Here is a 70338-nt window from a genome sequence, read left to right on the forward strand (position 1 = left end):
TGTCTCTCTCTCTCTCACTGTCTAACTCTGCCTGTCAAAACAAAAACAAAAACAAAAAACGGAGGTGGGGCAGAGACGGATATGCAAGCAGATGTGTGCAAACACAAGTAGGAGCTTCTGTTAAATCTTAAGGGAGGCAGAAGAGCCACTGGGGGTGCTCCAGCAGCGAGTTCAAGGTTGCAGAAATGTTGTTGACTGTTCAGCCTCTCTGCGTGTGGTGGCTGATCTCAGGGATGTGGGACAGATGGCATTGCTTGTCAGCCTAGAGGTGCATGGGTTCCCCAGCTGGGGATCTGCTCCCAGGGTACTCAGCACAGACAACTACACCAGGAGGGGGCGAGGCTTCTCAGTAAGTCCCATGCTCTGGGTGATGATGGGTGGGATTACAGTGCTGGCGACAAGCCAGAAGCCCTGGGGCTGCAAGGTGGTGGGAGAGGCCCCCAGCCTTCCTCCTCGCCAGAGCATACAGCTGGCTGGCTCCTTGATTTTCCATGCCTGGGAGAGGAGGGTGCTCCTCCCTGCCTCCACAACTCACCCATCCATGCCCACTCCCTCATGCCTGGCCTCAGGGCAGATCCTTAAGGTCTGCTCTACATATCCAGTGTTTGGCAGATGAGGAAGCACTGTGACTGCGAGATGTCATTAATGAGGTTTCAGTTGAGGCGCTCAAGGCCTCGGATGTCACTCTCGATGGGTCCACATTCCATGGCTCGGAAGTGGAAGGTCCCTGAGGTACACTGGGCCTGTGCCCTGTGTCCTGTGTGTGCTCAGCTCCCCACAAGGGTGGAAAACTGTTTCACAGCTGATTTTCCCCCTTCTTGCTCTGACCCAGGCCTAAAGGATCCTAAATGACTTGAGATGGTTTTATCAAATAACTCTCTCTATATATAATATATAGAGAGAGTGCACACACTCTATCTTTCTGATTATATTGAGAAGAAAACTCTAGGTAATAGTCTGTGGTACATGTGTTTTGCTCCAATTACCTATTTTTTTTTTTTTAAAGGAGAGGAGAGTAGGTGTTTAGCCTAACATCTCACATCAGAGTGCCTAGATTTAATTCTCAGCCTGGTCTCCACCCAGACAGGCTCCCAGAACACATTTCTTTTTTTAAAAAAAAGATTTATTTATTTATTTATTTATTTGAAAGTCAGAGCTACACAGAGAGGAGAAGCAGAGAGAGAGAGTCTTCCATCCGATGGTTCACTCCCCAGTTGGCCGCAATGGCCAGAGCTGCGCCAAACCAAAGCCCAGGAGCCAGGAGCCTCTTCTAGGTCTCCCATACAGGTGCAGGGGCCCAGGGACTTGGGCCATTCCTCACTGCTCTCCCAGGCCACAGCAGGGAGCTGGATCGGAAGAGGAGCAGCTGGGACTAGAACCAGCACCCACATGGGATGCCGGTGCCTCAGGTTGAGGCTTTAACCCGTTGCACCTCAGCGCTGGTCCCAGAACACATTTCAAATCTAGCACCTTCCTGGCATCTCCTTTGCCATTCCCCTAGGCCAAGCCACTTCATCGCTCATCTGGACCAGGAGCTGATGAACTTGCTCTGTAAAAGTCCAGATAATAAATATTTTATTTGCAGGTCACACAGTCTGCGTTGCAACCACTTAACTCGGCCGCTATAGGACAAATGCAGCTGTGGACAAACAAGAATGAATGAGTGATCCTGTGTTCCAATCAGACCTTATTTATGGGACGGGCATTGCAGCACTGGAGGTTAAGTCTCCACTTGTGGCCCTGGCATCCCATAGTGGAGTGCCAGTTTGAGTCCTGGCTGCTCTGCTTCTCATCCAGCGCCCTGCTAATGCACCCGAGAAAGCAGGGGAAGAATGTCCAAGTGCTTGGGTCCCTGCCACCCATGTGGGAGACCAGGATGGAGTTCCTGGCCCAGCCCTGGCTGTTGCAGCTTTTTGGGGAGTGAAACCAGTGGATAGAAGATCTCTTTCTCTCTCTCTTTCTGCAACTCAGCCTTTCAAGTAAATTTGTAAATCCTTTTTAAAAGGGTAAAAACAATTCTTAGCTTACAGACTGTACAAACACAGGCAACAACTGGGTTTGGCCTATAGGCCATTTGTTGCTGAGCCCCGATTATGCCCCTGCAAACTGCTTTTCTTGAAAGGGGATAGAGAGGCCGGCACTGTGGTATAGTGGGTAAAGCTGCCGCCTGCAGTGCCAGTATTCCATATGGGCTCTGGTTCGAGTCCTGGCTGCTCCTCTTCTGATCCAGCTCTCTGCTATGGCCTGGGAAAGCAGTAGAAGATGGCCCAAGTCCTTGGGCCCCTGTATCAACGTGGGAGACCTGGAAGAAGCTCTTGGCTCCTGACTTCAGATCAGCACAGCCTTGGCTGTTGCACCCATTTATGGAGTGGACCAGTGGATGGAAGACCTCTCTCTCTGTAACTATTTCAAATAAAATAATTATTTAAAAAAAAAAAAAGAAAAATAAGGGGATAGAATGACTTTACTTCCCTGATTACCTCTGTCTTCCCATCTTACTTAGAGTAGAATCTAGCCTCTGCCATGGCCCACGGAGTGTGGCATCCCCTGGCTCCCCCAGTCTGCAGTTCCTTTCCTCACTGCTTTCTGGCCGCTCCCATCCCTGTCTGCTGGGATGTGGTTCCTGTGGTCCATCGTGATGCTGGCCACGTTTCATCCATCAGCTTTAATCTCATATGATTTTACTTCACAAAGCTCATGCAAAATGGAATTAGAAGTATGAGTTTAAGAGCGGGCACTGGGGTGCAGTGGATTAAGCTGCAGCTCAGAATGTGTGCATTTCATAGGGGAGTTCTGGTTCAAGTCCTGGCTACTTCACTCCCCTCCCCCAGCCCAGCTTCCTGCTAATGCAATCCTGGGAGGCAGCAGATGATGGCTTACGTACTTGGGTCCTTGCCATTCATTTGGAAGATCTGGATGGAGTTCCAGGTTTTGGTCTGGCCCAGCCTTGGCTGTTGCAGGCATTTAGGAGTGAACTAGTAGACAGAAAATTCTGCCACTCTTTCAAATAAATAAAAGGAAATTTTTTAAAAAAGAAGTGTTATTTAGGGGTGGTGTTTGGCATAGTGCTCTTAATGTTAGTTAAGATGCCTACACCCCACACTGGTGTGCCTGGCTCATACCCAGCTCTGCTCCTGATTCCCGCTTCTTGGACAATGTAGATCCTAGGAGGGACTGGTGATGGCTTGAGTACTTGAGTCCCTGCCACTCACATGGGAGACCTGGATGGAGTTCCCAGCTCCTGGCTTTGGCCTGGTACAGTCCTGGCTGTTGTGGGTATTTGAAGACTGAAACAGCAGATGGCAGCTTGCGCTCTCTCTCTCTCTCTCTCTGTGTCTTTTGAATTAAAAAAAAAAAAAAAGCACAAATTTACTTTGGTACAACAAAATTGGGGGTGCAAATTATTTTTTTCATAATACATGGGAAATGCCTATTTATGAAAAAGCTATGAATAGATTGCTAGGGGGCCAGCGCTGTGGCACAGTGGGTTAAAGCCCCAGCCTGTAGTGCCAGCATCCCATGTGGACGCTGGTTCGAGTCCCAGCTGCTCCTCTTCTAATCCAGCTCTCTTCTGTGGCCTGGGGAAGCAGTGGAAGATGGCCCCAAGTCCTTGGGCCCCTGCGCTCATGTGGGAGACCTGGAGGAAGCTCCTGGCTCCTGGCTCCTGGCTTCAGATCGGCTCAGCTCTGGCCGTTACTGTCATTAGGGGAGTGAACCAATGGAATGGAGGACCTCTCTCTCTCTGGTTCTACCTCTCTCTGTAACTCTGTCTTTCAAAGAAATAAAATAATTCTAATAAATAAATAAATAAATAAAAGAAATCTTTAAAAAATAGATTTCTAGAAAATTTTGTACCAAAATAAACTCATATTTTAGAATGTGTATATTATTTATTTGAAAGGCAGAGAGAGAGAGAGAGAGGAGAGACATACAGAGAAAGATAATCTTTCATTTGCTGGTTCACTCTTCCATATGCGCATAACACCCAGGGCTGGGCTGGGCCAGGCTGCAATGAGGAGGCTGGAACTCCATCTGGGTCTCCCACTTCAGTGGCAGGGACCCAAGTATTTAGGCCATCATCAGCTGCCTCCCAGGTGTGCTAGCAGGAAACCAGATCTGAAGCTTGGAGTAGCTGGACTCAGACTAGGCACTCCAACATGGGGTGCAGACATCTCCAGTGGTGGCTTAACCTGAAGTGCTGCAACACCCGTCCCAAGCTCTTATTTCGAACTCCATTTCTGTTTGCACATGCTGAAGTACCGTCGTATGTCATCCTCGGAGGAGCCCACTCTGACCAACAATCCAGTCTTAAAATTCCCCTCGCTGGCTCGGTGAGTCTCCATTTCTTCAGGGCAACAACCATTCTGTGACTTTCTTATTCATTTCTCCCTTGTTAGTTGTCTGCTCTCCTCTGGACGATGTCCTCCCCATCTGTCTTGTATCCCCTGTGTTTTGCACAAAGCTAGCTCAGGACATATGCAGACACTTAAGTTTAATGCTGGTTCGAGTCCCAGCTGCTCCACTTCTAATCCAGCTCTCGGCTGTGGCCTGGGAAAGCAGCAGAAGATGGACCAAGTCCTTGGGCCCCTGCACCCATGTGGGAGACCCGGAAGAAGCTCCTGGCTCCTGGCTTCGGATTGGCGCAGCTCCGGCCGTTGTGGCCAATTAGGGAGTGAACCAGTGGATGGAAGACCTCTCTCTCTCTGCCTCTCCTTCTCTCTCTGTGTAACTCTGACTTTCAAATAAATAAATTAATATTTTTTAAAAAGGCCAGCGCCGTGGCTTAACAAGCTAATCCTCCGCCTTGCGGTGCCGGCACACTGGGTTCTAGTCCCGGTTGGGGCGCCGGATTCTATCCCGGTTGCCCCTCTTCCAGGCCAGCTCTCTGCTATGGCCCGGGAAGGCAGTGGAGGATGGCCCAAGTCCTTGGGCCCTGCACCTGCATGGGAGACCAGGAGAAGCACCTGGCTCCTGGCTTCGGATCAGCGGCCATTGGAGGGTGAACCAACGGTAAAAAGGAAGACTTTTCTCTCTGTCTCTCTCTCTCTCACTATCTACTCTGCCTGTCAAAAAAAAAAAAAAAAAAAAAGAAAAGAAAAGAAAGAAAGAAAGAAAGAAAGAAATGGGTAGGAGCTTGGTGCTGCGGGCAGATGGGCCCAAGTGGATGCTTCTAATCAGAATGCTTGCATTCTTTAGATTTTTTTTTTTTTTTTTGGTAACTTTTACTATCTCATTAGCTTTAGCAACAGTATTTAAAGCCATGTTAGATAACAGTTCAGCAGCATTTTTTTATTATTTTTATTTAAGGCAGTGAGAGAGAGAGAGAGATAACTTCCATCTGTTGGTTCACTCCCCAAACACCCATAACACCAAGGTTAGGCTGAAGTCGATAGCCAAGAACTCCATATGGATCCCCTGCCTGGTGGCAGGGACCCAACCACTTGAGCTATTATCACCTGCTGCCTCTCGGGGTCTGCATTAGCAGGAAGTTGGACTTGAACTCAGGCCCTACAATATGGGATTCAGGCAACGTAAGCCGTATCTGAACTGTAATGCCAAATGATCACCCCGGCAGCATTGTTTTTTGATACCCTTTCATACACATTTTTGTACAGATCTTTTAAAATATAGCTGTCTTTGAAGATTAATACCTAACATTTATGTACTCTTAAATCCTTTTAGACCATGCTTTTAGAAACATTCACAGCTGACTGTCCAAAGCAGATTTGTTGTTTTTTAAAAAATGTATATACATATGTATGCATATATATGTATATTTATGTATACATATACATGTATATTATATATATATGTATATTTTAGAAAAGCAGAGTGATTATGCGGTGTGTTGGAGTGGGGAGAGGAATCTTCTGTCCACTGGTTCATTCCCCAAATGGCTGTAACAGCCAGGACTGGGCCAGGCAGAAGCCAGGAGTCAGGAACTGCACCTGGGTCTCCCACAGGGGTGGCAGGGGCCCAAGCACTTGGGCCATCATTGCTACTTCCCAGGGAGCTAGATCAAAAGCAGAGTGGCAAGGACTCCAGCTGGCACTCTGATACGGGATACTGGCAACCCAATGGGAGGCTGAACCTGCTGCACCACCTCCACCCCCTTTTTTTCCAAAGCAGATTTGGAGGGACTTTAACTGCAGCTCTTGTAAGCACTTGATTCAATCCTGTGTGGGGTGTGTGTGATGGGACCTGGGGGGTATCCATGTTGCATCTCTCCCGCTGATGTGGCACTGCTCAAGAAAAGCCACCCAGGCTGTAGCTGCAGTCTCCTGCCAGTTTGAGAAGTAGGCTTGTTCCTGATTGATGTCCTCTCTTCTGAGCCAGTGACCCAGATGCATTTTTTTCTTGGGCTGTGCATAGTTTTCCTTCGTCTTGGACTTAGAGGAAAGGCAGTATTGTTGTAGAAAAAATGGGAAGTACAAACTGCCTAAAATAGGGAGTAGATAATGGGAGAGTTCTCATGTAGTTGAGCTTATTATTATTACTTTTTAAGAAATATTTATTTATTTGAAAGGCAAAGTCAGAGAGAGAGAGAGAGAGGTCTTCCATCCACAGGTTCACTTCCCAGATGGCTGCAACAGTCAGAGCTGAGCTGATCCGAAGCCAGGAGCCAGGAGCTTCTTCCAGGTCTCCCACACAGGAGGCCATCCTCCACTGCTTTCCCAGGCCATAGCAGAAAGCTGGATCCAAAGTGGAGCAGCCAGGATTTGAATCGGTGCCCATATGGGATGCTGGTACTGCAGGCGGTGGCTTTTTACCAGCTATGCCACAGCGTTCTCCTCCTAATAGTTGAACTTATTCAAGCCAGATCTGTGTTAATGACCAAAACGCCCAAATCATTCCAAAAGACAAGGTCTGCCCACTTTTGGCTTCTGCCCCATAAATGCAGTGCTTGCTTCTACCACTAGATGGCAATCCTGTTCTAAAGCAGATTTTATTCAAGCACTAACACTGATCCAAATAAAAAAATGAACTTTTTTTTTTAACCCATCAGGCCAGAGAGGCCAAAGAGTCTCAAAAATTCTGTGTAAAAGACCATGTAGAAAATCAGGGCATTTAAGACACCACCTGGGAATGTATAAGTTGAAATCAACATTTCGGGGAGGAATTTGGTGGTGGTGTTCACGCATGTCACCCAGCAGCAGGTCTAGGTTTGATCATTGGATAACTGCAATGAAGGCAAACATTTTGTCCCTACTGTGCACCAGACATTGCTCTAAGTGTTTGCCTCATTGAATCCCCACAACTCCAAGAAGCAGGTGCTATTATTTTCTACCAGATTACAAATGAGGAAATCAGGCACAGGAAGGGCAGGTGACTTGGCCAAAGTCACAGAGCTGGTGGGTCGCAGAGCCATGCACGTGCCTCGTGTGTACTGGGAGACACATAGCGGTGTTCAGTGCAGCACTGTGTGTAGCAGTGAAACGCCGTTACCCTAACGGTCCTGGAGCATGACAAGAAAGAACGAAGGAACATCGCAGAATGTGGGGCTTGGGGGTGGTCACCCTGGGTATTTCTCAGAATAAGACGCCGAGACAAAGCAAAACAAAAACTAAAAGCAGAAAGCAAAGCTGCATTATTCACGGGGCCCAGTATGTGGAGAAAACTATAAAAAGGAGACACACCCAATTTATGATGGTGGCTGTCTCAGAAGGAAGTGGGATTGGGGAAACAGAGACAAAGGCTTGATCTTTAATGTTCTATTTATTTTATATTCATATTTCATATTTCGTATCTGTCTATTTTTCTTCCTAGAGATTCCTCTTGAGCAAAAAGAAAAAAAGAAACAAAACCTCAAACTCTAACCTAGAATGGCATTTTGTGATCGGATCTTCACAAACGCGTTACTCAAACCTGACAACTGTTATTGTCCAGGTGACACACAAGCCTTTTGCTCAATCGGGGGGCTCTCCCCAGAGATTTCCTAAGGTCCCTTCTGTAGCTCAGTGACTGCAGAGGATCAGAAGGTGGAACTTCCAGCAGCAGCATGTGTTAGCTTAACTTTTAGGCTTCTGCTGCTCCAAGAGTCAGTTCTGCCTTCTATTTGTCAATTGATCGGTTTATTTTAAGGCTGTGTTTTTCTTTATGCACCAGATAGAAACCATGTATGTGTTTCTTTAAAAATAGAAGCTCCAACTACTCCCTCGCTTCACTTACTGGTTGAGGGGGTGGGTAGGTTATAATCAAATGTTTAATTGCTCAGGTGGAAAGCCCCAGTTGTTAAAACAAATTACCCTTCCGGTTGAGTCCTTGTAAAGCCAGTAGGCAAACTGGTTACCTAGAAACACAATGACTTATGACTAACCCTTGTTCTGTATTTACTAGGTCAACACATATAAAACCTTAGGCCCTATGCTGAAAAGTTTTCCTAGAAAGATAGTATGTTTACAGAGGTTGATGTTCTCAGACTATCAGAGCCTAACGGCTCCAGAGAATAAGCCAGGTCTAAGCAGGGAAAGAGCCCATCATTTTGGGGGAAAAACTTTTGAAAACTGGGGAGGCAGGTGTTCGGCATGGTGGTTAAGAGGGGTGAGAACTGTAAGCTGCTCCTTGGGATGCTTGCATCCTTTATCAGAATGCCAGTTTGAGTCCTGGCCACTCTGTCTCTGATCCAGCTCGCTGCTAATGTGCCTGGGTGCACAAGTGCTTGAGTCCCCGTCACCCATGTGGGAGGAATAAATGGAGCTGCTGGCTTCTGGATTCACCCTGGCCCAGACCCAGGTGTTGCAGGAATTTGGGGAATGAGCCATCAGATGGAAGATGTGTTACTCTCTTTCAAATAGATACTCTTTTTTTTTTTTTTTTAAGATTTATTTTTATTTTTTTGAAAGAGTTCCAGAGAGAGGTGGAGACAGAAAGAGAGGGGTCCCCCATCTGCTGGTTCAGTCCCCAGATGGCCACAATGGCCGGAGCTGGGCTGATCTCAAGCTAGGAGCCAGGAGCTTCTTCTGGATCTCCCACATGGGTACAGGGGCCCAAGCACTTGGGCCATCCTCCACAGCCTTCCCAGGAGCATTAGCGGGGAGCTGGATAGGAAATGGAGCAGCTGAGACTTGAATTTGCACCCATATGGGATGCTGGTGCTGCAGGCCAGGGTTTTAACCTGCTACAACACAGTGCTGCCCTCAAATAGATAAAATCTTAAAAAAAAAAAAAAGAAAGAAAGAAAGAAAGAAAGAAAAACTTACATCCCATTTCAGAATCCCTGGGTTGGAGTCCCAGCTCTGCTTCCAATCCAGCTTCCTGCTGATGCATACTTGCAAGGTACAGGTGATGGGTCAAATACTTGGGCCCTTGCTACTCACCTGGGAGACCTGTATTGAGTTCCAGGCTCCTGTTTTCAGCCTGGCCCAGCCCTGGTTGTTGTGCATATTTGGGGAGTGATCCAGTAAATAAAAGATATCTCTGACTTTTTTTTTTTTAAAGATCTATTTATTTATTTGAAAGTCAGAGTTACACAGAGAGAGGAGAAGCAAAGAGTTAGAGAGAGAAGTCTTCCATCCACTGGTTCACTCCCCAAATGACCGCAACAGCCAAAGCAGTGCCGATCCGAAGCCAGGAGCCAGGAGCTTCTTCCGAGTCTCCTAAGTGGGCGCAGGGGCCCAAGGACTTGGGCCATCTTCTTACTGCTTTCTCAGGCCATAGCAGAGAGCTGGATTGGAAGTGGAGCAGCCAGGACTCGAACCGGCGCCCATATGGGATGCCGGCACTTTAGGCCAGGGTGTTAACCCGCTGTGGCACAGCGCCGGCCCTGATATCTCAGACTTTTAAATAAGTTTTTTAAGAAACTGAAACTTGGGGGTTTTATGTCATAGCATAGCCGGCTGAGATACTATCTACAACGTTGACATCTCACATGGGCACTGATTTGAGACCCTGCTGCTTCATTTCCCATCCAGCTCCCAGATAATGTGCTTGGGGAAGCAGCAGAGGATGGCCCAAGCGCATGGGCCCTTGCACCCATGTTGGAGACCTGGAAGAAGCTCCTGGCTTTGGCCTGGCCCAGCCCTGGCCATTGCAGCCATTTGAGGAGCGAACCAGCAGGTGGAAGATCTCTGTGCCTCTCCTTCTCTTTCTCTGTTGCTCTTTCAAATAAATAAATCTTCAACAAATTAAAAAAAAAACCTGAAACTTGGTTCAGTGCCAGCATGGTTTTGTGAGCTGTGGAATGTATCAGGAATGCAGAGGAAAAGGAGTGCGGCTTGCTCTGATCATCTCTGGATCATCTCTCCAGACTGTAGGGCTGTGCTCTGCTCCAGAAAGGAAGCAAAAATCTTAACTACCCTTAATCGGACAGACTTGCCTTACTGTACATCTGCAGTTGCTTTTCACTGAAGTTTAGTGTGCTGTGTATCACTTAGGGGGAGGGGTGATACCCCAAAATCCAGTAACACATTGTCAGTTCTTGGAAAACTGTCTTTTTCTTCTCTTCTGTCTTAGGAGTGCTGGTGACTTTTCATTGTCAATCCCTCTCGGGACTGACACTGCTGTTAATGGGTGAGATCCGAGGAGTGTGGGAACTGGTGAGCCCTTGAGTGGTCCAAGGAGTGTACCTGCTTTGTTCTACCGACCGCAGCGCCTCCCTGGTCAGGCTCCCCTGAAGGCCCAGCTCATGGAACTCTTCAGGTCCCTGTTAGTTTGAGAGACTCCTGGGATGAAGTGATGGCTCTGAGGTGAATCTGGATCAACCCGATGGCAGAACTACATTAAAGTGCTATTTTGCTGGGTCTAGTCTCTTAAATTCTGAGAGGAGACTTTCACAGAACAGAATGGCAAAAAATCTGTTAGTACAGGCTTTGTCTTTGGCAATCCCAGGGCCTGAGGGTGTATGCTGAAGAGTACTGAATGAACGCAAAGGCCTCCCTCAGTCTCCTCTTGCCTGAATCTTCCTTTTGGTCAGGGGACCATGGTGGAGAGCTCTTCTTCTTCTTTTTTTAATTAAAGATTTTATTATTTATTTATTTGAAAGAGTTTTAGAGAAGGGGAGAGACAGAGAGAGAGATCTTCCAGCTGCTGGTTCACTCCCTAAATGGCCGCAACGGCAGGGCTGTGCCAGGCCAAAGCCAGGAGGCAGAAGCTTCTTCCAGGTCTCCCATGTAGGTCGTAGGGGCCCAAGTACTTGGGCCATCTTCCATTGCTCTTCCCAGGCCATTCACAGGGAGCTGGAAGGACACTTTCCTTTAGGCATTTACATGGAACACATCACCAAAGCTACTGGGCCAGTGGTCAAATTCTGAATTTAATGACAAAGTCCGGATAATTTCCCAGTTGTCAGAATTAGCCTATAAACACAGATTTAAATAAACAAAAGCAAAAGCCTCATTGCTCATATCTTGCATTTTATTTCTTATAAACAATGACTAACAAAAGAAAAAAAAAGTGATCACAGCAATCAATCTACAACTTTAAGGCACCAACTTAAATGCTAACAGACCCACTTCATAAAGTAGGAAACCCTACCCCAGGGCTACAATGGGCACTTATTAGGTTTCAAAAACCTAATAATGAGTACCAATGACTAGTAATACTTCTTATTATATATCAAACACAGGCGTAAAAGCTAATGGATTTCTTTGTTCCTCTGGTAGCTGAAAAATGTCAGATGGCAAATTTCCTGCGTACAGAGCAGAAACTGTCACTAAAACACCCACAGTGGCCTTCTGCAGACTGAGCCCTGGCCACAGCTGTGGGCATTTGAGGGTGCACCAAGGGATACTACAAAGGAACACAGCAAATATGCTCCGTCTTTCTACACAGCAGCACTTACTCAAGGCGAAGCAATCACACACAGAGTTCTTTTCAAAATGTTGTTTTTCCCCCAGTGGAAACTGGAGCAAGCCCCACGTTTTGGGAGAGGACTGGTAGGGCTGGTTGGCTGATGTGTGTTCACCCTCCACACACACCCGAAGGGGTACGCGGTGCTTCCCTCCCTGTGAGCCCTGGGGAAATGCTTGGCACGCCAAGCCTCACTGCCTTCCGCTCTCAACTCAAAGGCTGGGCATCCTGCCCGGGAGACACAAAGACACCAAGGTGACCGCCAATCAGACTGGTCCTCTCCTCAGGTCAACAATAGAGGTAGCACAGTTGGTACTTAACGTACTAAACTACAGCTCTCCAGATCTAGGCTTTTCTGTCTTTTTGGTAGCAATAACATTCAACAAATTAGTACTTCTGCTTACGCTGGTGTAGCTCTCGGCTCCAGCGGCACCTCCATCTTTAGATCACAATAAACAGCAGTGTATCTTCTCGAGCTACAGGAATGTGCTGCAACGTTTCCAAATGGCGCCCTGCCTCCTGCCCCTAACCTGGTTTCTGAACATTCTGGCTCTTCTTTTCTGTGTATTCTTCTAGTCGAAGCAGCCACTTGGCCCAGTACTGGGCACAGAGTTCTGCATCCATGAAATGTGGGTGGGCAGGGGATCCGTCCTTGTAGGCCACCACAATCAAGCCACACTGAACCTAGGAAGAAACACAGGCAATTCCACAGTTCTCCATCAGGTCCAGGGTTCAGGTTCATTTCCTTCTTACCCCAGGGCAAACTCAGTAGAGAACAATCGGCAGGAATAGCTCCTACCTGATTTTTAAGGTGGGTTGATGAAACTGCACCAGGATGCATGAGAACAGAGAGGACAGATAAAACAATGAAGAATGGGCTGTGATCATTAAAGAACTATTTTTAAGAAGTCCATGGGGCCCGGCAGCTGTGGCACAGTGGGTTAACGCCCAGGCCTGAAGCGCCGGCATCCCATATGGGCGCCGGTTCAAGTTCTGGCTGCTCCACTTCCCATCCAGCTCTCTGCTATGGCCTGGGGAAGCAGTAGAAGATGGCCCAAGTGCTTGGGCCCCTGTACCCATGTGGGAGACCTGGAAGAAGCTCCTGGCTCCTGGCTTCGGATCGGCACAGCTTTGGCTGTTGTGGCCATCTGGGGAGTGAACTATCAGATGGAAGACCTCTCTCTGCCTCTCCTCTCTATCACTCTTTCAAATATATATAAATAAATAAATATTTAAAAAAAAAAAAAAAAACAGAAGTCCAGGAAGAGGCAGGAAAAGTGTTTTAAAGTGGGAGAAGAAAAACAAAAGGGGTGGGGTGGGGAGAGAACAAGAAATAACAGAGTCAGCAGTGGGATAAAAGCAGAGTAAAAACCCCAGGGTCTTAGGTAGCCATAAACAAGCACTGATCAAAGCCTCAGAGTCCTGACCTGGAAGCTATAGTTGGCGTCATAGTTTATGGCTCCCACGTATGCCACAACTTGCAGTGGGTTGTCAAATGTATTTCGGAGAAAAGGCTTTGGTTTTTCTGATGTCTTCCAATCAATCACACACAGCTTGCCCCTAAGGAGAAACCAGAAGAAGTCTCAGCAGATGATAGTTCAAACTGAAAATTTCACAAGGTGAACTCTCCTCTTATGTATCATTTTTTTACTTGACACCCGACTACCACTGCTTCTATTCCCCATTTTCCAAACAGGCCATTAAAGAACCTATTGGAGGGCCGGCGCTGTGGCTTAACTGGCTAATCCTCCACCTTGCGGCGCCGGCACACCGGGTTCTAGTCCCGGTCGGGGCACCTCATGGGAGACCAGGATAAACACCTGGCTCCTGCCATCGGATCAAGCGCGGTGCGCCGGCCGCAGCACGCCTACCGCGGCGGCCATTGGAGGGTGAACCAATGGCAAAGGAAGACCTTTCTCTCTGTCTCCCTCTACTGTCCACTCTGCCTGTCAAAAATAAAAAATAAAAAAAAAATTAAAAAAAAAAAAAAAAAAAAGAACCTATTGGAGGCTGGCGCTGGGGTATAATGGGTAAAGCCGCCACCTGCAGTGTCAGTATCCCATATGGGCGCCAGTTTGAGATCCAGCTATTCCACTTCCGATCCAGCTTTCTGCTATGGCCTGGGAAGGCAGCAAAGATGGTTCAAGTGCTTGGGCCCCTGCACCCACGTGGGAGACCTGGAAGAAGCTCCTGGTTCCTGGCTTCAGATTGGCTCAGCTCCGTCCATTGCGGCCAACTGGGGAGTGAACCAGTGGATGGAAGACCTCTCTCTCTCTCTCTCTCTCTCTCTCTCTCTCTCTCGGCCTCTGCCTCTCTGTAACTCTTCCTTTCAAATAAATAAATAAAACTTAAAAAAAAAAAAAAAAGACTCCATTGGGGGTAAGATGGAAAATGCATCCTGAAGGGCATCCATGAGAATTGCAGATGTGGGCCAGTGAGAGAGCTGAGAAACCACCTTGGTAGAGTTCAAGGTTCTAAACTTTCATGTAATTCTTTTGGACTTCCACGGCCTCCTCCCCTTTACCACTTGACAGGGAAACCGGAAACAGATCTACTGTTGTTTTGGTTGACTTCGTTTCAAGTATCTATGAGAATGAAAGACAACACATCAGTAGCAAAGTCCTCATAATGAAAGACTATGAATTTAGGCAGTTCAAATCAAAGTGGAGTTCAAACCCTCAACATTTAGCAGACACCAATTTTATGCAGAAACATAAATAAGTTATTCTTCTGGATCCTGCAGCAGTGAAGATGGTTCATGTCTTTAAGAATTTAAAACCTGGGGCCAGTGCTATGGCATGGTGGGTGAAGCTGCTGCCTGCAGTGCTGGCATCCCATATGGGCGCCAGTTTGAGTCCCGGCTGCTCCACTTCCAATCCAGCTCTCTGCTGTGGCCTGGGAAAGCAGTAGAAGATGGCCCAAGTCCTTGGGCCCCTGCAACCACATGGGAGACCCAGAAGAAGCTCCTGGCTCCTGGCTTTGGATTGGCGCAGCTCTGGCTGTTGCGGCCATCTAGGTAGTGAACCAGCAGATGGAAGACCTCTCTTTCTCTCTGCCTCTACCTCGCTGTAACTCTGCCTTTCAAATAAATAAATAAATAAATAAATAAATCTTAAAAGTTAAAAAAAAAAAAAAAAAAAAAAAACTAAGTTAGAGACATCATACTCCCTGACTGGTGGTGCAGCAGGTTAAGCCACTGCTTATGACATTAACATCCCACATTGGAGAGCTAGGTCGAGTCTTGCTTACTCTGCTTCTTATCCAGCTCCTTGCTAATGTGCCTGAGAAAGCAGCAAATGATGGCCCAAATGCTTGGGCCCCTGCCACACATGTGGGAGACCCAGATGGAACTCTGGGCTCCTGGCTTTGGCCTAGAACTGCCCTGGCTGTTGTGGCAATTTGGGGAGTGAACCAGTGGACTGAAGATCTCTTTGTCTCTCCTTCTGTCACTCTGCCTTTCAAAACAAACAAATAAATATTCAAAATATATTTATATTATTGGAACAAAATAGCACATTATGGGCGTAAAATCAGAAACACTGATCAATGGAACTGAATAAAGAGACCAGAAATAAATTCATGCATTTATAGTTATTTTCAACAAAGGTGCCCCAGCCTGTTAAATTTCTGGGTCCACAGGGCTCTTGTCAGGTAGAAGCCAGTGATGACACAAAGCTATTAGGTTGTGGTCTAAGTGGTTTCCAGACTAATGATTATTCCATTGATCTTTTAAATTTAAACTACTGCTCCAAGGCTTACCCATAGATTTCCCCCCCTCAACCCTGTTCTGACTGCTCACACGCTTTATGTGGAGTGGGGGTACCTGCAGTAGATAGCTACCCTTAGAGTCCACAGTCACCGGGAAAAAATGAACACAGCAGCAATTGGAAAACTGCAGGAAGCTTTACTAAGTTCAGAGTTCCTGTCTGTGTCAAACATTGCCTGGAAGCCAGGAAGTCGATTTTCAGGGCCAAGAGATCACGGTGCTATCTCTAGGAAAACAGGAAAGAAAGGCAGGAATCAAACTGGATCTCATGGTGTGTGTCTTCCTGAGGGAGGGGAAAGAGAAATGCGGGGGGGAAGCAGGCCATGCTCGGGTATTGAACAGGACACCACTCCCCACCAAACAGCTGACTTGATATGGAGTATGTAGCTGCTTCCCTCTGTGTCTGTCCTCAACTCCTGGCCCACATCCAGCTCTTGGACATCATGTAGTTTTTGACTAAAGAGGCAGAGGCTACAGTACTTATTGGCACACCCCGAAGCAGGAATGGAGAGAAAGAACCTTTTGATGGGCACCATCTGTCCCTGCTGCATTAATTCACTCCCAGCCTCTGAGGAAGACAAAGTCACACTTACTGATACTCAGCCACACAGTCCAGCAGACCCGCGTACTTCAAGGTCTCATGTTGAACTGCGCTTTCCAGAGCTCGCACTCCACTGACGTCTTTCAGAACGTGCTGGACACTTTCGATGTAGCCACTTTCGAGGAGATCCTCACCTCTCCCTTGGGAGTTCCCCTGGGGTAGAAGTATGCTTTCTAAGGCTTCATGGAACCGTCTCCCTTGCAAGAAAATGTCTAAAAAGGAAATCAAGAGAAAAAGATAGTAAAAAATAATTCTAAAAACAATAAAATTAAAATTATACAGAAATTTCTTTTAAGTGACAATCTTCAAGACACCAAATTTCAGCCTCTTATAAAACTCTAGGATGCACTTTGAAACCAAAAGGATAGAACAGTATATACAATAAAATGAATTTTTTAGAAAAAGATTTATTTATTTGAGAGGCAGAATTACAGACAGAGGGACACAGGGAGAGAAGTCTTTCATCTGCTGGTTCACTCCGCAAATGGCTGCAATGGCCGGAGCTAGGCCGATCTGAAGCCAGGAGCCAGGAGCTTCTTCCAGGTCTCTCATGTGGGTGCAGGAGCCCAAGCACTTGGGTCATCTTCTACTGCTTCCCCAGGCCATTAGCAGAGAGCTGGATCAATAGAGGGGCAGCTAGGACATGAACCGGTGCCCATATGGGATGCCAGTGCTGCAGGTGAAGGCTTAACCTACGCCATAGCTCTGGCCCCAGTAAAATGGATTATAATGAAGTATTTATAGTAGAATTAGGACAAAGATCCAGGGTCTAAAGGTCCACACCTGTATTATCCCATTTGTGAAATGACTGTGAAAAATAAAACCATTAAAACTTAGGGAACTGTGCTTCTGCTTAAAGTTCTTTTACAATCAAAAACTTACCATGACAATAGATGGGGGAATCCTTTAACAAACAGGATCAGTGACTGACAAGGAATGACAATTAAGGCACACTCAAGTTAAAATAATGAATTGGCTATTATGTGCAGTTTGCAGGGGCAGGGACACCTTGTTTGTTTGTTTTTGGTGCCAGGACAGTCTGACATGGTTGCCATGTCCTGATTTTTGTCCCTCTCAGACTTTCAAGTTGAGAAAAGGGAATGTAGTAGATTCAACAAATCCAAGAAATATTACATATTCCACTTGACTTTTGGTAAGGGAAGGAGAGAAAAAAAGAGGGAGGCCTTGTTAGGATATGCAGTGGCCTTGGTGCCTTCAAAACATTATTTAGTTTTCAAACAATTCAGCAAGTTAAGGATCATCACCTCCACTTTCATGAATGAGGCCTGCCCTAGAAAGTGCAGTTAAACTGACAAAAAGCCAGTCAGAACAGCGGCCTGGCACCAGGGTCTTTGTTCTTTTCAGTCCACCGTACAGAATAGCAAGGAAGGCAAACTCAGACACATACAGAGAGGGAAATGCACAGGCTACAGTCAGATCCACAGAAGAGGAGGAAACAATCTCATCGAATGAGGTGGCGCTAAACCATATTACATTTGTCAAAGTCTTTGGAAGGTCAATTCTACTACTGGCAAAAACCAGAATCACTTCTGGAAAATTACTTGGAGAGTTAAATGGAATTCAGACAGAGAAACCAAGTTATTCTAATCCAGGTTTAGTTGGGATTAATAGTATATGAAAGGCTTATAGGAAATTTAAAATCAATGAATTAAAACCTAGTAGGGGGGAAAGGAGTTGTGTCCCAAAGGATTAAGCCACTTGGGACACCTGTATCACATGGTCCTGACTCCTCCAGTTCTGATCCAGCTTCCTGCTAATGCACAGCCAGGGAGGCTGCACATGATGTCTCAAATACCTGGGTCTCTGGAATCCACAGCCCCAGCTGGTGTGGGCATTTAGGGAGAGAACCACAGTGGATGGAAGATCTTCCCTCACTCCCGCTCCATCACTCCACTGCTTTCAAATAAATAAATAGATCTTAAGAAAAACCAAAACCCTACTGAAAACCAGGGTAGTATTTGTCTACAGCATAGCTTAATGAAGCATAAGACAAATATGTTAAAAACAGGAAGATTGCTGTATCCACTGTTACACCAACAACTGATTCCCTGCAGCAGGTCTAAGCCCTGCTAGGGTCTTCACAGCCACAGGCCCACAAACATGCCAATCTAACCGATGGCACCCTTGGAATCTCAGAACACTAAGCATGATTCAATTGGTAAAAATAAAATAGAAAACAGTCAAGAATAGATTCACTGTAGGTGGCATCAAGCTGGAGTATCCACTCAATTAAAGGGATGAAAGTGAAATGCTTTTAAGTCCCAGTATATAAAGTACATTAAAAACGTTCATACATTTCCAATATTCTGATGCTGGAGCTGACAAGATATGGCTTCTATTTTAGAATTTAAAAAATCAGTGTAGCAAAAACATTAACAAATAAACTCCTCCTACTATGGTCAACATTTATTATAAATTAGACTAAATCAGACTTCCTGCTCATCACCAAAACGGGGAACTGATGCTTGGGATATTGCTCAAGAGTTTGGAAGAATGCCAGCTCTGGGCATATCTCTGCGCTCTGGACTTTGGCAAGAGCAAGCAGGAAGGAATTTATCAATTCAGGCTTTTTCAGACTGCTCCTCCGGACACATTAATCAACCGAATTCTGATTTAACTTGTCTTCTTTCTTTTGACCTCAACACTAACCTATACTATTTTCTCAAGAGTGATCCTGCTCATTTCTTAAGGTTGATACTGAGATAAGGAAAACAGAGGAGTGCTACTTGTGATCAAAAAGCTGACTCTGGAATTCCTTGGGGTGGGGCTATTGGGGCTCATTCACTTTGCAAACAGCAATTCCTCTCCTTTATGAAGAGGGCCACCAGCAAAACTTCCTTATTTTGTGCCAAGAGCTAAAGACTCAAACTATCAATTCTAAATTTTAAAGGTACATATAAAAACTCCAGATGTCACTGAAAGATTTTTATGTTTCTTGTTTAGAATACAGAGAATAGTTTGCTTTGTGTGTTTGCCTCACACAGCTGAGGAATGTTTTAAGGGGCTAAGGTCTCTTGTGTCATGTCCAGGACCACCTATAAACAGCATTTTTCTTTAGAACGTATGTGGCCACATGTTTAATGTGTTATACATTTACACATACACTTGTTCCTAAGCTGTCAGAAAATAAGTACACTACTCAAAAAATAAAAGTGCTTGGGTACCACTGGGGCACATGTACTGCACAGGCGAAAGACTGATCAAAGTGAAACTTAATTTTGACAAAAAACACTGACACCATCCTTATAGGAGTAGCTATTTCACGCCTGCCAAATGGTTTTTGTTTTTAGTCAGACTCTGTTTTAAGGAAGCCATTTTTCTTACTTGTCTAACTTAGAGGTTGAAGGCTAACGTCTATTTATTCTCAGTTCTCAATCAAGATCATTTGATTATCTCAGTTTACTAAGATCTAAATCTGGACCATGTGTTTTTACTGGATTCTTTACAGAAGCCTAGCAAATAACTAGAATTCTGTTATCAGGTGATCCATGTCTTTCCATAATCAAGGAAAACAAGTAATTATAATATTAAGTTTTACATCTCGTAAAACAAATGAATTTTATATATCATTGAGTCAAGTTACTTGACCTCACTGCTTCAGTTTCACCTGTAAAATAGAGAAAATATTACCTATTAATATTATCTAACTCAGAACTTCAGGAGGATTGTGTTACGATGTACACACAAAGCGCTATTTAGTGCTCATTATTGGAAGCAATTCCTTACTAGCTGAAACCTCAGCCTTTGGACCCCAGTGCTCTGTATTCTAGAAAAGGCAGTGACCACGCAGGACCAGACTTTAAGCACATTACTTGAAGTATATTCTGCAAAGCCATCTTCTCCCAGTTCCAGAATCATCCGCTGTTTCCACCTCTCCAAATAGAAAACTTGTTGTGGTGTCATGGTGTGCTGAAGGATCCGGGTCACACTCGGAATCACTTTCTTTTGCAAGGGGATTTTCAGAGGAGCCGAAGGGTCGCTTGCATCGGGTCTCACGCCCCTCTCCGGATTGAAGATCGGAAACCAGTTTCGCGGAACTCTGGCCTCCTCATCCTGCTTAGGGGGCTGACGCTTACTGACAGGTCCGTAGAGCAAAGCGTCTTCCTCAAACAGAGATTCTGGGGTCTGGGCAGAGCCTCTGCATGACAACACAGAGCGTACTAAATCAGAGTATTTTTCTTGGTCCACTTCTTCGTAAGGGTTCACCTTTTTCTTCCGGCCAAAGCAGTAAGAGGAAGTGAAGAAATTCACCCGGGGAGCTGGTTCCCCAGGGAACCCCTTGGAAGGCCTGAGCTGCCTGCAAACGGCCTGAAAAGCCTTCATCTCTGATTTCCACTTCTTGTGTCCTTTTTGTCTTCCTATTAAAGAGAGAAGCAGTGTTAGGCACCAGACACGTCGAGTATCCGAATCACCCGGGCGGAAGCTACATCAGAACGACATCACGCATCGAGAGCGCGGTCAATGAACTTTCCCTGCACGCTCGGACAAGGCGGTAGCCCACGAAAGGGTCATCACTACCACAAGGGCCAGCAAGACGTCCCCAGTCCCTTCATCTGAAAGAGGACGCCCGGAAAGGGGAGGCAGGGGCGACTCAACGAGGGAGCCCCCCCCGCCGCAGCCTCGGGTCCCAGGTTAATAGTCCCCCGCCTCCTAAACACTGGGCTCTTCGCTAAGTATTCCGTGTGCGTGACTCTAACTTCATCTTTTTTTTTTTTTTTTTGACAGGCAGAGTGGATAGTGAGAGAGAGAAAGGTCTTCCTTTTTGCCGTTGGTTCACCCTCCAATAGCCGCTGCGGCCGGCGCATCTCGCTGATCCGAAGCCAGGAGCCAGGTGCTTCTCCTGGTCTCCCATGGGGTGCAGGGCCCAAGGACTTGGGCCATCCTCCACTGCCTTCCCGGGCCATAGCAGAGAGCTGGCCTGGAAGAGGGGCAACCGGGATAGAATCCGGCGCCCCAACCGGGACTAGAACCCGGTATGCCGGCGCCGCAAGGTGGAGGATTAGCCTGTTAAGCCAAGGCGCCGGCCCCCCCCCCCTTTTTTTTTTTGACAGGCAGAGTGAATAGTGAGAGAGAGAGTCAGAGAGGAAGGTCTTCCTTTTTGCCGTTGGTTCACCCTCCAATGGCTGCCACGGTAGGCGCGCTGCTGCCGGCACACCGCGCTGATCCGAAGCCAGGAGCCAGGTGCTTCTCCTGGTCTCCCATGCGGGTGCAGGGCCCAAGGACTTGGGCCATCCTCCACTGCCTTCCCGGGCCATAGCAGAGAGCTGGACTGGAAGAGGAGCAACCGGGATAGAATCCGGCACCCCAACCGGGACTAGAACCCGGTGTGCCAGCGCCGCAGGCAGAGGATTAGCCTAGTGAGCCTAACTTCATCTTCACGCCCTCTGAGGTGAGGACTTTGACAACCTCGTTTGACAGATGTGGGATTCCAGCTGCCGGAGCAGGGTCGGAGCAGGCAAGTGGCGGGCGTCCCCCAAAAAGCTACTTCCTGAAGGCGCCGGCAGGATGGCGCGGGGCCCCTCGGGCAGGAGTCTGAGTTAGGGAAGAGCTCACTTAAATAGAAAACCAGCCTAAGGCATGGGGGTCGGTACCTCAAAAGCCACCACGCTTCGCTTAAGTCCCGGAGCCCCAATAACCTCTCGGGACCCGTACTTTCATCGGTCCCGCGCTTTGGTCTGGAGTTAAGCCCCGCCCCCAGACAAGACAGCCCCAGCATGCACTGCGCTACTCACGCCCCACCTCCTCGCCTCTCGTTCACCTCCAAAGTCGCGCGCTCTGTGGGAGGCACCGCCTCTGCCCCCTCCCCTTAGGCGGAAGCGCGGGCGCTTCCAAATCGCGCCCGTTCGCGCTCTCACGAGATCTTGAGTACGTCACCGCTCGTCGCCATCTTGAACTCGGGCTGAGTAATAAATTCGCCCGCAGCGGAACGCGCTCTTTCTCGAGACGCGCCTCGCTCAGAGAGTGCCCGTGGCTCCGCGTTCTCGTCGCGGTCCTGCGGTCGGCGGCCTCCGCGTGTGCGGAGCGAGGGTAGGCCCCGCGTTGCTTCTTTGCCCGGCTTCAAGATGGACGGCAGCGGGGACGGGGGAGGCTGCGCTGGGGGAGCACGTGGCGCGCCTCCCGCCCGCTCCCGGGGCTGCTGGGATGGTGGCGGAGTGTGGCGGCCTCCCGCTGCCGTCGTGCCGGGAGGCCAGCGGAGGCGGGGCCGCGGCCGCCCCTGAGAGGCGCCCCGGCGACGGCAGCCCAGCCTCTTCTTTCCTCGCACAGCCAGGCGGCGGCCCCTGCTCGAGGCCCGCGTCGTCATGGCCGCGGTTCCCGAGTTGCTGCAGCAGCAGGAGGAGGACCGCAGCAAGGTGAGGGCTAACCCGCCGGCCTCCGGGGCTCCCCACGTTCCTCCCTCGCCCCTCCTCGGGGGGCCCTGCCCGACGCGGGAGGCTCCCGTGAGCTTGGGGGAGACCCCGTGGACCCCAGGGAGAGCAGAGACGCGCGGCCTTGCTCAGAGGCAGTCCCCGGTGTTAATCCCTGCAGGCTCCAGTTTTTTCTTTTTCTTTTTAAACGCAAAGATCATCAAACTTCCCTTGATAACGTGGTGGCTGGAAAGGGGACCCGAAATCCACCTGACATTGCAGAAACGACCCGTTGGGCCTGTTGTCTCCGAATTGGCGCCCTCTCTCCCTTTTTGGAGAAAACGATCTCTTGGCCCAGACCACTGGGCGAATTCCCATCAAATCAAGTATACGAACCACGCTTCCGTCAGCTAGATAAACAGCAAGCGCATTGTCGTGGGGATTGTGTGGCTTCAGTAGGTGCTCAAAAACTCACTGAACTCGGTCTTAGATTTTGAAGTCTGATGTGTCTAGATAAATCGCCCGCAGGCCGCGTGCTGAGGTTTGAACGGTTACTAGCGTAATTAAATGAGGTTAGTGTAGCCAGTTGGCGGTCCAGAGGCTTGCCCTGCGCTCCTGTTGGCTTGTGCGATGCTTACGGTTTGTGAGTCAGGACTTTGCATGCACAGTCGTCAGCATCATAGATTTTGGTGATAGAAGGAATAACAGAGCCTCAGGGAGCGGTCTTAAAACTCGCATCTCAGGAGCAGTCAAAGGCACCTTCCAATGGCGACACCTTCCTGTGCGTGCACAGCACAATTGGGCCTAGAGCGCTGGACTGTAGTGTACCCTGTGTCCCTTACCAAAGTAGAGCGTTGTGCGTGGGAGGATCTTGGTTCTCTTTTGAAAGTCGAAACAAGTTTTTTTTTTTTTTTTTTTTTTACTAAAACTGGAAGTCAGAACTTTTGAGACTTATTTTCCCCTAGAACACTCTCCCTAAAGTGTTGGGACTGGATATGAATTTTTATAGCAATTTGTGTTTTACTCTTTCTGGTACTTAATTCCTTCTGGCTGTCCTGATCCAGGAGCAGTTAGGAAAAGGACTTGATTGCCTAAGCTCCATCTCCTTACTTGTTGCAGCTTTGTTTTAAAAAGACCTCCCCCACCAGTCTGATTCAGCAAAATTTGTCGGCTGCCAGGGACTGTCTCCTGGTTTTAGTGGCTTCAGAAACTTCTGATTTTTTTGAATTACAAAAATGAGATAAAACTTTAATACTAGCCTTTTTGCTTCCTGATCTATGCTTGCAGTAGTGCTGTGATGGATCAGATCTAGGGAGTTAAGGGTGAGTATGGAATGGTAAGGAGAGGCCAAGTCCTGGGCTAACTTGCCACATTGCAGTTCTGTCAGTTCACCGAAATATTTTGTACTTAAATTGTTTAAATATTCTGATTGTATGCTTTGGAATTTCCATGAGGGTGGAGTTCATGGATTTGCTCACTCCACCCACCAATGAGGTTAAAAATAGGGAATGCAGTGGATTCTTGCGTTTGAGCACTGTTGTGCAATAGTCATTTTGTCTACTTAAGCAGAAGACTTTCATTTTGTAATATCATTTAGCCAAAGATGTGGGGGTTTATTTCCTTCCTCAAAAAGTGGAATTCAAGAGAGTTAAGTAGTGTAGTTCTTAGTTCTCTGCTAATGGGAAAGAGTGTATATAACGATTGAATTTAGAAAACCACAGTTTAGCCAATACGTAAATTCTGTTGATGCTACCTGGGTCTCCAGGCTTTGAGTTTGCCAATGGTCATGAAGTAAGCAGCTGGCCCCTATATTTAGATGACCCTCAAGGATTTAATATATACCTTGAGGGATTCTTTGAGGATGAGTCATTCCTGTTAGTCTAGCAAACACTTGCAGATCAAGTGTAACATTGTAGTTCTTGGAGTCCTGCCCCCTGGCTTTTCTTGATTATGAAAACTTAAGATGTCTCTGCTTTATGATTGCGAATGGGCATGTGGGAAGGTAAGGCTCTGCAAGTGCTTGGCCCAGTGACGTAAACTCTCACAGGTTGGTACATGGCTTTGGGTGGGTACTGGTCCATCCTTCTCAGACTCAGAATGGTTGGCGCATGCGTGTGTGTGCATTTTAAAGATTTTATTTATTTGAAAGAGTTAAAGAGAGAACTTCCATCCACTGGTTCACTCTCCAGGTAGCTGCAATGGCCAGGCAGATACCAGGGACCAGAAGAAGCTCCTGGCTGCTGGCTTCAGATTGGCCCAGCGCTGGCTGTTGCAACCATTTGGGGAGTGAACCAGCAGGTGGAAGACCTTTGTCTCTGTAACTCTGCCTCTCAAGTAAATAAATCTTTTTTTTTTTTTTTTTTTTTGAAAAGGAGCTTCCTGGTCTCCCAAGTGGGAACAGGGGCCAAGCACTTGGGCCATCTGCTGCTGCTTTTCCCAGGCCATTAGTAGGGAGCTGGATCGGAAGTGGAGCAGCCAGGACATGAACTGGTGCCCATACGGGATGCTGGCACGGTGTTGGCAGGCAGTGACTTCGCCCCTATGCCACAATGATGGCCCCTGCAAGTATAGTAGTTTTTGTTTGTTTTTGCAAGTCTAGGGTTTTTTTTTTTTTTTTTTTTTTTTTTTTTGACAGGCAGAGTGGATAGTGAGAGAGACAGACAGAGAGAAAGGTCTTCCTTTGCCGTTGGTTCACCCTCAAATGACCGCCGCGGCTGGCGCGCTGCGACCGGAGAACTGTGCTGATCCGATGGCAGGAGCCAGGTGCTTCTCCTGGTCTCCCATGGGGTGCAGGGCCCAAGCACTTGGGCCATCCTCCACTGCACTCCCGCAAGTCTAGTTTTTAAAACTGGTATGGGAGCGACCTCTTAAGGGCATCTGCTGGGATGAAGGTGTGTCTGATTTGCTAGTATGGAAACAGTCCTGAATTTTGACCAATACTGCACGAAGCTCAAACTTGCCAGTTCTTATAGACTGAAGTTTCCTGCTGTACTCAAGACTTTTTTTAATTCAGGAAGTGTGTCTTAAACACTGCCCACACTGACAGTTCTGCGTCAGTGACTTGCACATAGCATCTTAAGGCCCCCATTTGTGAGTGCTACATTAGCATTCATGATCTGCTCACGTTTCTAGTTTTGACTTATTAAATCAAATTCTCAATCAGTGAGACCTAGAAAGTGACTTACACTTACTCTGGGGCTTTAGTTTAATCCAGTTTCTCAGTCTGAGCAGTGTTGACATTTTGTTTTTTAGGGATTGTCCTGTGTTGTAGACTGTTGAGCAACATGAGTAGCTTCCTACATGGCAGCAGCCTTCTCCCCCTCTTTTTTTCTTTCTTAATTTATTAATTTGCGAGTCAGAGAGAAAGAGGTCTTCCATCTGCTGGTTCACTAGATTGGTGCCTTGAATGTCTCCGGTAGTCAGGAAGTGGGCAGTGAGGTTAGATGTATTCCATCCCCTAACTTGTAGTGATTGGATTCTGAGAGGGCGTAGATGTGTCTCCCTTGGATGTGGTAAAGTGAAGTACAGAAGCGTCTCACCTGTGGCTCGTTTTCTGACTGGCTGTTCAGTTACTCTGCGATGCCTCTCCTAAAAGAGGAACATGGAATTGAGTGGTTTTTCAACCTAAAGGCAGATAATAAATACAGCAGAGAAGTGTGTAAGTTACAGTTGGGGGACCAGAGGAACTGAGCCGAACATCAATTTAAAAATTAGGTCTTTGGCTTGTCTCTTCCCCTTTCTGCAAATTGACATAACTTTTTCAACTGCGGCATTGGGGTCTGGAGAGTAAAGTGTGATTTTCTGCTTTTGTTAGCCTGAGCTCTGTCTGAAGGGCGTGCTGGTCAGTGAAGAGTACAGATGCAGTAGCTGCAAGTCTGGGCTTTCAGTGGTCTTCAGAGAAGAGCAAGCCAACACTGGGCCACTGTGCTCATGGTTACCAAGGAGCTGGTGGGTGATAAGTAAGCTTTGGAATATTTGCATCTGGAAAATGACCTTCATCACGCTCAGTCCGCCCATAGAGCAGGCAGCCTTCTCTCCGTGCTGCCATTGTGTCTCGAACTGCAAGATGGCCGGTAAGTTTTAAATTCCTATAGTTCTGCGGTGCTCCTGATCACATAGAGGGCTGGCAGTGAATGTTCTTATACTCGCCTCCACCTGAGTAACCGGAACAGTGTGTCGGCTTTGTCACAGAGGTTCTTCAGTAGAAGAACCTGGGAAGGAAGGGAGGTAGACTTGAGGGCATCTACTGTAGGTGAATGGCTTTAGCGCTGAGTAAAGGAAGAAATTAGTTTTTTCTCTTATTTTGGAGTTGCTTTCTCTACAGCAGTGGTGTGCTAATTCCCATTAGGATTTCTGTGCTAGGGGACTTCAAAAGGTCTATGGAAAATGGGACTTCCATGAACTTTATGAAGACCCGTTTGTATAGCTGAAGCCTTTTCATGGAATGATTTGATAATCTAGATGGGATTCCTGTACATGATTTAGTTACTTAGGGTAGTCATTTAGTTGGTCTCTGTCTCCATGTTGAGATGCAACTAGTGAGTGCATGGGCTTGCAACCTTGTGAAATGATGATTCAGTTTATCCATTCGCTGAGTGCGCTGTACTGACCGTCTTCCAAACCTCAGTTCCTGTTCTAGGAGCTTGGGGCTGTGCAGCCTCCAAATGCCCTGCAGCCTGCAGTGTTCTACTGTGGGCTGCTCCGGTGTTGGTTGGCTGCTGGTGAGAACGGCTGGTGACAGCAGGGATGAGGCCCTCTGGGCCCATCTCACCAAGATGAGTGGTGAAATCTGATCACTTGCTCGCAGCCCTTCTAGTTTTTTTAGGCTTATTCTCGAGAAGTTTTCATAGCTATATGTTAGTAGACCGAGATCTGGAAGGCCTTAGTTTGTTTTTTTTAATCTTTTGAGAACTAAGATACATTGCAGGTCTGAGATACTGGAACACCAGTAGGGCACAGGGGATGGCCTGTAAAGGCAGAGTTAAAGTATTCTTATAGTTAATGTAATTGTTTTTCATTTGCTAGTGCAACAGAAAGCTGGGATAGAATACAGGTAAATTAGCTTTTGATTGTTTGTGGGATGAGGAAGAAAAATGTTCTGAGTACCAGTTCTTTGAGCCATTTTAGCCATTTAGTATAAAAAACTTGAGGCATTAGGTAGAGTTTGAGAGAAGAGAATGGTATTAAAATTTACTTTCCTAGGGACTGATGCTGTGACAAAGCAAGTTAGCTGGCATTCCATATAGGCGTGGATTTGAATCCTGGCTGTTCCACTTCTGATCCAGCTTCCTGCTAAAGTCCTGGGAAAGCAGCAGAGGGTGACCCAAGCGCCTTGGGCCCCTGCACTCATGTAGGAGACCCAGAATAAGCTCCTTGTCCAGCCCTGGTCATTGTGACCATTTTGGGGGTGAACCAGTAGATGGAAGATTGTCTCTTTCTCTGCCTGTTTCTCTGTGTAGCTCTGATTTTCAAATAAACAAAATTAATTAAAAATTATTTTCCTTGGGTGGTGAAACAGTAACATGATAGTATGTTTCCTAGGTGCTATCTTGTAGATCTTTAATGTGTACAGAAGTTAATTAAAATATGGAGTGTTTTAGATTTTATTTTCTCACCAGTGAGCATTAGACAAGGTGTGAGTGATAGCATTCCTGCTGAGATAGACTCTGCCTTTGCTTCTTATGATGAAAGAAAATTTGACCCAAGCCGCAGGCCTCTCATTGGCAGAGTCTTGGACAGACATCTTAAGAATGAAGGATAGCCGGCACCATGGCTCAACAGGCTAATCCTCCACCTTGCGGCGCCGGCACACCGGGTTCTAGTCCCGGTCAGGGCGCCGGATTCTGTCCCGGTTGCCCCTCTTCCAGGCCAGCTCTCTGCTATGGCCCGGGAAGGCAGTGGAGGATGGCCCAAGTCCTTGGGCCCTGCACCCGCATGGGAGACCAGGAGAAGCACCTGGCTCCTGGCTTCGGATCAGCGTGGTGCGCCAGCCACAGCGGCCATTGGAGGGTGAACCAGTGGCAAAAAGGAAGAAGACCTTTCTCTGTCTCTCTCTCACTATCCACTCTGCCTGTCAAAAAAAAAAAAAAAAAAAAAAAAACTTAAAAAAAAAAGAATGAAGGATAACAAAGCAAAATCCACAGAGTAACATTTAGAAGGGAAAGCAGGAATATTAGCATGTGCTGGCTAAGTACCTTTCTTAGCTTTGGCAGTGGAAACTAGAAAATCAAATAGGTACAAGTTGTCTATCTGGTAGTTTTCCTTCTAATATTCAAAGTGGAAACAGTGGTCCGGCATTGTATGCTATATATACAGCTGGCTAAATTTAAATGACTGCTGGACTAGCTTACCAGTTACTGCTGAATTTATTTCTTCCAACTATGTCTTGTTGCCTTGGTTATATAGCATTAGTCAAACAGTTTGCTGGTACCACAACAACTTAGATTTATCATACTTTCGTTTGGATTTTCTCTGTTCCTCTTGTGGGTCCTCAGTTTTGGGATCTCCTTTTGTGATGTTCAGCTTCATAGGTACCTTTTGCCATCTCTTGAGTCTTTAAACCTGTGTAGGGAGAGAGGGGCATTGTTGGTGGTGTTGCATGTGTCACATGTGCCAGAGCGAGTCATGAAGTACTTGAAGACAGCTCTGCAAGGTCTTGGGGTGCCCCAGCGGGGGAGTTATTGAGCAGGTGAGCAACTGCATAGTGAGTCATCCTCTAAGACATTTCTGGGGCCTGCCCTGTGGCATGGCAGGGTAAGTGAGCAGGTTAAGTCACAGCTTGCAGTGCCAGCATCTCCATATGTGCGCTGGTCTGAGTCCCAGTTGCTCCACTCCCAGTCTAGTTTCTTGCTAATGTGCCCGGAAAAGCAGTGGAGGATGACCCCCTGCATGCATGTGGGGGACCTGGATGGATTTCCAGGCTCATGGTTTTGGCCTGGCCCATCCCTGGCTGTTGTGGCCATTTATTTAGGGACTGAATTGGTGGATGAAAGATTCTGTCATTCCCTCCCTCTCTCTGCCTCTCTAATTCTTTTTTTTTAATTAATTTATTTGAAAGCCAGAGTTAGAGAGGTCTTCCATCTGCTGGTTCACTCCCCAAATAGCTGCAATGCTGGAGCTTCTTCTGGGGCTCCCATGTGATTGCAGGGGTCAAAGGATTTCCACTGCTTTCCCAGGCCATAGCAGAGAGCTGGATCAGAAGTGGAGCAGCTGGGACTCGAACTGGCACCCATATGCGATGCCAGCACTGCAGGCCGTGGCTTTAAGTCACAGTGCTGGTCCCTGCCTTTCTAATAGATAAATAAATCTTTAAAAAAAAAAACAAAAAAACAAAAAACCACACAACCCAAACCCCAAACCAGTACTTTGGTTATCTTGAGATTAGGGAATAGTGTGGGTGGGTGGGAAGAGTGCCACCCACCTTCTTAAGCAAGTATGGTGGTATGGGGCTGTGGAGTTTGTGTCCTTGACTAAGCATCTGCAGGAATGTGGAACTTTGCACCCCACTTGGTGCTTCTGGAGTTAGGGCACCAATGCTGACTTAGAAACTCTAAACATTTCACAACGCTTTACTCTTGGATACTCTGTTCCTTATTTGGAGGTTATAGGCTGTGATACGAGAAAGTTCATTTAGTACAGGGCTAGAGACAGCCTGGATGCTCACATATTGCAGCTATATTAGACAATCCTTTAAGACCCAAATACAGGCTGTGTATTTTATTTTGTTGTTGAAGCTTTATAAAGTGGTAGGGGTTTGCTTGAATCCTTTCTAGTGTGGGTGCCCAATACCCTATTAGTCATCAAAAGCTTCTAACAAAAGCATCAAAAGTAGTGATTCTGTATTCCTTTGTGTCTTTTTTTTTTTTTTTTTTGACAGGCAGAGTTAGAGAGAAAGGTCTTCCCTTTCCGTTGGTTCACTCCCCAAATGGCCGCTAAGGCCGGCACGCTGCACTGATCCGAAGGCAGGAGCCAGGTGCTTCCTCCTGGTCTCCCATGCGGGTGCAGGGCCCAAGCACTTGGACCATCCTCCACTGCCTTCCTGGGCCACAGCCGAGAGCTGGACTGGAAGAAGAGCAATCAGGACAGAATCTGGGGCCCCAACTGGGACTAGAACCCGGGGTGCCGGCACCGCAGGCGGAGGATTAGCCCAGTGAGCCGCAGCGCCGGCCTCCTTTGTGTCTTAACATACACGCCCAAAAAACTATATTCATCAGGGAGGAAGACAGTTCATAAAAGGGTTGGGACCGGCTGGCGCCACGGCTCACTAGGCTAATCCTCCACCTTGCGGCGCCGGCACACCGGGTTCTAGTCCCGGTCGGGGCACCGATCCTGTCCCGGTTGCCCCTCTTCCAGGCCAGCTCTCTGCTGTGGCCAGGGAGTGCAATGGAGGATGGTCCAAGTCCTTGGGCCCTGCACCCCATGGGAGACCAGGAGAAGCACCTGGCTCCTGCCATCGGATCAGCGCGGTGCGCCGGCCGCAGCGCGCCTACCACGGCAGTCATTGGAGGGTGAACCATCGGCAAAAAGGAAGACCTTTCTCTCTGTCTCTCTCTCACTGTCCACTCTGCCTGTCAAAAAAAAAAAAAAAAGGGGGGTTGGGACCGTGAGAACCAGAAGATAATTGGTCAGTGGCTGGTAAAGTTCATTGTAGCTGTAACTGTGATACTTATGAGGAGTGTATTCATTTGGTAACACCTGCTTTGTTTTTTCAAGCCTCATTTCAAAAGTGGAGTTGGGACAGGCTCAGCAACTTTACTAGGCTTATAGTACGGGGAAAAAAGGAACTATCAGCCAGGGTTTGTGACTTCAGGAAATGGAATTGGCTAATTTTGGGGCATGCATTTTAGGCTTGTCCTGTGGACTGTCCTGTCTCTAAACAAGCGTTCATTGCTACTCTTAGACTTAGTTCATTTTATTCCTCTGCGTGGGCCTGTCTGACCCTGGCAGATAAAAACATAAGGTAGGTGAGGTGGCCAGTGTTGCTCTAAAATCACATTTTGGTTTGTACCCTGGTATTTTTGAAGGTTGTATTTGCCCCCATGAAAACTTACCATTAGAAAGGAAGCTCTTATCAGAAATAAACCAGAGTTGGAGTCCTTGTTGTGATAAAAAAGAAAAAAAAAATTAAAACTCTTTAAAAAAAATAAGGGCCAATGGGTGGCAACAGCCAGACATTTGGGGGAATTCTCCTGCCTTGCCAGATACATTAGGAGGAAGCTAGATTGAAAACAGCAGTGGGGATTTAAACTGGTACTAACAGGGGATGTTAGCATCCCTGAGCCTTGTTAATACTTTTTTTTTTTTTTTTTTTTTTTGACAGGCAGAGTGGACAGTGAGAGAGAGAGAGAGAAAGGTCTTCTTTTTTGCCGTTAGTTCACTCTCCAATGGCCACTGTGGCCGGCGCATCTCGCTGATCCAAAGCCAGGAGCCAGGTGCTTCTCCTGGTCTCCCATGCGGGTGCAGGGCCCAAGGACTTGGGCCATCCTCCACTGCCTTCCCGGGCCATAGCAGAGAGCTGGCCTGGAAGAGGGGCAACCGGGATAGACTCCGGTGCCCCAACCAGGACTAGAACCCGGTGTGCCGGCACCACAAGGCGGAGGATTAGCCTGTTAAGCCATGGCGCCGGCCTTGTTAATACTTCTTAAATGTTCTTTGTACTTTGGCATTTATGTAAGAAGTTGGGTTTTGTTCTATCTAGGCATCCAAGCTGTCTTAACATACAGTTAAGTATTTGGCTAAATATTTCTATGTAGTTATAAAGTGTGATGTATACCGCATTAGAAGCAGATTACAGGCCTTAGGCACTTGAAGAGCGAAGTTTTCCCTTGAAGTGAAGATCTCAAAACTTACTTTGTTCTAAATGATCTAGATGAAGACTGCTTTTAAATAGTTCCCATGTTTGAAGGGTAATTTTGGGCGCTAAAACATTAGAGACTAATATAAAACAAATGTATTTCAGCTGAGATCTGTGTCTGTGGACCTGAATATTGATCCTTCACTTCAGATCGACATACCTGATGCACTCAGTGAGAGAGATAAGGTCAAATTTACAGTGCACACCAAGGTAAGTGACAGCGTGACTGCATAATACTGAGTTCTGTCTTGTACCAGCACCATGTGAGGACCTTTCACTTGCAGTAAGCATCAGCTACTTGCTGCTGCTTCTGCTTTCTGCTTCCCTGGGGCTGAGGGTGCTGCTGGTCTTAAGTGGTCTGTATTCTTGAGAAAGCCTAACAGGCAGAGTAATGCAGCAGTCACCCACCTACACAGCCCAAGGCTTCTATCTTTGTTTTTTTGTTTGAATCTAAGGGAAGTGTCCATCTTTCCCTAATTCCTGAGTTTGGAAGGTCATCTCCCCTGCTGTTAATGCCTCTGTGACTTGGGTGCCACATCTCACTTGATAAGGAGGCAATGAGAAGACAGGCAATGGGATTGATTCTCTGCCTGCTTTGTGCTGATGAAAGAAGCGTACAATTCTGGCCTCTGGGTGGTCATTGCAGGCTTTAGAAAACTGGTTTTGTGTAAAGAATTCTCTTAGAGATGTGATTTTATCTTAGTCTTCATGGGGGAGATTATTTCTGCTTTGTTTGCAGGGTCTTCTGTGAAGTTGTGAATACAGAATTTTCCCATAGGCAGCCCAGGAAACCCAAACCACTTTATCTAAGAGTGGTAGTTACCACTTAAATTTCTCTCCTTTCTTTACAGACCACACTGCCCACGTTTCAGAGCCAGAGTTTTCTGTTACAAGGCAGCATGAAGACTTTGTGTGGCTACATGACACACTCACTGAAACAACAGAGTATGCTGGGCTTATTGTGAGTGCTTTATAGAAAACCAAATAATTGAACTAGTTTCTTCTATCTTGCTTTTTATTTTAATGGTTCGTGAAAATTTATTTTATCTGCTTGCTAGGATGTTTGCTAACTCTGTTGTTTTTGTTTTTGTTTAAGATTTATTTTATTTATTTGAAAGGCAGAGTTACAGAGGGAGGTAGAGATAGAGAGGTCTTCCATCCACTGGTTCACTCCCCAGTTGGCCGCAGCGGCCGGAGCTGTGCAGATCCGAAGCCAGGAGCTTCTTCTGGGCTTCCCATGTAGGTACAGGGGCCCAAGGACTTGGGCTATCTTCTGCTGCTTTCCCAGACCATAGCAGAGCTGGATCGAAAGTGGTGCAGCTGGGTCTCAAACCAGCCCCCATATGGGATGCCGGCACTTCAAGCCAGGGCTTTAACCCTCTGTGTCACAGCACCGGCCCCTACTGGTAAAGTTTTAAAATGTACATGGAGAATAAACAGCTATGAAGTGAAGCATAGTGTATCTACTACATGTACAAGGGTAAAAAGTTTAATAATTTAAGTCTTGATGCACTTGTATGTATGTTTTTTCCTCTGGCATTATTTATTTGAGAGGCAGAGAAAGCTCCCATCTGCTGACCCAGTCCTCAGATGACTGGTGGACTGAGACTAGGCCAAAACTGGTAGCTGGGAACTACATGCAGGGCTCCCAACAAGGCAGGTGGTGATGGTATTGATGGCAGCAGAAACCCAACTACCTGAGCCATCACTGCTGCCTCCCAGTGTCCTTATTAAATAAATAGGAAGTTGGTTGAACCCGGACACTCAGGCCAAATGCCCTGTGGTCGTTTCTCTGGGATATCCGTAGAATTGATTTCTGGAAACCTCAATTTTGGTGATAATAAAGGATAAAGCTTCTCAGAAGTGCTCCAGCAGTAAAGGAGGCAGTCGTCAGCTTTCAATTTAATTCTTGGCTGTAGGAAAAGGGACTTCATATGAAATGTATATGTCTTGTCTTATCGCACACCAAATCATTACCCAAACGACTTTTTTTTTTTTTAAACTTTTATTTAATGAATATAAATTTCCAAAGTACAACTTATGGATTACAATGGCTCCCCGCCCCCCATTACTTTCCTCCCACCCGCAACCCTCCCCTTCCAAATGACTTCTTAGTAACTGAACAAAACTGACATTTGTATTTAAAACTATTTACTTCATTCTAAATTAGACTATATTTTGATTATCCTTTGGAATTAGAAAAACATCTTGATGGTTAATTCCCAGTTGTAAGCATTGTCAGAGTAGTTTCAGGCTGACATTGAAGCAGTACATTCTTGTGCTTACTGATTGTAATGGGTGAACTGAATACATAATGTCAAAGTGAGTGCCTGGCTGTAGGGAGGACACTGCCTTTTAAATGGCTCGAAGGAATAGGTAAAGAGTGGATTGGATGGCTGGCTTCTGTGTGCCAGCCAGAGCAGGATATTCATGAGTTCTGCCTCTGCTACAGATTCCACCTGCACCTACAAAGCCTGACTTTGATGGCCCTCGTGAGAAGATGCAGAAACTTGGAGAGGGGGAAGGGTCTATGACCAAGGAAGAATTTGCCAAGATGAAACAAGAACTGGAGGCGTAAGTGGATTTTCTTGAACTCATCTTGTGAGAAGTAGAGAAATGGTGCCATATACAGAAATAAGTAGAAGCTGACAACTTTTTTAATGCCATTCTCTAGTGCTGTTTTCCAAAACTAGAGTTTGCAGAGTGTGGGGCAGGTCTTTACTTCTTTTGAGGTTGTTGACACGGGACAGACTGAATGTACTTTGAAGAGATGCTGGTCTCTTAGGAAAGAAATACAACTTGATGTCTCTAAGTAATTTTTCAAGCTGCTGCTGATCTAGTTTAGTTACTGAAGTATTGGAGGAACTGATCACAGTGAATGCTATTACAGAGAGAAGCATTCTGAATAAGTTATTGGCTGGTCCACAGGTGGCATATTTTTGCCTTGTTGTAATTTTAATTATTTCAAGGAAATTTTTTATTCTGTCAGTTCTAGGTCTGTGTTATAGAGAACTGAAAAATACCAAATGTTCTTGAAGTAGTACTTGTTTCTCTAAAACAAATACCATAATATCTGAAAGGGTAGGCAAAGAATAGTGTATACTTCGTCTTTTATTTCAGTAAGTTTTTGGAACATTTCTTATGAGATTTTTGGGCTTGGCTCAAAAGCACTTTTTCCCTTTCCCCATCAGCCTTTTAGAATTGGGGTGAATTCCCTGTTCATTACCTCTGCAGCTCTGCCTCAAGCCCATGTGACCTGGGGCCGTGCTCACACCCTCATCATCGAATCATTCAGTACATGCTTGCATCCTGGCCTGACTAGGTCTGGGGTACTGAGCCCAACAGACCCAGGTTCCTTCCAGCAGGAAGTTTAGAGTGATCTTTAATGCCTATGTTGAAATCAAGCTGCTGTGTAATTTCTGCTCACACCATGCTTTATTAGATGCATGCTGTGCAATATGGCTGTAGAAACATGTTCTGGGGCTGTTAGATAACAGCAGTATTTACATGTAGTTTTAGGACAATCAGATGTGATCCATCATCCAGCTACATCATTGCTTTCAGTGGTTGGTTCATTCCACAAATTCCAAAATTGTACCTAATTCCAAATTTATACCTAATTAGAAACCAAGTTGTACCAAAATATTTTGGTCCAGTTGTGTGCAGTTTTTACTTAGTGGCATAAGCTGAACCATAAATACACCTGGGAGTAGCGTTGGTCAGACAGTGCAGTGATGCCAACTGAAAGCTGTGTGCACGTCTCTTTTCAGTGAGTATCTCGCTGTCTTTAAGAAGACTGTGTCCTCCCATGAAGTCTTTCTTCAACGGCTTTCTTCTCATCCTGTTCTCAGTAAAGATCGCAACTTTCATGTTTTCCTGGAATATGATCAGGATGTAAGGCCTTTTAATTCCATTTCCATGATCCAGTTTTAAAAATGTATAAGATCTTTACAGTTTCTGAAAGTTCAGTTTCTTTTCAACACAAAAGAAATCTTTTAGATGCCACACCTTACCCCATTATTTCAGTCAGATTTTAAAATTCTGCTCAAAGAAAATTTTAATCTTTTGTTCTCCTTCCCAAATTAGTTCTCAGTTTAGTTTGGGGTATTAGTAGGAACTTAAATTGATTACATTTGTTTTGTTCTGCTGATAGTAGCCTTTTTGTAGGAAGGAATTCACATTGTAGGTTTTCTGCTACTTGGTGTGTGAGCCATGCCCTGACTTAGAAGTGTCTTCAAACCCATGAAGCTTAATAAACAGTGTAAATAAAACAGAACAATAATTCTCCTAAGGATTTAAAAGCCACCAAGATTTTGTGCCTAGATAGTTATTCAAAATATCTCCCAAGTTACCCTTTAGAAATGAGATAGCCTGTTAGCTTTAGCTATTTGTTTGGTATTTTACCTTTGGTTGAGACAGAATTGAAGATATGTCATACGTATATCCATATTAGTAAAGAGTATTGCTTGTACTGATAAAGCTTCTAGGAGAACCTAGAAAAATGTATACCATAAACTACTGTTTTGGATTTTCTTCTTTTAGCTAAGTGTCAGGCGGAAAAATACCAAAGAGATGTTTGGTGGCTTTTTCAAAAGTGTGGTGAAAAGTGCTGATGAAGTCCTTTTTTCTGGAGTTAAGGTCAGTGGCTTTTGGCTGTTTTGAGAAAAGTGTTTTATGTGAATAGGTGGCCTATTTATTCTCTTGGGAGAGTGATCTATGAAATGAAGAGTATTAACTTAAGAACTCTAAATTTCCTTCAGATATTTGGTTATTTTTGTATACTCATTCAGTTTTCACTTATTTTCCGAAGGTGATAAGAACCTTTCATCATTTAACTCTTCATTTTCTCAAATGTTGCTGTAAGGAGAGGGGTTAATCAATCTTATGGAAGAAAGTAAGCTTACGTGATCAGGTTTCGTGCTATTCTGGCAGAACTGAAGTGTCCAACAGCCACAGTGTCAGGTAGCCTGGCTGATAACAATTAGGGAACCAGGTTGGGGTGTGTGTGTGTTAAAGTTTTATTTATTTGAGAGAGGGTAATCATCCACCAATCTTCTCCCTAAATACTTGCAGTGGCTGAGACTAGGACAGGTCAAAGCCTAGATACAGGCATTCGATACAAATTTCTCACATGGATGGCAGAAACCAATCTCTTGAACCATCACTGCTGTCTCTCAGGAGCTAGAGCCCAGCATCAAACCTGGGAACTAAGATGTGGCCTAACTAGCGTTTAACCACCGAGCCAAACCTTCCCTGTAATTGGACAGACTCAATAGGTTCTATGCATTGTCTGACTGTGCTGCTCTAGGATCTGAGTGGGGAGCCCAGAGTACATGTGCTCCAAGTAGAAATTTGGAAACTCTTGGTGCAATTTAAAAGTGTGGGATTATTCTGTATCCAAGTATTGCAGGATATTTGATATCCTTGACCACTGCCTATCCAGTGCCAGTGTTGCCTCACAAATTAAAAAAATAATAATAACCTATATACAGCTGCAAGTATCTAAGTTACGTCCCACCTGGCAGAACCACTGCACTCAGTGGAGTTGCTGGATCGTAGAGCGAGATCATAGTTTCCTGGGCACGGCCAGGATGCTCATCAGAACGGTTCTCTGTTGATGCTTCCTGCCAGTCTTACAAACAGGCAGTTCTCTGTAGGGTTAGACTTCATGAGCTTACTTGTCATAATGCATCCTTTCTTCCCTTCTAGGAGGTAGATGACTTCTTTGAGCAAGAGAAGACCTTCCTCATTAACTATTACAACAGGATCAAGGACTCCTGTGGGAAAGCTGACAAGATGACCAGGTCTCATAAAAGTAAGTACTGTTGACGCACAAGCCACTTGGCAGCTTTGCTGACGTGCCTGGCTGGCTCATGTTGAACGGGCTGTCCTTGTTTCTGCAGATGTTGCAGATGACTATATCCACACTGCAGCTTGCTTGCACAGCCTGGCTTTGGAAGAGCCCACAGTCATCAAAAAGTAAGCTTGTTGGAAAAGCATTTTCCCATGTGTCCTAGTGGAGACTACAAGTGGTGTAAAAGAAATGAGTAATGACTACATGGGTTCAGTTCTGATCTGGAGTTCATGCTCATCTCTAGCCATCAAATCTTAACCCACCCACCGTGTATGGAGAGACACTTAGAGGAGTCATAGAGATGAACAAAGTGGCTGTTGTCACAGCCTTCCTGTCAGATATCTCCAGTCTCTTGCGGATTATTATGTTAATGCTGGAATTGTCTTTCAGAGGAGTTTGCTTGTGTTGTCTTGGCAGTTGGGGCTTCCTGTTATATGTACTGATGCCCTGGAGTTTCTTAAAGAACTGTGGTTGTAGTGGTCATGAGAATAATAGGACATCAGTCTGATTTTGCACTTATTTTTCAGTTTCCCCATCCTGGGCATTTTTAGTGTGAGACAATATTCTGCTTCCTAGGCTTAGTGTAACAGGATAACAAGTGACACTACATCTGACTTGCAATCGATTGTCAGGGCTGATGGCAGAACCAGGGGATGAAATGACACTCGTGGTGGCTCGGTAGAACCCGACTTTGGTTAATAAAGCATTGGCAGCTGATAGAAGTATGCTGGACAGGGTAGGAGATGGTGTGCAGGCTTCAAGAGAACCTGATGTCAGAGAATGCCATACTGTAAATAGTTTGATTTTTGTAGCTTTGGGCCAACTAATGTGAAAGTGTTAATTGGATAATAATCCTAAGTAGCCATTCCAGAGAGTATTAATGCAATCTTTTGTAGGTGATTTGAGAAGTTAATCCAAAGTCCTGTGTGTATTTTTAGGTACCTGTTGAAGGTTGCTGAGCTGTTTGAAAAACTTAGGGTAAGACTTTTTATCTTGATCTTTCAAATGCATATTTTGTAATCCGTAGATTTGTGCCTTGATGGTGACTTGTCCTTTTTTAAATAGAAAGTAGAGGGTCGAGTCTCATCAGATGAAGATTTAAAGCTCACAGAACTCCTCCGTTACTACATGCTCAACATAGAGGCCGCAAAGGTAAGACTGTGAGTTCCCTCATCAGCACGGGGCAAGTCCCCCTTATTGTGAGCAGAGTCTAATGCCAAAGAAGCAGTTGTTTTGTTAAAAAGGAAGGTTACTTTACACTCACATAGTTAATAAGATTTATTTGAGAGGTAGGGTTAAAGATAGAGGGAGAGAGAGACAGAAAGCTCTTCCTTCCGCTGGTTCATTCCCCAAATGGCCGCAATGGCTGGAACTGGGCCGATCTGAAATCAGGAGTTTTTTCTGGGTCTCCCATGTGGGTACAGGGGCCCAAGTACTTGGGCCATCTTCTACTGCTTTCCCAGGCCATAGCAGGGAGCTGGATTGGAAGAGGAGCAACCAAGACACAAACCAGTGCCCACATGGACAGGCGGAGGCTGAGCCTACTATGCTACAGTGCCGCCCCCAGTGTCCTTAGCCACAAACATGCTTCTGTTTTCATTTTATTTGAAAAGTGACAGAGAAGTCTTACACAACTCAGGACTGACTTTTTTTTTTTTTTTTTTTTTTTTAAAGACATTGTCCATTTGAAAGGCAGTGTTAGAGAAAGAGGTCTTCCATCTGCTGGTTCACTCCCCAAGTGGCTGCAGTGGCCAGAGGGGGGCTGATCCAAAGCCAGGAGTTTCTTCTGGGTCTTCCATGGGGATGCAGGGGCCCAATGACTTGGACCATCTTCTTCTGCTTTCCCAGGACATAGCAAAGAGCTGCATCGGAAGTGGAGCAGCTGGAACTCAAAACTAGAACCCATATGGGATGCTGGCACTGCAGGTGGCAGCTTTACCTAGTATGCCACAGTGCCGGCCCCACAAATGTGTTTTAATTGCCTGTTTTAGATACTGTGAGATTGAATAATCTTCATTTTAAATAAAAGTGATACAAGGGTTGCTCATCCCTGCTGAATCCTGAGAAAAGGGATGAGAGGCGAGGTGCAGAGGCAGATTGATTCTTGTCATCTAACATTTCAGGTTGTTGCATTGGCACCATGGGTACAGGGTTATTTTCTAAACCAGTTGGGATACTTAGTTCTTCTGTTTTTGCTCTGGAGATTTTTATGTTGTACCTGTTGACTGTCTGTCCAGGACCTCTTATACAGACGTACTAAGGCCCTCATTGACTATGAGAACTCAAACAAAGCTCTGGATAAAGCCCGGCTGAAAAGCAGAGATGTCAAGTTGGCAGAGGCACACCAGCAGGAATGCTGCCAGAAATTTGAACAGCTTTCTGAGTCTGCTAAAGAAGGTTGGTCCAGGATGTTCTTCTGTACTTGTTAGGTGTAATTTCATGCTTACAGAGAAGAAAGTTACACAGGTAATGCAAAGAACACCCTTAGAATCCCTAAGAATTCCCTAGTTGACTAGGTGTCCCCATGTACACCCATCTAGCCATTGCATGTGTTTATAAGCACATGTCTTGTTTATTTTACTGTGTGTTTTTTGTTTGTTTGGTTTTTTTAAAGATTTATTTATTTGTTTGAAAGAGTTACACAGAGAGAGGAAAGGCAGAGAGCGAGGTCTTCCATCTGCTGATTCACTCTGCAACTGGCCGGAGCTGAGCTGATCCGGAGCCAGGAGCTTCTTCTGGGTGCAGGGGTCCAAGGACTTGGGCCATCTTCTACTGCTTTCCCAGGCCATAGCAGAGAGCTGGATTGGAAGAGGAGCAGCCAGGTCTCGAACTGGCACCCATATGGGATGCTGGCACTTCAGGCCAAGGCGCTAACCCACTGTGCCACAGCACTGGCCCCTGTTTTACTGTTTTTCTACTTGAGAGACAATACTAATTTACTACCCAATGCCTGTAGCCACTGGGGCTGAATCTGGGAGGCTGAACTCAGTTCAGATTTCCCGTGTGAGTGTCAAGGACTCTATTAACTTGAGCTATCACCCTTGCCTTCCAGGCATTACCAGGAAGCTGGAGTCTAGAGTGCTCCAGTATGTGATGCAGGCATCTTAACCACCAGGCTAAGTGGTTGGCTCACATGCCTAGTTTTTAGTAAGCCATTTGGTCATTTTATACCATAAAACGTTCTACAGTTCATAGTAGGTATCCTAGCTCTTTGTCTCCTTTACTCTGGAGTAGTGATAAATACTATGTAAGTAGTACTTACTACTTACATATGTAAGTAGTACTATTACATAGTAATACTATGTAAGTGTTGACATCTCACTGTATAGGGGGTTCATCTTCCCCAGTGTGGTGGTAATTTTGATTATGCAGTCAGATACGAGCCAGATTTCTCCTGCTTAGTTACACCTCCACAGCCATGGAGATGTAATTTGTGTCCGTGGGTGTATCTATCTGGTTAGCATGTATTGATGATTCTTGCCTGAACCAGTCTTTCCTCTACCCTGACTGCAAAATGGTAACTTCTGGCATCCCATATGACCCGCAGGAGGGTTCTCCCAAATGATCCCTGACTGAATCTGCGAGGTAGGCTGTATTGAGGAGTTGATGAGGAGATGAAAGAAAAGAATGCAGTGCTTAGTTTTGCCATAGTTTCCAGTAGGCCTATAGTCCTGAATTCTGATGGCAGTAGAAAGGAAAGATAGTTCCACAGATCATATCTGGCACAAGAGCAGTCTTTACCTTTTTTTAATTAATCATAATTGTATCGCATTTGTCAAGTAAGGTAATGGTTTTGATACAGCATGTACAATGTGGAATGAGAAAATGAAGGCAATACACGCTTTACATTTTGTTAACATTCAAAATGTGGTTATTTTCAAATATATAATATGTTATTGACTATTTGGTCACTGTCATGCAGCCAGTCTCAAAATGTAACTGCTCCTCTCTAGCTAAGCCTTTATGCCCTTTGGCCAGCAACACCCTATTCTGCTTCTCCAGCTCCCAGCTCTGCTAACCATCATTTTATCCTTGCGTGATGGAAGGGAACTTTTATAGATTCTGCTTGGGAGGATGCAGCATTTGTCTTTCTGTGCCTGACCTCGGAATTCATACAAGTTGTCCAGATGACAATTTCGTTCATTCCTTTGCTCTTTGTTGTGTGTGTGTATTTTAAAGATTTATTTTAAGACAGAGACGTCTTCCATCTCCTGGTTCACTTCCCAGATGGCCTCAACGGCTGGGCCAGGTAGACCCCAGTAGCCCAGAACTTTATCCCATTCTCCCATGTGGGTGGCAGGGGCTCAAGCCATTTTCTACTGCTTTCCCAAGCATGTTAGCAGGGAGCTAGATTGGAAGTGGACCAGCTGGGACTGGAACTGGCACTCTGATAGGAGGCTCTGGTGTCGCAGGTGGTGGCTTAACCCACTGTACTACAACACTGGCCCCATTTCTTTCTTTTTTAGTATTTATTTATTTGAAAGCCAGAGTTAGACAGGCCTTCCATCTACTGGTTTGCTTCCCAAGTGGCCACAACAGTCAGAGCTGGGCTTATCTGAAGCCAGGAGTTTCTTCCCGGTCTTCCATGTGGGTACAGGGGCCCAATTGCTTAGACCATTTTCTATTGCTTTCCCAGAACATTAGAAGGGAGCTCAATTGGAAGAGGAGCAGCCGGGACACGAACCAGTGCCCCCATGGGATGCAGTCACCGTAGGTGGAGGCTTTAACCTACTATGCCACAACACTGGCCCCAGCCCTTTTGTTTCTTAACGCTGGATAGTATTCATTGTATATGAGAATATACCGTCTTTTTTTTTTTTTGGTTAATGGACACTTAAGATAATGACATCTTGTCTATTGTATGTAATGCTACCATAAATATGGGAGTACAGATGTCCCTTTTTCATACTGATACATGATGAGTCTTCAAAAAGTTCATGGAAGAATACTGTGAAAGAAGTAAGCATAGATTTCAAAAGTTTGGGCCAAACTAGTTTTAGTTTCGTTTTCCATGAACTTCTGTTCCCTGAAGTCATGTTGCTAGATCATGTAGTAGCTCTATGTGTAGTGTGTTCGTTTTCTACAATGTCTGCACTTATATATTCCCAGGATCAGTGTGCGAGGGTTGCTTCCCTATATTGCACATCCTCAGCAACACCTGTCTTATCTTGTGCAGGGTGATGTTGAGATTGTTTCTCATGAACCCATTGGCCATTTGCATGTTGCTTGAGATGAGCTTTCACTGCTTCTAAAGCTATTGGTGATGTTAGTCACACAAGCCCTCCTGGCCTGTTGGCCCCCGAGTAGTTGGTGCCCTCTGTCATCCTACCAGTTGTACTTGGTGATCTGGCGCTTGTTACCTACTGAAAAGTATTAACGAGTGCCTCTTCACAGTGGTCCTGCCCTGTGTTACTGCTGAGTTAGAAGAAATGTGCGAAAATAATGGTGGCTTAAGAAACACTTTTGAGATCATTTACAAGAGTAATACTAAAAGTGAGGGTTGAATTTGTAAACTTGACCTGTCTGTTACAGAACTGATAAATTTCAAGCGGAAGAGAGTGGCAGCATTTAGAAAGAATCTAATTGAAATGTCTGAACTGGAAATAAAGCATGCCAGGGTAAGTAATTTCTTTAGGTCAGTAACATTTTAGTGGTTTTAAAAAGTTGTTTGCCAATTCCCTGTCTGGTGTCATCAGGTCAGCCCCTTGTTGAGGTAATTTTGAGGAGAGTATTCTGACCTACGAAGAACCGCCATAGTGATCTCACCAATGAGCTCCATGGAAAACTGTTTTAGAAGTGGTTGCTTTCTAGTTTACTGAGTATCTTCTGATGCTCCCACTTGGTTTAGAAAGGAAGACAAACTTCCATTCTCCTCATAGTGCGTGTTTAATGGCTATAGCTTAATTTAGCACACAGGCAGTAGAGAATGGTGCTTCTCAGTGCTTGGTACACTTCAGATCTACAGGGATTTTTTTTTTTTTTTTTTTTTTTTTTTTTTTAAATTTAGAATCCTTGAGAGTGGATCTTTGGGGGCTCCAGGGGCCCACCTCTGGGGGGGGCTATCTGGTCAGGGCAACTAGACCAACCACTTTGCATCAGGGTCCATGGGGATGAACCCTTGATTAAAGCAGGGAGACCACAAATGTCTGTTTTGAAATTATTTTTATTGATTATAGAATAAATACCTTTACTCACTTGCTTACTTCATCAAAATCCTGTTGTATATGGCTTTAAATTGGAGCTTTAAAGTGTTTTACATACATCACTCCCAGAATGTCATATAAGTTCTAAAAATTTGGCAATGTGACAGAGAAGGAGAGGCAGAGAAGATCTTTCATCTATTGGTTCACTCAGAAAACAGTAATGGCTGGGTCTGGTCCCGTCTAAAGCCGGGAGCCTGGAGTTCCATATACATATCCCACTTGGCTGGCAGAGTCCTTGGACCATCTTCTGCTGCTTTCCCAGACTATGTTAGTTGGGGAGCTGAACCAGAAGGAGCAGCCAGGACTCAAACCAGCACTTGGATAGGGCATGCCGGCATCACCGGCAGCAGCTTAACCTGCTACCACATGGTGCCAGCCCCACCGGCAGTTTTTCATCTAGCCTTTCCAGGGCCATCAATTTCATCACATTCATTTATGTTATATTTAAATGAAGGAGTTAACAGTAAGCAGAACTGGCTTGGTTGCATTTGGTAGCAAGTTGGTGGTAGGCATCAGTGTTGCTGGCTCTGTGCCTGTTAACCCCTTTCAGTGGGAGCATTTGAGTGAAGAGTAGATTGGGTCTTTTTTTTTTTTTTTTTCTTTTTTTTTAACAGGCAGAGTGGATAGTGAGAGAGAGAGACAGAGAAAGGTCTTCCTTTACCTTTGGTTCACCCTCCAATGGCCATCGCAGTTGGCGCGCACCACGCCGATCCGAAGCCAGGAGCCAGGTGCTTCTTCCTGGTCTCCCATGCGGGTGCAAGGCCCACACACTTGGGCCTTCCTCCACTGCACTCCCGGGCCACAGCAGAGAGCTGGACTGGAAGAGGGGCAACCAGGACAGAATCCGGCACCCGACCGGGACTAGAACCTGGGTTGCCGGCGCTGCAGGCGGAAGATTAGCCTATTGAGCCATGGCGCTGGCCATAGATTGGGTTTTAGTTGAGATTTAAGGAAGGAAAAGTACCAACTAATTTTACCTGGCTTTGCTGGCTTTGAATCCTGTGGGAAAAGCTGTGTCTAGATTTGTGTGTAACCTTTACAGGTTTATAGCAGGTCTTAAGATTCTGACTTTTGGGTTTTTTCCAGAATAATGTCTCCCTCTTGCAGAGCTGCATTGACTTGTTCAAGAACAACTGACCTACCTTTACTCTGAAGAAGGAAATGAATGTGAAAGAAAACCAGCATCACTTGCACTTAAATCATTACCATGGAAGATTTATTAGCTTTGACTTTAGTTAAAAATTATGTGAACTATTTTGATTTCTAAAAATCTTAACACTTAACCATGTTGGTTTAAAAATATTTTTATTGCATGCTATTTGGATATAACTAATCTTTTCCTTATGCATTCAATACCTCAAAGTGGGCAAGATATAAATACTGGATTCTTCTGTTGTTTGTCTTTCGTTACCAAGAGGGTGTAGGAGACATGTGCCTTCTGGAAACCAATAGAAGCAATCACCTGGCACATGTTTATCCATGTGCTCATGTCCACACAAACTGATTTTGTCAGGCGCCAGTTCCAACAAATAGGTAACAGACATTCCATTCATTACATAGTTCTCACTCCTTGTTACTTGTGTTTCTTGAGTCACCTGAAGTGTTTGTATCAGAGACAAGGGCAAGAAAATCTCATTTATCTTTGTATACTCTTTGCAGCTCCATTTTTATAGTTGAGATGAAATGTTTGAGGAGAGAGCTATATCTTGGGATACCCATAGACATGGCTACATGAAGGAAGACTGCCTACTAGTGGTTGGGGGGTGGTGGATGTGTTTTGGGACTTTTGTCTTCAATAAAGCATATAATGAACAAGAGACCATGCTGTTGTATGGTGTGTTTTTGTGGACAGCAAAGCCAGGCTATGCCCCAAGAAGGCAGTGGCAGCTAAGCCTTGACTGGGAGAAGTTTTTCTGCCCAGTGTCCTGTGGGCTTCCATTCTGCTCTTAGTAGGCCAGTTATGATTTGGGGAGTCCCTGGATCTGGGTCGCCCTGTATCCTCCTGATCTGAATCAGGTTTGCTTTTTTTTTATTTTTTTAAATTTATTTGAAAAACAGAGTTACAGAGAGGTAGATACTGAGAGAGAGGTCTCCCATCTGCTGGTTCACTCCCCACATGGCCACAACGGCCAGAGCTGTGCTGATCAGGAGCCAGGAGCTTCTTCCTGGTCTTCCATACCATGTGGGTGCAGGGGCCCAAGGACTTGGGCCATCTTCTTCTGCTTTCCCAGGCCATAGCAAAGAGCAGGATGGGAAGAGGAGCAGCCGGGACTAGAACCAGCACCCATATGGGATGCTAGCGCTTCAGGCCAGTGTTTTAACCCAGTGTGCCACAGCTCAGGCCCCCAGGTTTGCATTTTAACATGAGTGGTGCTGGCTCCTCTGGGGAGTGTGTTGTCCCTGTGAGATTATAGGCTGCACTTCTCCACTGGAGGTTACTTTTTACCCCTGTAGTGACTGACTCGGCAAGATACTCTGATACCATGTTAAAATAAGCTACACTACCCTCCTTCCTACTTTGAAAAGATGTATTTGAAAGGCAGATCTTCCATTCTCTGGTTAGTTCTCCAAATGGCCACAGTAGCTGGATCTGAGCCAGGCCAGTCAGGAGCCCAGAACTCCATCTTTGGGTCTTGTGGGTGGCAGGGATTCAGGTACTTGAGCCATCATCTGCTATTTCACAGGTATGTTAGTAGGCACCTGGACTTAAAACCAGCACTTTTTAAAAAATTTTTTGAGTTTTTTGTTGTTGTTGTTGTTTGAGAGAGTTAGAGGGAGACAGAAAGGTCTTCCATGTGCTGGTTCACCCCCCCAAAACGCCACAGCAGCCAGAGTTGGGCTGATCTGAACCCAGAAGCTTCAACCAGGTCTCCCAGGCCAGTGCAGGGGCCCAAGCACTTGGACCATTTTCCGCTGCTTTGTCAGACATAGCAGACAGCTGGGTTGGAAGAGGAGCAGCTGGGACACAAATGGGATGTGGGCACTACTGGCAGAGGCTTAGTCTACTATGCCACAGCGCTGGTCCCTAAACCAGCACTTGCTGATACAGGATGTAGACAACCCAAACAGTAGCTTAATTCACTGTACCACAGACAGCTGTGCTGTCACGTTGCCTTGTTCCTTTGCAGTGCATACTTGGGAAACAACCCACAAAATGAGTGGATTTAATTAGGTATAGCAGTTGTGACGCCCGTGCTGCTTTGTAACCACGTCTGATCTTCCCTGTCACCCCAGCACTGTGGGTGGGCAGGGTAGTAGAGCCAGCACCCCAGTGTGGGGAACACCAGTGAGGTCAGACCTGGTTCACAGCTCTGGCTTCTGGCCCTGGAGCCTTGTGTGTGCATTGGATAGAAAGTAGGCAGGTGTGCTGCTTTCTGAGTGGCCTAAAGCAGGGCCCCTTTAAGAAAGCTGGCTGCAGTGTTTTAGGCCACCCTCAAGTCTTGGACCTGTGATCTCTTGTGAGGCCCTGCTGCGTTGCCGGATTCTCTAATGAGTTTACCACCTTTGTATGCAGTATTCTATGAGCACACTGGTAGTCAACAGTATTGGTGAACTGGCAGAGGTGGCCAGCATTTTGGAAACACCTGAAATAAACCCTGAGCTTGATCGAATGCTAGGCTGTGTACCACTGGGCAGAGCTCAGGGCTGCTGAAGCTGAGGCCAGGGAAGGCAGGTTCTTTGTGGGCCTTTTGAGGAATTCCATCAGCAAACCTCAGAGGGGCCTTCTGTTAGAGAATAGGGGGAGTTTGGTTCTTAAAGCTCCAGTGTTTGGAGTGTGCTTTTGGGTTGTAGATGATTTGTTCCTCTAGGAAAACCTTATGTAGGGCTGGCACTGTTGTGTAGCAGGTAAAGCTGCCGCCTGTATATGGGTGCCAGTTCGAGTCCTAGCTGTTCTGCTTCCAATCCAGCTCTGTGCTATGGCCTGGGAAAGCAGTAGAAGATGGCCCAAGCCCTTGGACCCCTGCACCCTCGTGGGAGACCTGGAAGAAGCTCCTGGCCTCCTGGCTTAGGATTCGCGCAGTTCTGGCCATTGAGCCAATGGGGCAGTGAACCAGCGGATGGAAGACCTTTCTCACTCTGCCTCACCTTCTCTGTGTAACTCTGACTTTGAAACGGTTTCCTATAGAACACTTCTTGAAAGGTTCTAGGAGCAATAAGGGGAGTGGGAGGTGCGAGCCAGTCCAGCTGGCCAAGTTGCATTGTAGCACGGAAAGCTCTTGCTTCACAGGTAATGCATATTCCCTAAGCAGGGGAAGACCACCCCACACCCTTGCAGAAAGATGTCAGTCCACTCTTGGTGACAAAGCACAGCATGGGGCAGCTCACCTCCCACGTACTGCTTTGTTCCACCTGTTTTCCTGGACATTTACCTCTTTCATTAGGATTTTGAAGGTTACTTGAGCTAACCCTGGGGAGGTGTTCCCTGTACACAAGGAAGCAGCTTGCACCATCAGCCTTCTGCCTGTAGGGGGCAGAGGTGATCCAAAGTAGCCACTTTGCCTCCAACTGGTGGGGCTTCCAGGTGCCTGCACCTGAGGGATCTGCCAGGTGCTCCCACCTTCAGCCTGCTGCCGAGGTGTCGATGGGATCAGGGAGTTCAGCATTGGTGCTGAGATCAGTGGTTCTGGATGGGTAGCGTCCTCCTAGGCCTGCAGCCAGCCCCCTCTCGGGTGTTCGTGGGCCTCAGATCTCTGATTACCCAAGACAGCCTCTGTTGCTGAGCTCCTGTTCCAGAAACTCGCTGTCTGGGCCTGGTGTCAAACCGCTGAGGAAACGAAGGGTCTAAGCCAGGTCACGTAATACGTTAGGAAGGCAGGGAGGAGGGCCACAGCTGGGTGGTGACTGGTTCCAAACTGCACACGCAGAGCTGAGGACTAAGGTCCAGGGCTGCCTCCTGCCTCTGATCCCGCCTCCTCTGAACGGTTACACGTAGATAGGCTGCCCAACATGGTAACTTACTGTAGGTTTCGGGTGTCCCCATTCAAAAGTTTTTTTTTTTTTTTTTTTTTTCCCATTTATTTGAAAAGCAGAGTTAGAGATCTTCTGTCTGCTGGTTCATTCCCCAAATGGCCACAAAGACCAGCGATGGGCCAGGCCAAAGCCAGGAGTCCGTAGCTTCATATGGGTCTCCCACGTGGGTGCAGGGCCATCTTCCTTGCTTTCCCAGGTGTATTACCAGGGGGCTGCAGCAGGAGTGGAGCATCTGGGAACTCCCAGCACCCCATAGGTGCCGGTGTAGCAGGTGGTGGCTTAGCCCTTTGTGCCACAACGCCAGTCTTAGGTGCTGACTTTTTAAAGGATATTTACTTTCAATTATAGATGTAAGGAAGTGCAATGATACACATACAGTACATAATAAGAATCCCTTTTTTACGGTTAAATCCGCATATTTCATTGAAAGCTATTCAGGGTGTTGCCAGCACTGGACTTAGTTTCTAGAAGCCTTCAGCTGTTGGTTTTCTCTCCCTTGGGAATAGTGGAGACGCACAGAATAGTCTACCAGAAGCTTCCTTGCCCTCAGCTGTTCTAGGAAGACTTTCATTTTGATTGAGTCTTTCTAATACATGCTTTTACTACATTCCTTTAAATCTTGTTAAATTGTGGGGACCTATGATATTTGAAATACTGTTTGCTATCCCAGCCCAGCCCTCTGCCAAAGTGCCATTTGCAGGCATTTCTAGCATCAGTCAAATGGAATTGGGAGCCGGGTGGGGGGTGGGTGGGCATAGGGCTTCCTCTGAAGTTCACTGCAGACGCTGACGTGGGAGGCTGGCAGCTGCTCCTGCTTCAAGTCCTGTTTATTACTGGCCTTTAACTTTAACTGCCACATTGCAGAGTCCTTTCCTGTCATTTGGTGGGGTTTGGAGGTGGAGTAAGGGTTGTGTGTCCTTTGCCACGTCCCAGACCGCATCGCAAAACCACAGGAGGGACGATTGGTGCTCCTGGCAGTCAACCTAAGACAAAAGAATGTCCCAAAAATAGCCAAGGGAAGTGCTGCTGTGTGGATGCCCGTGGCTGTCCAAGTCCCAGCTCCCCATGGTCCTGCTCTGCCAAGGTGAGGGACATTCCTGGGAAGCGGCTGAGCACCTCCCCCAAGGGTGGAAAACTTCAAGCCAGAGCCAGCCCTGGAGACTCCTGCTGGATCCAGCTGTGACACTCTGGCCTCCCCGTGGATTTGTGGACTGGATCACGAACCCAGCATTCAGATGTGTTGGGAGGCAGGTGGTCCCGCATCTTACCCGGGAACAGAACGAGCAAGTGGCAAGAGTAGGAAGAAGAATCTAAAGGGGGACAAGGAGAGGGACCAGTTTGAGATGCTGGGTTTTGAAACCCCTTCCTTCCATGCAGCTGGCCTTGGCCTGGGTGCCCAGGGCCTGGGAAGACAGGAAATCCCCAGAATGTGGCCGCGAGTGGGACTGATGTGAATCCCAGCAGGGCTTGTGCTGTGTTTGGTTGTTGTCTGCAGTGCTTTGACCTCTTTTGAAAATGCTTGTTGTACTGGAAGAGGCCAAGGGGATGGGGCTTGCTCCAGAGTTGGGGTCAAGGACCCTCCTTGGGGTGAACTCAGAGTGAAGTGGGGTACACAGGCCAGGAGTTTCAGGCCAGCTCCTCCATTGCCAGTGACTTGGCTCAGGTCTGAGGTCAGTCTAGCTCAGGGCTAAATCTACCCCTGGTCCCTCGCTTGACCCTGTTTTTGTCTTCACACACAGCAGCCACAGGGATTTTCTTAAGAACATAGGTCAGATCAACACTTCCTTCGAAAACACCCTCCATGACTCCCCACTTAGCTCAAAAGCCCAAGCCCTAATAATGACTGCAAAGCTACTTAACTTGATGCCCCCTACTCCAGGGTTCTATTTCCAAAAGTGTCCCCAGCTGTGTCCCACCCTGTGTGCTCATGTGTTGTGGTCTGGCCACTTCCCCACCAGAGGGAATCTCACTTTCCTCCTCTTGCCTTAATGGCCCACGTATAACCTGTCAAAAGGGACAGAAGTGACCCTGGGTGGTTACTTCCCAGTGTGGAGCACAGGAATCCTTGCTCTTGGGTCACCCTCAGAATCCCAGTGGCAGGCTATGAGGAGCCAGCCCAGGAACCAGATGTCTCCAGATTGACTGTCCCATAGAACTTTCTGTGTAGTTGTATTCTACACCTGTGCTCATGCAGTGGCCGGTAGCCACACGTTAGCTGCAACAGAGCATCCTGTCAAATTGGAATTTCAGACACATTTACTTACACTAAGTAGATGATGGGTAGTCAATCTGAAATGAAATTTCTCTGGGTGTCTCGCCTTTTTACTGGCCCTGGTCTGTACTAAACATCTGGAATGTGGCTAGTGAGGTAGCAGATTTTTAAATTGTGTTAATTTAGATCCCTGGCATTGGGCACAGCAGGTTAACCCACTGCTTGCGATGCCAGCATCACATGTTAGAACGCTGATTCAAGCCCCAGCTGTTTTACTTCCAATCTAGCTTCCTGCTGATGTGCCTGGGAAAGCACTTGAGTTTTGCCACTCATGTGGGAGACCCGGATGGAGTTCCTGGCTCCTGGCTTTGGCCTGGCCCAGCTCCGACTATTGTGGCCATTTGGGGAGTGAACCGGTGGATGAAGACCTCTCCCTCTCTCCCTCTCTCCCTCTCTCCCTCTCCCTCTCTCTCCCTCCCTCCCTCCCTCAGTCTGCCTTTCAAGTAAATAAATCTTTAAAAAGTAATTTTAATTACATTGAAGTATCCACCTGAGAGGATGTATCAAGCATTGCCCTCTGGAGGATTCTGGGTCCAGTCATCCTCAACACTCGCTCCAGCTAGGGCTGGAATCCCAGATGCGGGGGACAGGGGACAGGCCAAGTGTGATGAAATGGTGCTGGGTTTGTGACTGGCAGGTGTGGTTGAACCCCCTCCCCCTCAGGTCCGCTCTGCTCTGCCTCCCCCAGGTCCTCCTCTGCTGCAGGCCCTTTGCTCCACAGCCCCCTTGCCCGTGTTCCCGCACCCAGTCCCATCCCGAGAACCAGGGGTGCCATCAGCTCCATCTTGGCAGATGAGAATGAGGTTCAGGAGAGGCTAGTCAGATTCCCGGTGTCAAAGGGTGAGAAAGGGTGCCTCTGGGACTGCCCTGGGGCCCTTCCCACAGTGAGGAACCCGGCCTGACGGGAGGCAGAGGCCTGAGGCTGCCGGCAATGAAAGGTTCCTGGCCCCGCCCTCTCCCACTCTGGCATTTCCTCACCACCCTTCTCCCTGGTTTTCCTGCCTGGTCAGCAGCCTCCAGAGAACTGGGGGATCTCAGTGGCCCCTCCCTGGCTTAATGAAAGGCACAGTTTTCCTGCAGCTGCCTGGGGAGGGGGCAGGGCTCATTGGCAGAGCCCCTGGGGCCTGTGGGGCCGGTGTGGGGGGAGCGGAGCTGTCCAGGATCGAGCAGAGCAGGAGCCGCAAGCCCTTCCCTGCCCCTGTAGGTGCTTGCTAAGATGCTGCTGGAGGGGTGGCAGAGACCCCTAAAGACAGCAGAGGCAGGGTCCCTCTTCCCAGGACCTTTGGGCCTGGGGTGACTGGCCCTGGGCCCTTGCTGCCTCTGTTGCTGTCTTAACTTCTCAGGGACTTGTTTCCCCACCCACATTGTGGACTCGGGGTCACCCTGGCCCCCTTAGGTGTAAAATCGGAAGAAGATTCAGTCATTGATGAGTCTGGGCTCTGGCCTGCCCTTCCGAGGTCCGTGGAGTATCAGCCTGGTCTCCAGTGAATTGGAGGGGCTGTGAGAACCAAGGGAGGGAATCCACGCAAAGCCACACAGCAAGTACTTAATGAGTGTGCATACCATGTTGATGACTGGTCTCTTTGCCCAGCTCCTGCACACAGTGGGCTCTCTCGGCCAGTGCCGTCTGTACCTTGTCTGTGGAGCCGTTGGTCTGGGGACTAATTCTGGAGGTCCCAGGTGTGCAGACGAGTCTGCATCTCATGGCTACCGCGGCACTGCCAGCAGTGACCGCTTCGCCAGGCCAGGAATGCCGGGAGTTAGCCCTGGGGAGGCCGTTGGCCTCTGTGGATTGCAATCACTAAGGGATACGAGAAATTCATTCTACAGCTATCTGAGCCCTACTGGGTGCTGGGTACTGGGGATAGCAGTGGACGAACCAGGCAAATCCTTGCCCTCATGGAGCTTGTAAGTCTCTTATGCATGTTGAGGGAAGAGAGTCAAACATGGCAGTGCGTGCAGAGCGCGGTGTTAACTGCTGCAGAAGTGGGTGGGCTGGGACTGTCAGTTCACACAGCGTTGCTTCATTAGCCGCGGCAACTTGCAGGGCAGCCTGCGTCCTGGACAGGAGGAACTGCAGACCACACTCACTGCTGCCTCTGACGCTAACTCCCATGCGTCACACAGGAAGCCTGGGCTCAGGCGGGGAGCCCCTTACCTAAGGTCAGACGGCCACCAAGATTCAAACCCGTGGTTTGTGCCTTTTCCCATGCAAACTGCCTCTTGTCCAACCATTCAGTTTTTAAAAATTAAATTCCCCCAAATTGATGTTAAGGTCGAAAATACAAAAAATGGCCGGCGCTGTGGCTCAACAGGCTAATCCTCTGCCTTGTGGTGCTGGCACACCGGGTTCTAGTCCCAGTTGGGGCCCCAGAGTCTATCCCGGTTGCCCCTCTTCCAGGCCAGCTCTCTGCTATGGCCCGGGAAGGCAGTGGAGGATGGCCTAAGTGCTTGGGCCCTGCACCCGCATGGGAGACCAGGAGGAAGCACCTGGCTCCTGGCTTTGGATCAGCGAGATGCGCCAGCTGCAGCGGCCATTGGAGGGTGAACCAACGGCAAAAAGGAAGACCTTTCTCTCTGTCTCTCTCTCTCTCTCACTATCCACTCTGCCTGTCAAAAAAATAAAAATAAAATACAGAAAAGCAAATAAAAGATCACCTTTGAGGTGATCTGCCAAAATATTCTCCCAGCATTATTCTCCACACATGCGTGTGTGAACTAATATGCCCAGCCTAACACACATATACATGCACACGTACATATACTTACATATACACACACATACATACATACAGACACAAATATACATACACATGCGTACATACATATGCACACATAGTATATCTCACATGGAAATGAAAGAGAGTAGTGACAAGTACTTTGAAGAAGACCAGAGAATTTGGATATCTTTATATTTTTTCTATTACAAATAATCAGAACAAAAACAGTCAGGGTGGGCTTAAAGGTAAGGACTCAAATGCCAGGAGAATTTTGGGGTCCAGATTTAGATGTACCTTCAACCTGAGTGATTTTTTTTTGAATGGCAGATAATGGAGAGGTGTTAGAGAGAAATCTGGTGGTGTGGTCCCTGCAGGGGGGGGGACCAGCAGGTGTCAGGCCTGCCAGGCAGCATCGTGGGTAGGGCCTGGAGTCCATGAGGTAGCGTGCAGGACCCAGGGCGCATGTGCAGCTGTGAGGGGAGTGGGGTTTGGTGTGGCTGTCGGGGGCCTGAGAGCTACCAGTGCACCCTTGCAGGGCTGTGGGCTGAATGAAGGAAGAGGCAGAATCAGGTGTGATGGGCAGGAGAGACAGCGAGACAGGCTCTCACTCGACTCAGAAGAGCTGCTTGCTTTTCAAAAAATATTTATTTGAAAGTAAGAAATAGAGACCTTCTATCTGTTGTTTTTCTCAAATGCCAGGGCTGGGCAAAGCCAGGAGCCAGGAACTCCATCCTGGCCTCCACCTTGGGTGGCAGGGTCACAGGTACCTGGTCTATCTACCTTTGCCTTCTCAGTCACATGAGTGAGAGCTGGATTGGAAGTGGGGCAGCTGGGACTGGAACTGGTGCTGGACCCAGTGGGGGATGCCTGCAACACAAGTGGTGGCTTAACCCGCTGCGCCACAACACTGGCCTTGTGGTAGAGTAGCCCCTGTAAGATGAGGGGCGGTGAGGTGGCCTGCAGTGGACAGCTGCTGAGCTGTGCCTACCCAGCTGCCCCCTTGCCTTTTGGTAGAAGGCCCCTGCCTCTCCCCCAGGGGCCCTCTGCTCCATTTTCAGTCCCTGCCTGCTGGTGGCGCTGACCCCACTGCACACACGTGTGACCAGGAGTCCCTTCTGCAGGGATTGGGTCACACACAGGACCCGCCCAATGGGCCAAGGAGGTGCAACCCTGGGGGGATGTGCTGTCAGAGTCGTGGGGCTGGAGAGAAGAAGGCAGGACTGAGGAGAGGGGCCAGAGCGCCTGCGTCCAGCTGTGCCCACTGTGGCTGGACACCCTGCTCGTGTGGGGCTGTCAAGGGCCAGTGGTTAGCTGCCCTCCAGGGTGGCCTGCTGGTGCCCGGAGTGCAAGGAGCCCCGGGGACAGGCAGGGCACCTTCCCTGGACTGGAGGGGAGGACCCTGAGAAGTCATCTCACAGGAAGTGCAGAGAGCTGCATGGCACGGGGGTTACCCAGTCTGCGAAGAGCGTTCCCACAGAGGGACAGCAGCAGGTCAAGGACTTCCTCTGTCCCAGCTGTGTCAGGTCGAGGAGAAGCCAGGATGCCCAGACTCTGCCACGCTGGCTCACCCTGTGTGGCCCAAGGAAGTTGCGTTCCCTCTCTGGGGTCTGCTTCCTCTTCTGTTTAATGGATCTAACGCCTTCCTACCTGAACAGGTATGCGCAACACCAGAGAAGGTGGGACACTGCACCTTCCTGGGCCGTATCCCTGAGCTCCTCAAGGGGGCGTTGTGGAGCGGGTAGGGGTGCAGGACTGGGCCTCATTACCCAGCGCCCTAGGAGCCACTGATAAGAGCCCTGCACCCACACTCTGAGATGGCTCACCCCGAGAATGCCAGGGCTTTGGCTGGGGCACGCATCAAGCACCCTGCTGACGCAGGACGGGTGGTTCCAGGCCCTTCTGGCTGTGACACCTGTCAGAGTGGCAGATGTCCACCTAGGGCCACGCCTCAGCCCGACAGGAGATGTGAGCCCCTGCTCGGCTGAGCACCGTGGAGGCCTCAGAGGGCGCAGGGTCTGGCAGTGCAGGGCAGGGAGGGGATCTGTGGAGGGGCCTCTGCAGGGGTCCCCAGTTCCCTCTGAGCTCCCTTGGCTCCTTCCAGGCCAAGCTTTCTCGGTGGCCTGGCCACTGGGCTTGCTGCTGTTCCTCGTCTTTGTCAATATTGATTTGTTCCCTGGCCTCAGCCTGCCTGGTGTTTGCTTAAAGGGCCTTGCCCCCTGCTTCCTGGTGTTTCTGTGCGTGGGGGCAGCCCCTTCTAGGCAGGTAGGCTTCCAGACAGACTCACCCTGGCCCTGGCCCTGCCCCGGGGCCCAAGGCCTTGCTGTCTCACTAGCTTCTTTTGTTTTCTTTTGTTTTGTTTATTTATTTTGAAAGAGTGAGAGAGAGGAAGAAATACACACACAGAGATCTTCCATCTGCTGGTTCACTCCCCAAATGGCCATAACAGCCCAGGCTAGGCCAAGCCTAAGCCAGGAGCCAGGAGCTTCTTCCAGGTCTCCCACGTGGGTGCAGGGGCCCAAGCACTTGGGCCATTTCCTACCACTTTCCCAGGCCATAGCAGAGAGCTGGATCAGAAATGGAGCAGCCGGGACTTGAACCTGCACCCATACAGAATGCAGGCATTGCAGGCAGCGGCTTTGCCCACTATGCCACAGCAACGACCCCTCACTCCGCTGTTGACTCCACTTCCTCGGTCACACTTTGGCCTGGCCTCTGGCTCTACCCCTGTCTGGTCTGCAGGCCTAGAACTACAGTTCTCAGCTCTATGTCCCCCCAAATATTCCAGGCTCCAGCACTGGCTCCTGTTCCCAAGTCACACAAGCTACCAAAAAATCTGAGACAAAAGGTAATTTTTAAAAAACATTATATTTCAGAATAGTTTGAAATTCACAAAGAAAAAAAAAGTAGTAATACAAAGGTATCTCATGGACTCCTCACCCCACACCCCATGTTAACATCTTATAGTAGTCACATTAATGAAATACCCAGCTTCCCCTAGTTTTTACCCAAACTCCTTCTATTCCTTTTTTTTTAAAGATTATTTATTTATTTATTTGACAGGTAGAGTTACAGACAGAGAGAGAGACAGAGAGAAAGGTCTTCCTTCTGTTGGTTCACCCCTCAAGTGGCTGCCATGGCTGGCGCTGCGCAGATCCGAAGCCAGGAGCCAGGTGCTTCCTCCTGGTCTCCCATGCAGGTGCAGGGTCCCAAGAACTTGGGCCATCCTCCACTGCCCTCCCAGGCCACAGCAGAGAGCTGGACTGGAAGAGGAGCAACTAGGACTAGAACCTGGTGCACACATGGGATGCCAGCGCCGCAGGCGGAGGATTAGCCAAGTGAGCCGTGGTGCTGGGCCCCCTCCTTCTATTCCTGTGACCCCTCCCATCCTCTAATCATCACCATTCTGCGTCCAGATGGAGTTTTTGTTTTTTGTATTTTTTAAAATTTATTTATTTATTTGAAAATCAGAGTTACACAAAGAGAGGAGGAGAAGCAGAGAAAGTTGTTTTTTTTTTTGTTTTGTTTTGTTTTGTTTTGTTTTTTAACTCCCACATATAAGGGAGAACATTTGGTATTTGTCTTTATGTGTCTGGTTTATTTCACTCAATATGCTGTCTTCTAATCTTTCTATCTTGCTGCAAATGACAGGATTTCGTTCATTTTCATGGCTGGATAGTATTCCACTGTGTGTGTGTGTGTGTGTGTGTATACCACATTTCTCTATCCATTCGTTTGATGATGGACAACTTTGATCTATACCTTGGCTATTGTGAACAGTGCTACTGTAAACATGGTGGTGCAGGTGTCTTTGTTGCAATGAGTTCAAGTCTTTTGGGTATATACCCAGTAGTGAGATTGCTGGGTCATATGACAGGTCTATTTCTAGTTTTTAAAGAAATCTCTGGTTTCCACAGTGGCTGCACTAATTTGCATTCCCACCAACAGTGTCTATGAGTTCCACTTTCTCCACATCCTTGCCAGCATTTATTATTAGAATAGCCCTTCTGACCAGGGTGAGTGATACCTCATTGTGGTTTTGATTAGCATTTCCCAGATGGCTAGTGATGTTGAGCATTTTTTCACTTATTTGTCAGCCATTTGTGTTTCTGCTTTTGAGAATTGTCCATTCATGTCCTTTGCCTATTTCTTAACTGAATTGTTCGTTTTTGTTGTTGAGTTTTTTTATGGTCCTGATGTATCCTGGATATTAATCCTTTGTTGGATGGGGCCGGCACTGTGGCATAGTGGGTAAAGGCGCTTCCATATGGGCGCCAGTTCAAATCCTGGCCACTCCACTTCCGATCCACTCTCTGCTATGGCCTGGGAAAGCAGTAGAAGATGGCCCGAGCGCTTGGGCCCCTGTACCCACATGAGAGACCTGAAAGAAGCTCCTGGCTCCTGCCTTCAGATTGGATCAGCTCTGGCCATTGTGAACCAGTGGATGAAGAGCTCTCTCTCTGTCTCTCCCCCTCTCTCTCTGTAACAATACCTCTCAAGTAAATGAATCAATCTTTAAAAAAAAAAAATCCTTTGTTATGTAAGTAGCTTTGCTGTGCAGAAGCGTCTGAGTTTGATATAATCCCATTTGACTAGTTTTTCTTTTGCTGCCTGGACTTTTGGGGGGTCTTATTCAAGAAATCATCACCCTCACAGAATGTCTTGGAGTGTTTCCCCTATGTTTTCTTCTAGCAATTTCATAGCTTCAGGCCTTACATTTAGATCTATGATCCATTCATTTCTTTTTGTATATGGTGAGAAGTGGGGATCTCATTTCATTCTTCTATATGTACACATCCAGTTTTGCCAGCACCATTTATTGAAAAGATTATCCCTTCTCCAGTGTAAATTCTTCACATCTGTGTTGGAAGATAAGTTGGCTGTATGTATGTGGATTAATTTCTCTGCTCTGTTTTCTGTCCCATTGATCTGTGTCTTCGTTTTTATGCCAGTTCCATGCTATTTTAATTACTATAGCTTTGTCGTATGCTCTGAAATCAGGTATTGTGATGCCTCCAGGGAGATGTGGTTTCAAACACATCTTTTCCTGTGAGATCAGATCCCAGTGTTGACTGATGCCAGGGTGTGTGTCTGGGAGACCCAAAGAGGGAAGCAGAGTGGCTGATGCTATTAGTAAGCGGGTGATGGCCTTGAATGGGACACTGGACATCTTTTCCACCAAAGCAGTCCAGACGGGGTCTTGTCATTGTTGCCTCTTCTGGAACCTCAGAGGGTGTTTAAAAGAGAAAGCCTCACCCTTTACACACACACACACACACGTTTCAGAATGTGTGTGTTCATGGCCCTGGTTTTGAGCACAGTTCAGATCAACACAAATGTGATAATCGTTGCTTTTCTGACAGAGACACTATGAAAAGCTGGACATTTTCTTAACTTTGTTTTTGAACTACCTTTAGAAAAATAGTAGTAAGACGAAATGGTAAAAAGTAGTAGAAACATTGCAAAAGCATATGCGGAGAGCCAGTGTTGTGGCTCAGTGGTTTCAGCCACCACTTGCAGTGCTGGCATCCATACTGGAGTGCCAGTTTGAATCTCAGTTGCTCTGCTTCTTGTCCAGCTCCCTGCTAATGTGCCTGAGAAGGCGGCAGATGATGGCCCAAGTACTTGAACCCTTGCCACTCACATGGGAGAGCAGGATGGAGGTCCTGGCTTATGGCTTCAGCCTGGTCCAGCCCTGCTGTTGCAGCCATTTGGGGAGTGAACTAGCAAATGGAAAATCTCTCTCTCTCTCTCTGCCTTTCAAATAAATATTTAAAAAATGCTTAAGAGCTTCTCTAAATCTTTGTCCCACTCTCCTCAACCTTACACAAGCATAGCAAATCTTAAAAAACCGTAGCATAATGATCAGACTTGGGAAATTAACCTTTGCACTGCCTGCAAACCAAAGGCCCTGTGCAAAGCTCAGTTCTCTCCTGGACATCCCTTTCTTTTTCTTTCTTTCTTTCTTTTTTTTTTTTTTGACAGGCAGAGTGGACAGTGAGAGAGAGACTGAGAGAAAGGTCTTCCTCTTTGCCGTTGGTTCACCCTCCAATGGCCGCTGCGGCTGGCGCATTGTGCTGATCCGAAGCCAGGAGCCAGGTGCTTCTCCTGGTCTCCCATGCGGGTGCAGGGCCCAGGGACTTGGGCCATCCTCCACTGCCTTCCTGGGCCATAGCAGAGAGCTGGCCTGGAAGAGGGGCAACCGGGATAGAATCCGGCGCCCCGACCGGGACTAGAACCCGGTGTGCCGGCGCCGCAAGGTGGAGGATTAGCCTGTTAAGCCACGGTGCCGGCCCTGAACATCCTTTTCTTGCTCCAGGATCCCAATTAGGATCTCCCTTTGACATCTAGTTGTTTTTTCCTGTCTGCTCCCCAGCTGTCTGCACAGCTTTGCAGTCATTCCTTGCCTTGTGGGACCCACATACCCCTATTTTATTGTATTTATTTGAAACATTGAGAGTCATCTAGATGGGCAGTCAGAGAACTCCTATCCAGGCCCTGGCTTAGGCTGAAGTCTCCCACATGGGTGGCAGAGATCCAACTACTTGAACCATCACCTGCTGCCTCCCAGGGTGTGCATTAGAAGGAGGTTGAAACTGCCAGCAGAGCCAGGGTTTGAACCCATGCACTCTGAGATGCCCCAAGTAGAGTCTTAACCACTAGGCTAAACACCTGCCCTGAGACCTGGATGCCTCTAGAGGTAGTGATGAGTTCCTGCGCTGAAGTGGCTCTGCTCAGGCGCAGCTGGGGCTTGTTGTTCTTGAGGGCAGGCAATGTGTCCCCAGCATCACAGATGCAGGGCTTGTTCTCTGTGCATTGTGTCTCAGGGGAGGTCCTTTGACGTGTTACCACTGCGACCATGGCCTTGAGCTCCTGGTGAAGTGGTCTCCCCCTGGGGGGCTTTTCCTATACATCACTCCACCCCTGCCTTGTCAACAGACCTCCTGGCAGAGGAATCTTGAGACTTTGAAATCTCTTTTCTTGTCAACCTTCCATTTGGTTCTAGCATCTGTCAGCACATCTTGTCCGCAGCCAGCACCACGGCGGAGTTTGCCTGAGACCATTTTCTTGTCCTCTCCTTCCTTCCGTGCTGAGTGACTACATTTCCTGGGCAGGGAAGTCCTGTCCTTTCTGCTCTTTCAACTTATTTAATTCAATATATATTCATATCAGAATGGACTCATGGCTATTTAATTTATGTTAAGGGTTATGGTTCAACATTATCACTATTTGATTGTTCAAATTGTTCCAACCTTGAGGCCAGCATGGTGGTACAGCAGGTTAAGCTGCCTCTTGCAACACTGGCTTCCTGTGTTGGAGTGTTGGTTTGATTCCCGGCTGCTCTGCTTCTGATCCTGCTTCCAATAACACACCTGGGAAGGCAGCCAAGGATGACCCAGTTGCTTCATGGGAAACCCTGAAAGGAGTTCCTGGCTCCTGGCTTCTGCCTGGCCCAGACCTGGCCATTGTCGCCATTTGGGGAATGAACCAGTGGATGGAAGCTCTTTCTCTTTCTCTCTCTCCCTCTCCCTTTCAAGTAAATGAATAAATTGTTTTTAAAGATTTATTTTTATATATTTGAAAGACTTACAGAGAGAGAAAGGTCTTCTACCCACTGGTTCACTTTCCAAATGGCCGCAATGGCCAGGTCTGGGCCAGGCAGGAGCCAGGAGCTTCATCCAGTTTCCTGTCATGGGTGTAGGGTCCCAAGAACTTGGGTCATCTTCCACTGCTTTCCCAGGCAGATTAGCAGGGAGCTGGATTGGAAGTGGAGCAGCCATGACTCAAACCAGCACTCACATGGGATGCTGGCGTCATAGGCAGTGGCTTAACCTGCTATGCCACAACTCCATCCCAGAATGAATAACTTTTTTAAAAAAGTGTTCTAACCATGGCCATTGGAGTCTCCTTCAGGGCTTCTGTGTTTTTTGAGCACTGGGTCCCTCATGATGGCCCCAGATTTGCTGCTGACTTTGCTGAGTTACTCTCTTTGTAGCTACCCAGGCCACAGGTCATGCCATCTGCTTGATGTCCATTTCAGGCCCCGGGATTCTCAAGACCCAGTCCTTAGTTGATTGGCACAGCTGGTTCTTTGGAAGTCAGAGTTGGAAGTTGGTGATTGTTGTGTTGAGAACAGTTAAAACTAAGCAGCACCCCAGGAGGCTCCGGCTCTGCTGCCTTTTGTGGCTTCTGTTCCTGCCACTTTGAGGTCTCCACCTGAGCACCTCGAAGTCAAAAGCCCTAGGATGCCCACCTCAGATGGACTTGGGACTCCCTTTGCCTGGCTTGTGGATTTTATGACCTTGACCTTGATCTTCATCCAAGAGCTGCCTCTGATCTTAACAGCAACAACGCTGGGAGAAAATTGGGAAGTTTCTTAGTGTGGGTTTCCCCAGAAGCTGACCCTATTATAAGGATTAAATGCAGGTACTTTATACCAGGGGTGGTCCAGGGGGCATGTGGGAGTTGAGATATCAGGCACATTGTCACAGTGGACAGCAGGAGCTCAGACTCACTGGGGAGCCTGAGAGTTGTGCTACCCTCGGGAGCTGGGCTATTTATACAACTCCTTGTTGTATAAATGTTTGACGGCTGCCCCAGGCATGTTAGGCGCACAGGCAAAATTAAGTATGGGATGGTAAGGGGCCACCAGAAACAGACAAGGCACAGCAACACCCACCATGCACAGACTGCCATTTTGCAAATGAAGAGATGCAGGTGCAGGGAAGCTAAGTGGTGTCTCTGGGGCCTAGGCGTGGTACTGAGAACCAGCACCTGAACCCACAAATTCGAGTAAAGACTGGTTTGGATGGCTCTAGGCCTCTACCCAAATCTGAAATCTTCTCCCTTGGCCTGCTCCTCCCCTGCTACATGCTTGCTTGACATGCCATGGATGGGTCGTTACCACTCACCACCCATTGTTCCGGGAAATGGCCTCCCAGGCTTGGCAGGGCAAGTGTTTGCACAAAGGCACACCCGAGCAACGTGAGTGATGGTTTGGCCTAACGTCTTGGTGGTGGTTGCAAGTTCATTGTTTGAGTTGGATGGGAGCAAGCGCAAGTATTATTTCAAGAAGCTTGAGTTACATCACCCACCCCGACAGGCAGTGTTGAAAGATTAGGCAAATAGAAGAACCGCCCGGCGGCTGCCTTGCTCAGAGGGTCGGGATAACAGAGACTGTACTGATCTCTCTGGACCCAGGTTCCTCTGACACCTTCAGCAGGCGGTGCTTCCCAGTGCTGAGATGTTCTTTAGTGGGGCCTGGTTTCTTACGCTTCCTCTTTTTCTCCTGAGCTCTCAGATCTAATTCTTGGCCTTATTCGGACTCCTCTTTCGATCCCCTTCACATAGTCCCAGCCCGTTCTTGTGACTTGTGGGCCTGGGCCATCTGGAGGGAATTCTAAGCCACAAGTGCACATGGCCTGCCTGCAGCCTCAGCCTTAATTTTGCAGTGCTGGGATCTGAATATTTAATGCAGAAATGACCCCCTGTCTGGCCCACCTCCTAGGACTGCTGGGAAGTTCGATCCAGATAAGGTTGGAAAAGGATGATCACAACCCAGGACTTAATACCAACTTCAAGATTCATGAGACAGACACTAAGCATATAACCAGAAGCTCCACCTCCCTGGGATTCAGGAACAGGATACCAGTGATGTTGGCTGCCATGGCTTGAATGCGTCTCCCAAAAAATCATGTGTTAGAAACTTAGTCCCAACCCAGTCGGCGTTTGAAAGTGTGGGAGGCAAGTAGGTTTTCAGATGGGGCCAAGATGATGCCATTAGCAGCCAAGAAGAGGTAGGGAGACCCAAGCTAGCACACTGGCCCCGACTAACCACGTGATCCCTTTTATGTGTTGTACAGGAAGGTCTTTGCCACTTGTTGAGCTCTTGGGTTTCCCAGCCTGAGGATCTCCCCAGAACCTTGAGCCAAATAAACTTCTGTTTCTTTTAAGTTACCCCATCTCTGGCACTTTTGTCAATAGAAACAGAAAATGGACCAAGAGAGTAGGGGTCTTAGAGTAAGAGAAACCCGTATCCCATACCCCAGAGAATCACTTGTTCAGAGCTACAGCTGAGAGACACTTGGTCCAAGAGTAATGGATTGGCTTGCAGAAGGCTGTTTACAAAAGCGCGCCTCTCAGCAATCTGGGTCAAGCCCCAGTTTTTATTCCCAGTCTTTTGTAAACTCGTATATTTTTACTTTTAGTGTAACAATGAATTACTGGAGAAAGGAAAATTTTCAAAAAAAACCCCAATGACTTCCAAAATACATGTGTTCAAACTGTATTGCAAGAGAACATTACCAATTTGCTATAAATGCTTCTCAGTGCTCACCCTCAACTTCTATTCTTATTTTATTGTAGCCTGCTAATAAACAGTGCATGTAGGCCAGCATAATGCACTGGACCACACTTTGGTTGGTGCTGTACTGCTCCATTGCTTGCAAAAAGAACTTGAAAGAACCTAAGCATTTGTACTAAAACAGTGACTCTCTCTCATATATATATATATATATATATATATATATATACACACTTTCACACACACACACACACAAATACATGTTATGTTATGTCTAACTACAAACTCCATGTATAGTCAAAGACAAAAGTGGGAGATTTGGCCGGCGCCGTGGCTTAACAGGCTAATCCTCCACCTTGCGGCGCCGGCACACCGGGTTCTAGTCCCGGTTGGGGCGCCAGATTCTATCCCGGTTGCCCCTCTTCCAGGCCAGCTCTCTGCTATGGCCCGGGAAGGCAGTGGAGGATGGCCCAAGTCCTTGGGCCCTGCACCCGCATGGGAGACCAGGAGAAGCACCTGGCTCCTGGCTTCGGATCAGCGAGATGTGCCGGCTGCAGCGGCCATTGGAGGGTGAAGCAACGGCAAAGAGGAAGACCTTTCTCTCTGTCTCTCTCTCTCTTTCACTATCCACTCTGCCTGTCAAAAAAAAAAAAAAAAAAAAAAGTGGGAGATTTGTATAAGTTACAGAAGTAGTTAGGACATTGTATTATTTAGGGAATAATCAGAGAAAACTAAATCAATATTTTTTTCAAGATTTTTATTTGTTTATTTGAGAGGTAGAGTTATAGACAGAGAGGGACACCATAGAGAAAGGTCTTCATCCTCTGGTTAACTCCCCAGATGGCTACAATGGCCAGAGCTGGGCTGATCTGAAGCAGAAGCCATGAGCCAGGAGCTTCTTCCGGTTCTCCCACACAGGTGCAGGAGGGGCCCAAGCACTTTGGCTTTCCCAGGCCATGGCAGAGAGTTGGATTGGAAGAGAACATAAACTGGTGCCCAAATGAGATGCCAGTGCTGAAGGCAGAGGCTTAACCTACTGTTGCACTGGCACTGATATATGTTCTAAGTGGCTGAAAACTATTGCAGGTCTAATTACATTTTTCATCCATGGTTGGTTGAATCTATGTACACAAAAGCCACAGATAGGGCTTGTGTTGTGGCATAGTGGGTAAAGCCACCACCTGTGATGCCAGCATCTCATGTGGGCACCAGTTTGTGTCCCAGTTGCTCTGCTTCCAATCCAGCTCCCTGCTAATTGCCTGGAAAAGCAGCAGAAGATGGTCCAAGTGCTTGGGCCCCTGTATCCACATGAGAGACCCGGAAGAAACTCCTGGCTCCTGGCTTCGGCCTAGCCCAGCCATAGTCGTTGCAGCCATTTGGGGAGTGAATCAGAGGATGGAAGACCTCTCTGTGTCTCTCCCTCTCTCTTTAAACAAAAAAAAAAAAAAAAGAAAAGAAAAAGAGAGAGAGAGAGAGAGAGAGACCGAGTGAGGGCGCAGACACAGAAGGTTGACTGTATAGATTTTCTATGAATAGAGGGATATTGCTTAAAAACAGAGGGAAAGGACTGGAAATGGATCCCTCTGGTATTGGGAATGGTGAGTGAAATGTTTTGTAGCTGTTTAGTTTTTGTGAAAAGAATGCATTCAAATATTGTTTGTATGTGAATAATTCAAAAGATTCATGGAAAACTTTCATTACCTCTAATTCCAGTTTTCTACAGACTTTTTGAAGACCCTTTGTATAGTTTTAAAAAATTACTTATTTGAGAAGAAGGCAGAGAGAGAGAGAAAGAGAGAGCATGATCTCCCCTCTGCTGGTTCAGTCCCCAGATGCCTGCAACAGCTGGGGCTAGGCCAGATCAACGCCAGGAGCTTAGGAACTCAGGCCAGGTCTCCCATGTGGGTGGCAGGCAAGCCTGCCTCGCAGAGTTTTGCACTGGTAGGAGTCCGGAGCCAAAGTCAAATATTGAACCCAAGTACTCCAATGTAGATATAAGCATCTTAACTGGTATCTTAACCCTTTTGTATAATTAAAGAAAACAAATTAACATCTCAACAAGGCTCATCCAAGGGCAGGCAAAAGCCTCTTCCTACCCCTCAAGTTACACTGGCAACCGATTTTTACCAGTGCTTTCCTGTTTCCCAACAGACACCATCACTCCCTCTACTGTGCACCCGACTTAGGGATTTAATGTGCAGTACACATCAAGGTGCACAGTTCAGCATCAGGGCCAAACTCACACGAAAAGAGCCGCCCTGGCCCCCCTGCAGCCAAGGAACTGGGAGAGTGGTCAGCTGATTGGTTGGCTGCTGTGTGGTGTCCAGAGGCAGAAGAACGTACTGAATTTTGACAACCAGAGGAGACAAAACCCTAGCATGACAAAGAGAACAGGGCTGGAAGGCAGGGGGAGCAGGTGTTCCTGATGTGGTAGACAGGCGACAGCTGCAGCGTCAGCCAGCAATGGGGACGCGTCAGTGTCCCTGAATTACCCCACAGAACCCCAAGACTCTTTCATTTTTTCCTCTCTAGGTTCTTTGCCCCCAAAGTGTGACATTACATGATATTTTACCTTTAATGTGTCTTTGGATAAGGAAATCATTTCCTTCCATTATGGTAGCTGTATTATTTCCTTAGTAAATACTTCCCCCTGCCCCTCACTGTTTTCTCCACTACTGGGACTTATCTTAGTTGGATGCCTGGATTAGTTAGGGTTTGCCAGAGAAAGAGAACCAACATGTCCCATAGCCTCACACACACACACACTCACACATTCACACATATGCACACATACATACTAGTGGGTGTGTGTAAAGGACTCAAATAGATACCACTGGTATTGGAAATGGTGAGTAAATATTTTGTAATTGTTTAATTTTTTTGTGAAAAGAATGCACTCAAGAGGCTGGCATTGTGCAGTGGGTAAAGCTGCTGCCTTCACTGCTGGCATCCCATATGGTGCTGGTTCAAGTCCCGGCTGCTCCACTTCTGATCCAGCTCTCTGCTATGGCCTGGGAAAGCAGTAGAAGATGGCCCAAGTGCTTGGGCCCCTGCACCCATGTGGGAGACCTGGAAGAGGTTCCTTGCTCCTGGCTTTGGATCAGCACAGCTCTGGCTGTTGCGGTCATTTGGGGAGTGAACCAGCAAAATGGAGGACTCTCTTTCTCTGGCTCTACCTTTCTCTCTGTAACTTTGTCTTTCAAATAAATAAATAAATCTTTGGGGAAAAAAAAAAGAATATTGTACTACTCTTAAAAAAATGCACTCAAATGTCATTTGTATGAGAAGGTTTCAACGAGTTTCTGGAAAAGCTTCTACAAACATTCACGTACAGGTTTTTGTGTGGACCTAAGTTTTTAGCCCCTTCTGGTAAATGCTAAGGAGCTTAACTGTTGGATCCCATGATCACATGGCAACAGTATGTTTAGCTTTGTTAGGAATTGCCAAACTGTATTCCAAGTAGCTGTGCAGTTTTGCATTCTCACCAGTGATGAATGAGAGTTCCTGTTGCTCTACCTCCTCACAAGCATTTGTGTCTGTTTTGGATGTTGGTCATTCTCAGGCATGTGTAGTGGTAAATGGTTTTAATTTGCAATTCCTTTTTTTTTTTTTTTAATTTTTGACAGGCAGAGTGGACAGTGAGAGACAGAGAGAAAGGTCTTCCTTTTGCTGTTGGTTCACCCTCCAATGGCCACCGCGGTAGGCGAGCTGTGGCTGGCGCACCGCGCTGATCCGATGGCAGGAGCCAGGTGCTTCTCCTGGTCTCCCATGGGGTGCAGGGCCCAAGCACTTGGGCCATCCTCCACTGCACTCCCTGGGCACAGCAGAGAGCTGGCCTGGAAGAGGGGCAACCGGGACAGAATCCAGTGCCCCAACCAGGACTAGAACCCTGTGTGCCGGCGCCGCAAGGCGGAGGATTAGCCTAGTGAGCCGCGGCGCCGGCCCATAATTTGCAATTCCTAATGAGAACTGACATTGACTCTTTTTTCTGGGGTTGTTTACTATATATATTCTTTGGTGAAGATTCTGTTAAGGTGATTGGCCTACTTTTTTTTTTTTTTTTTTTTGACAGCAGAGTGGACAGTGAGAGAGAGAGAGACAGAGAGAAAGGTCTTCCTTTGCTGTTGGCGCTGATCCGATGGCAGGAGCCAGGTGCTTTTCCTGGTCTCCCATGGGGTGCAGGGCCCAAGCACTTGGGCCATCCTCTACTGCACTCCCTGGCCACAGCAGAGAGCTGTGATTGGCCTACTATTAAGTTGAATTGTTCAGTTTTAAATTGTTGAGTTTTAAGAATTCTTTGTATATTTTTGGATATTGACTTTTATGAGATATGCCTTTTGCAAATGTTTTCTCCTAGTCTGTGATTTGTCTTCTCATACTCTTAACAATGTCTTTGGTAGAACAAAAGTTTTCAGTCTTAATGAAGTCCAGCTTATCAATTATTTCTTTCATGGATTGTGCCTTTGATATTGTTTGTACAAGTCATTGCTATATTCAAGGTCTAGAATTTTCTGTGTTCTTTCCAGGAGTTTTAAGGTTTTGCATTTTACATTTAGGTCTATGATCTATTTTGAGTCCATTTTGGCAAAGGATGTATGTAGATTCTTTTTTGCTTTTTTGCATATGGATACCTGGTTGTCCCAGCACTATTTGTTGAAACTCTATCTTTTTTTTTTTCATCATACAATATTCCTCTTTTATCCATGTCGTAGAGATTCTAAGACTCCCAGTGGACAACCTAAAACTTCAGAACCCTATATATACTTGTTTTTTTACCCTCTGTATATACATACATATGATAAAATTTAATTTATATATTAGGCATACGAGACCAGTGACAGTAACTAATAATATGGAACAATTATAATAACATTCTATAATAAACTATGACATTATCTGACTGTGGTCTGTCTCTCTGAAAATACTTTATTGTACTGTGCTCACCCTTCTCCTTGTGATGCCACAATGCCCACACGATGAGATGAAGTGAGGAGAATGACACAGACACTGTGATGTCAGAGGAGCATCCAGGGTCATTCAGCCACGACTCCGGTGAAGGTTGAAAGTCAGGAGCAGATGATGTCAATGGTTTGAAATCCTCAATAGGTGGAGTTTTCTTGCTAAAACCTTTTGAAAGAACATTGTAATTTGAAATTGTGATTCTTTCTTTTTAACTCCCATAATCATTTCAGTGACCTTTAACGCTGCGTTCATCCAAGGATCATAATCCATGATCTTGTCCTTTGATGTCTGTGCAATTCAGAACACTTGAGCAAATTTTGGTAATGTTCACATTGCTGATTCTTCTTCAGTTTCTTCCTCTTCCCCTGTAGATGACTCAACCAGTTCTTTCAATTCCTCATTTGTTAACACTTCTCAATGCCTTCAATGCGTTCTTTGACTTCTTCATCAAATGATTTGGCACATCTTTCACCAGCTTGTCTTGCTGGTTCAATGATTTTCCTAACTCTTCATAAATCCCTGGGAAGCCTTTAAAATCATGTACAACTTTACTCCAAAGGTTCTTCCAGCAAGGACTCACTGTTTCTGGTTTTAATTCATCCATTGCAGCTTTGATGAATGTTATTGTGTCAGTAATAGCAAATGATTTCCAGCACTGCATTATGTCCTGTCATGGGTACGAGT

At 47.0% G+C, this 70338-nt stretch overlaps 2 protein-coding genes and 1 non-coding gene across 9 annotated transcripts; 2 read left to right on the plus strand and 1 right to left on the minus strand.

Moving 5' to 3' along the window:
• Positions 1-11325: 11325 nt before the first annotated feature.
• MGME1 (mitochondrial genome maintenance exonuclease 1) lies at positions 11326-22936 on the minus strand. 7 transcript variants are annotated; one of them, XM_062203828.1, is made up of 5 exons: positions 21934-22043; positions 19988-20533; positions 16147-16366; positions 13215-13347; positions 11326-12471 (listed from the first exon to the last, which is right to left on the minus strand). In XM_062203828.1, exons 2-5 carry the CDS (start codon positions 20496-20498, stop codon positions 12313-12315), a joined length of 1023 nt encoding a protein of 340 aa, XP_062059812.1. In that variant the 5' UTR covers positions 20499-20533; positions 21934-22043; the 3' UTR covers positions 11326-12312. The 7 variants fall into 7 exon arrangements, with proteins under 7 accessions (XP_062059812.1, XP_062059809.1, XP_062059811.1 ...); XM_062203825.1 differs by lacking the exon at positions 21934-22043 and adding an exon at positions 21828-21862; XM_062203827.1 differs by lacking the exon at positions 21934-22043 and adding an exon at positions 22916-22936 and having other exon boundaries at positions 11327-12471.
• On the plus strand, positions 22104-46246 carry SNX5 (sorting nexin 5). The gene is given in 15 exon segments (XM_062203821.1): positions 22104-22202; positions 22440-22525; positions 32478-32582; positions 33224-33245; positions 33248-33333; positions 34825-34946; positions 36143-36266; positions 36915-37010; positions 38082-38187; positions 38276-38351; positions 39165-39204; positions 39292-39378; positions 40464-40623; positions 43759-43844; positions 45516-46246. Coding segments are annotated over 14 exon segments (1212 nt in total). The 5' UTR covers positions 22104-22202; positions 22440-22474; the 3' UTR covers positions 45567-46246.
• On the plus strand, positions 27082-27316 carry LOC133769282 (small nucleolar RNA SNORD17). The gene has a single exon (XR_009867169.1). It is a non-coding gene; the product is annotated as a small nucleolar RNA SNORD17 (small nucleolar RNA).
• Positions 46247-70338: the final 24092 nt, after the last annotated feature.

This window comes from Lepus europaeus, chromosome 10 (assembly GCF_033115175.1).
Source record: "Lepus europaeus isolate LE1 chromosome 10, mLepTim1.pri, whole genome shotgun sequence".
NCBI lineage: Eukaryota > Metazoa > Chordata > Mammalia > Lagomorpha > Leporidae > Lepus > Lepus europaeus.

Bases quoted from the DNA above. Each gene is read 5' to 3' on its own strand.
- MGME1 (XM_062203828.1), bottom strand. From the start codon at position 20,498: ATGAAGGCTTTTCAGGCCGTTTGCAGGCAGCTCAGGCCTTCCAAGGGG. The intron at 16,367-19,987 runs GTAATGTGCTTA...TTTCCTTTTTAG, and splicing joins CTTTGCAGAATATACTTCAA to ACATTTTCTTGCAAGGGAGA. The intron at 12,472-13,214 runs GTCAGGACTCTG...GTTTCTTCCTAG, and splicing joins ACGCCAACTATAGCTTCCAG to GTTCAGTGTGGCTTGATTGT.